The following is a 72,089-nucleotide window of genomic DNA, read 5'->3' as shown; positions in this document are numbered from 1 at the left end:
CGGGGTACTCAAGTGAAATTACATTCATTAAGATGGTCTCATTGTAGATTCTGGATATTAGCCCTTTATCAGATGAGTAGGTTGTGAAAATTTTCTCCCATTTTGTAGTGGGCGAAGGACATGAACAGACACTTCTCAAAAGAAGACATTTATGCAGCCAAAAAACACATGAAAAAATGCTCACCATCACTGGCTATCAGAGAAATGCAAATCAAAACCACAATGAGATACCATCTCACACCAGTTAGAATGGAGATCATTAAAAAGTCAGGAAACAACAGGTGCTGGAGAGGATGTGGAGAAATAGGAACACTTTTACACTGTTGGTGGGACTGTAAACTAGTTCAACCCTTGTGGAAGTCAGTGTGGCGATTCCTCAGGGATCTAGAACTAGAAATACCATTTGACCCAGCCATCCCATTACTGGGTATATACCCAAAGGACTATAAATCATGCTGCTATAAAGACACATGCACACGTATGTTTATTGCAGCACTATTCACAATGGCAAATACTTGGAACCAACCCAAATGTCCAACAATGATAGACTGGATTAAGAAAATGTGGCACATATACACCATGGAATACTATGCAGCCATAAAAAATGATGAGTTCATGTCCTTTGTAGGGACATGGATGAAATTGGAAATCATCATTCTCAGTAAACTATCGCAAGAACAAAAAACCAAACACTGCATATTCTCACTCATAGGTGGGAATTGAACAATGAGAACACATGGACACAGGAAGGGGAACATCACATTCTGGGGACTGTTGTGGGGTGGGGGGAGGGGGGAGGTATAGCTTTAGGAGATATACCTAATGGTAAATGATGAGTTACTGGGTGCAGCGCACCAGCATGGCACATGTACACATATGTAACTAACCTGCACATTGTGCACATGTACCCTAAAACTTAAAGTATAATAATAATAAAAAAAGAACCAATGCCCAAAGGGTTAAATAATTTGACCTTACTGGCATAGTAAAAAAGCATTGCCCTGAAATTAAATATGAGTTTGAGATTCTGATTTGAAGTCTTCTCTTTGAAATGAAATATTTAAGCTCTTAGGGAATGAACTAAATTTCAAAACTGTCAGTCCTGGTTTACTGCAGTTTAATGGTTTTCATGAAGTAGAATAATCATTCATCCAAAAGATCATGTATGAAATGTGTTTGGCATGTAAGTACTTAATAAACATTAGTTATTATTGTTATGAAAAAAAAAAAGATGGTCTCTAACCCAAAATGGCTATCCTGCATTGTGCCTATCTAAAGGGGAAATTCAGAACGGAGACATACCTACAGGGAAGAAAATGTGAAGTGCCGTAGGGAGAAGTGGGCCATCTACAAACTAAGAAGAGATCCCTGGAAGAGATCTTTCCCTCTGTCTACTCAAAAGGAACAAACCCAGCTGACACTTTCATTTGGACTTCCATCTTCCATAACTGTGAACAATAAATTCCTGCTGTTTAAGCCACCAGGTGTTCAGTATATTTACAGGATAACAGACAAGACTAATAGGGATTCCATTGCCATGCAGTGGGGCGATTCAATAACCAACACCTGAAAGAGTGGAAGCGGCTTTGGAACTAGGTTAAGGATTGAGGATGGAAACGTTTTGACATGCATGACACAATGAGCCTAGAGTGCCTTAAGGAGACAGCCTGGGGAAATACGGAGGCCAAATGCAATTCAAATGAAGGTTTAGAAAGAATTATTTGCTGTAGAGAAAGGATCTCTGACTTAGAGAATACATATGTTATGATCATTGATATGTTGCTAGAACTATGAGTGTTAAAGGTGCTTGTGGTGAGTTATCAGACAGAAACTCAGAAGATGTTATTGGAAGCTTGAGGAAAAGTGATCCTGGATTTACAGTGGCCAAGAATTGGCCTGTATTGTGTTCTCAGTGTTTTTGAGGAAGGTAGAAACTGTAAGTGATGAACTTGCACATGCAGCTGACTTCTAGTGTTGGAGCTCAGAGCACAATACCCCAAAATGACAGCCTCAGAAGTAGTCTCAGATGTAACAGATTTTCTGTGACCTTCTCAGTCCTCCTGTCTCTCAGTCCCATTCTGTCCCTGGAGCATACTGTACAGGCCAGAATCCCTCTTCCCCAAGAAGCCCTTTTTTCTAAAGATAGTCGCAAAACCTAAAAGTGGTATTCAATTTTTTTCCCAACTTTTCTTGTGTAAAACTGGCCATATGGAGATAATCTGACCTACCTTGTTTGACTGCAGGTCACAAGACGGCCATTACAAAGAGGATCCTGCCCCATACCCAGGAGAAAGAAACGTGTGCTCAGAGAGGCCAAGCACAGTCTAGACAGACAGGCCCTGCCAGGTTTCCCCACTCAGCCTATTGGCATTAGATCATAGCCTTTTCATCCCCTCATATTTCCACAGAGCTGCCCATACTTCGTTGAACCTGAGCAAACAAATAGGCAATTTCCTCTGTATCTTTCTGACCTTATTCCAAAGGCTGCCATGTATATATGTTAAATTTGTATTCCTTTTCTCCTGTGAATCTGCCTTTCGCCAGTGGATTTCTCAGCAAACCTTCAGACAGTTTGGAATTGAGAGCAGGGTCACCAAAGCCAGTCTGCTCTTCTGGAACCCGCAGTTAAGGGAATGCAGGAAACTGACAAGCTGGTAAAGGGTGAGAATTTCTTACCAGTCAGGCTCCCAGGTTCTCTCTTGGTGCAACCCAGTTGGGCAGATGGTAGAAAACAAATCTCTCTGTTTGCCTTCTCTACAAGGTTTCATGCCTGGGAGGCAAAAATCTGTGTGTGACAAGTCTGGATATACTGACTCTGGTATACTTTACACCACTTTGTGGTATGAGTATTCATATTGTTTGATCTCTTTCCCGCCAGAAATGGTGCATTCCTTTGTCTTTGTCTTTCTGTGTTGTTCATAGAGAGGGTTACAAGGAGAAAGTTCCCTCTCATCTTGATCTGTGTTCTTGAGAGCTTGATTTGTGAGCAAGAGGAAACACTCTCTCTTGCTCTCCACCATACAGGGGAAGTGATTTTTGAGTCACAGCAGGCATCTGGTGTAGGAAATCTCTTTGCTGGGAAGTGGAGAGATTTTGTTTTGTTCCGAATGTGCCAAGCTCTCAGCAGGGTTTGTCACAAGAAGTCCCGTCCAGAAAGGGCTTTTTCATCTCTAACTTTATTGCATAGGGCAGGGATCACCAACCCATAATCCAGGGAATGGTATAGGGCCTTGGTCTGTTAGGAACCAGACCATACAGCGGGAGGTGAGCACCAGCAAGCAAGGGAAGCTTCATCTGTATTTACAACCACTACCCACTACTGGAATTACCACCTGAGCTCTACCTCCTGACAGATCAGCAGCATTAGTGTCTCATAAAAGCGTGAAGCCTCTGGTGAACTGCACATACGAGGGATCTTAGGTTGGGTTGCACACACCTTATGGGAATCTAATGCCTGATGATATGTCACCCTTTCCCATCACCCCCAGGTGAGAACATCTAGTTGCAGTAAAACAAGCTCAGGCCTCCCACTGATTCTACATTATGATGAGTTGTATAATTATTTCATTATATATTACAATGTAATAATAATAGTAATAAAGTGCACAATAAATGTAATGGCCTTGAATCATCCCAAAACCATCCCCCAAATGCCCCAATGTCCATGGAAAAATTGTCTTCCATGAAACCGGTCCCTGGTGCCAGAAAGGTTGGGGACCACTGGTCTAGCTAGCAAGTGCTGGCAAACTGCCGTCTCAAGAGTCATTTGCTGTCATAGGCTATCTCTGAAAATGGGGAATCTTCAGGATTACTTCTTCTCTGAAGAGGCTACTGTATCCAGTCAGTATTGAAATTCAGTACACTATTGAGAATCCTATTTGTCAATGGCCAAAAGATCGATCCTTTAAATTAGCCTCCTCAATTTTATTAACGGGATTTTAGAGATTTCTTTTTTTTTCATTTTTTTCTTTTTATTATTATTATTATTATTATTATTATACTTTAGGCTCTATGGTACATGTGTGCAACGTGCAGGTAAGTTACATATGTATACATGTGTCATGCGGGTGCACTGCACCCACCAACTCGTCATCTAGCATTAAGTATATCTCCCAATGCTATCCCTCCCCCCTCCCCCCACCCCACAACAGTCCCCAAAGTGTGATGTTCCCCTTCCTGTGTCCATGTGTTCTCATTGTTCAATTCCCACCTATGAGTGAGAATATGCGGTGTTTGGTTTTTTGTTCTTGCGATAGTTTACTGAGAATGATGATTTCCAATTTCATCCATGTCCCTACAAAGGACGTGAACTCATCATTTTTTATGGCTGCGTAGTATTCCATGGTGTACATGTGCCACATTTTCTTAATCCAGTCTGTCATTGTTGGACATTTGGGTTGGTTCCAAGTCTTTCTTATTCTAACCAATTGATAGAAACGTAAAGTCTATAAAAAGACACATAATGGTATGACCACTATCCTTAAAACTTTGCTTGACAAAAAGAGAGCAAAAAGTCCAACCTAAAGAAAGTTAAACTCCTGTGTCTGCTCAAACTGCCCCTGTGAGGATAACAACAAAGGCGTCTCCACCCTGTGGTCTTTTAATTCCAATGCTGTGCTTTCACCTTGATACCATGGTTTGCATTCCTGGACAGGAAACCAGCCCCTCTTGGTTTAATATTTGTGTGACTTTGGGGAAGTACCTATTTCATATTGATCTTTTTCCCTTCGTTGGATTGCTTTTTATTTCCTGTCTTTTTCCATCTGTGACAAGGGCACATGAGTCCCTTTGGTTATTGTGTATAGATAGCTGAGAATCTAAGACCCTAGAAAATTTGATGAGACAAACATGTGGGCTGCATCCTGTTAATGCCTAGCAAAACTTCCTTTTCTCTTTGAGCTGTCTCTGGGGTTTGGGTCAGTTCTGGATCTTGTGAAACTACTTTTCCCCTCTTTGGAGACACCTTCTGCATCATTGCTTAAGTCACAATCTTGGATAAACTTAACTGAAAAGGTAACTTTATTTTACAGATAACAAAGCAAACAACAAAGGTCAAAAGCCGGAAATATCAGCTGTTTGCCCTGGTTAAAATCTAATGAGAAGAAATTTCAAAGGATTTTTAAAGAGCTCGATAGTGAAAAATCAACTCAATATATATTACTACTTAAGATACACCCACATGTTGATTTGCTGGCGTGATGACTGAATAGGAACAGCTGCAGTCTGCAGCTCCCAGGAAGATTGACGTAGAAGGCGGCGATTTCTGCATTTCCAACTGAGGTACCCTGTTCATGCCATTGGGACTGGTTGGAAAGTGGGTGCAGCCCACAGAGGGCAAGCCGAAGCAGGGTGGGGCACCACCTCACCCGGGAAGTGCAAGGGGTTTGGGAATTTTCTCCCCTACCCAGGGGAAGCTGTGAGGGACTGAGCCTGAAGAACCATGTACTCTGGCCCAGATACCGTGCTTTCCCATGGTTTTTGCAACCCACACACCAGGAGTTTCCCCCGGTGCCTACCCCACCAGGGCCCTGGGTTTCAAACACAAAACTGGGCGGTCATTTGGGCAGACACCGAACTAGCTGCAGGAGTTGTTTTTGTTTGTTTGTTGTTGTTGTTTTTGTTTGTTGGTTTGTTTGTTTGTTTGCCATACCGCAGTGGCGCCTGGAACGCCAACGAGACAGAACAATTCACTCCTCTGGAAAGGGGTGCTGAAGCCAGGGAGCCAAGTGGTGTGGCTAAGCAGGTTCTACCCCCACGAAGCCCAGCAAACTAAGATCCGCTGGCTTGAAATTCTCACTGCCAGCACAGCCACACCCTGAGATCGACCTGGGATGCTCAAGCTTGGTGGGTGGAGGGGTGTCCACTATTGCTGAGGCTTGAGTAGGCAGTTTCACCCTCACAGTGTAAACAAAGCCACCAAGAAGTTTGAACTGGGCATAGCCCACTGCAGCTTAGCAAGCCACTGTGGCCAGACTTTCAGATTTCTACTCTCTGGGCAGGGCATCTCTGCAAAAGTATTCCACAGACTGGCTGACTTCAACACTACTTATTTTTTATCTCATAGTTCTGGTTGCTAATTGTCACCTTTTTATAAGGAGACCAATCCTGTTGGGTAGGGTCAACCCTCATAACTTCACTTTAACCAGATGACCTGTGTAGAGACTCTCCAAATAAGGTCACATTCTAAAACACTGGGGGCCAGGACTTCTACATGTGCATTGTATGGAGACACAATTCCATTCATAATAGTACATCTTCGGCATCCACTCCCCTGCCCAAATTAATGTCCTCACATAAAAAATGCACTCATTTCGTCACAACATTCCCAGAGTCTTAACCCACTCTGAAATCAACTCTCCAACATCTCATCTGAAAGTCTTCTATATCTGGAATGGGTGAGTCTCCAGATATGACTCCTGCTGAGGCAGAAATTCTCTCCACCACTGCACCTGTGAAGCTAGACAAGTTATCTGCTTCTGAAAGACAGTTGTGGGTCTGGTACGGGATACAGTTTATCATACCAAAAGCAGGAAATCCGAAAAACTACTGGAGTTCGTGGGTCCTAAGCACCTTTGAAACCTAGTGGGGCAAATTCTGTTAAATTCTACGGGTGGAAAAGATTCTACTTGGGCTCAATGCTCTGTCTTTCAGGCCCAATGCGGTAACAGCTTCATACCCTAAGCCCTGGGCAGAGGGGTGGGGGCTTTCCCCCCAGCCTGGGCTGCTTCAGCCCATACCTCTGAAACCGAGGAGGTGGGACAAATGCCTGGAACTCAGAGGTGACCTCCATTTCTGGGACCAAGAGAGAGATGGCCCAGTCCCCCAGTACCGTGCCCCCGGTTCTTGGGGGCCAGTGACAGCCATGCCAACCTCAGACCGAACTTTGGAGTCCTTCTCTTTCTTAAAAATGAAGAAATGGTCACAGTTGGGTACCTCAGTCAGTCCCACTCTTGTCTGTACAGTTCAGGAACTCTAACAAAAGCGTCCTTTCATTTCGTCCCATCTTTGCCCTGTTCAGTCCAGTCAGGCAACATTTTTTCTGGTATAAAATTCTCAAATACTTCTTGGCTTGCCCTGGAATTCACATGGGTCCGAGCCATCAGACAAAAAGTTGTTTACTGATTGTTCTTGAATACCCATGTCTCCCATATGTCAATTCCTAACTTCTGCAGAGATGGTTGATTGGATCCATGAACCCCATGCCTCACCTCTTTAGCTAATGGTTTTCTAGGCGCACCCTTGCACCTGTTCCCAGAGCAAGGTATCTGCATCCTTTGAGTACCTTCTGAATCATCCAATCCTGGCTTTCTTTTCCTCAGTGCTTCCTTGGCTAATTTGTCTCTTTTCTCTCCCCTTTACTATAAGGATCTAGGAAAAACCAGATTAAATCCTAAGTACTTTTCCCAATTTGCCAGTGTAGTAGCCTTCATAATTTCATTGAAAACTGAGCTCGCAAAAGGCAGATGATTAGGACATAAGGCATACCTAATTATTTAACGTATATCCCCAGGAGCCTGTAGTGTTAATAGCCGAAGACACATGGGAAATTATCTATTTTTATGCCTGGGCTCAAAAAGCATGGACAGCTGTGTATAAACATGATAGGGGAAAAAGGCTATGATCAAATGCTAATAGACTGAGTGAGGGAAAACCGGCAAGGACTGTCTGTTTAGACTCTGCTTGGCCTCTCTGAGCACAGTCCTTCCTCCTGGGTATGGGGCAGGACCCTCTCTGGAATGGGGGTCTCATGACCGACAGTCAAATGAGCTAGGTCAGGTAATTTCTTTACCACCAGGGTTTTACACAGAAAGATTTGGGAGGTGGAGAATCAGATTAATGTTTTCGGTTTTTATGAACTGGCTGTGTGGGAAAGGGGCTCTGGTTTCGAAGACTTGCCTTGGGGATGAGGGATTCTGCTTTCTATGGCCAGCCTCAGGGGAGAATGGGAATGAGAGAAAGGAGGGCAGAAGAAGGTCAGAGAGAAACTTGTGCTTCTGAGGCTACTTCTGAGGCCTTCATTTTGGGCTACTGTTTTCTGAGCTGCAACAAACTTCCTCAGTATGAATCTTCCCCAAGGAGTAGTTTCACAGTGCAGAAACTGGGTTGTTGGATTGTCTTATACGAGGCTTGAACCAGTCTCCCAGGGCTAAGAATAGGCCGGTCCAGTCAGACAGTTTACTGTTCTTTCTCATTTTAGGCAGTAAATTTTTAGAGGGGCTTCTACCCGAGTTAGTCCTATGTATGATTCAAGTAATCAGATATTTAGTAGGAGGCATTTCTATGGGAACAACAACAAACACAAGTTAATGGTTAGAACAGAGTATAAACTCAGCTTTCAAGTTTAGAGGGCAGTCAGTTGAGATTATTAGATGTTCTGCTTGAAGCATCTTTGGCTAAAGTGAGAGCAGATAGTGACAATCAGACAGATTGTTCTTGGTGTGGAGTTTGCATCAGGTGTTCCAGTGAACCTTTTCACGAGTCTGTACCTCAACAAGCCTGAAAGCTGTTCATATCAAACTTGCTATAGTCATTTCTCTCAAAGTGTATGTCAAATTTTCTAGTTTCCGCTTGCAGGGCCTTGGAGAAAAGCACTTTTAGTTTTAGGGATGCTTAAGTCAGTAAAAATGGGGGAAAAGTTTGAATCATTAGTTTGGAGACTTGTAGCCAGAAAAGAATTCAGGAATCATTCCAAATGGTAGGGAAAGAATCTGAACTGAAAAACAGTGCACATAGTCAGAATCTAGTAACAGGTATTTTTTTTGTGTGTGTGTGTGCCCACATATATACGCTTTATTAATTTTTAAGAGAGAAAGAAAAAATTGGAAACACCATAAATTATCAGTGGTAAGTAAAAGGTATTTTATAGATTTTTTTTGAAACATAAATTTCTTCTCTCCAGTTTCCCATTTTTATTAAAGGTGAATCACTGTAGGGCCAAATTGTTTGCAAAACAAGTTTCACTCTTATTATACTTTGCCTGATTATTTGCATAAACTGTAGCAAGAATAGTGATTGGTTGTATAGGCTCTTTTCCACAAAGTGGGCTTTGTGGAAATATTTTTTATAAGAAATTTTAGATGGGCCTTTTAGAAGCCTCTCAAGTTTATAAGGGCAATCTGAGGATTTATCTGTATATGCAGATATCTGTATGAATTGTGAGAATTCCTCTCTTCTCAAAGTCCCCAAATTACCTGAGGTTCCTGGGCCTGTCAGAGAGTGACATTCTTGACTTATCACAGGAAAGGAATGTTGTAAAGGAACTGCTAGCCAAAGTACCAGTCCAGTCTTTTTAAGGTACTTTTTTATCAGCTCTATAAAGTCAACCTAAATTTTGCAAAGCAGTCTGGTCATATCTGAAAATATGCCTTTCTAGCAAAGCCTTGGTAAAATCAGAAGTGTTTCAAATTATGTCCTATTACAAAAGAGAACAAATTCTTACCCAACTTATGCAAATAACTGTATTGCCATGAGTTAAGAATACCCACAAATAGTTTCTCAATTTTGGAGGAATGAGGCAGAGAGAAATAGAAATGCTTCAGATTTGGCTCACAGAAGTATACTTTATCCAATGTTTTGTTAGCTATATATAGCTCAAAACAAAACAAATAAATGTTTCTTGACTCTGGAAAACATAAAAGGAATCAGTAGTGTTTCAAAACAAAACAAAAAGGTCTTGAAAAAATCTTTAGTTTGCTGTCAGTTCAGTCCCACGTAATTAACTGTTTGTTGTTCTGCTTGATGTTGGGTTAGCAACCCTCATGCCCACATTTGTTTTTCAATTGAAGTCCTGAAATGGTTTTTCCTACTCTAATAGTATGATCGCTAAAATTATGAAAAACCTTTATTTAAGAGTACTTGTGGCTGGGCATGCTGGCTCACGCTTGTAAACCCAGCACTTTGGGAGGCCAAGGCAGGTGTATCACGAGGTCAGGAGTTCGAGACCAGTCTGACCATCATGGTGAAATCCCGTCTCCACTAAAAATACAAAAATTAGCTGGGCATGATGGCATCCGCCTGCAATCCCAGCTACTCAGGAGGCTGAGGCAGGAGAATTGCTTGAACCCAGGAGGCGGAGGTTGCAGTGAGCCAAGATCACACCACTGCACTGCAGCCTGGGCAACAGAGTGAGACTCTGTCTCAAAAAACAAACAAACAAAGAAACAAAAAACAAAAAAAGTGCCTGCCAGCGTCCTTACCATGAATTTTTTAAAGAAGAAAATTTTGGACCATCACTGCTTATAAACTACTTTTTGAGAAAAATCAAAGTAAAACAAGAATTGTCAGTTCATGACAAACGTGTTTGAATAGCCATGGTGAAAGGCACAATTGACAAGGAGATTTGGTTATTTCTGTGGCATACAACAATTTAACATAATAATCATAATTATTATGGATAACATATCTCAAGACAGGTTAGAATTTTAGGAATCTCATACAATTTTGGGACATGTATTCATAACACTGTTATACAGATATAACCCAAAGAAGTTTAGGCACAATTTCATATTTTTCAATGTTACCTGTGTGATGTTAATAGACCAGATAAGCCTAATATGTCTCTCTCAGACTTCCAGGGCCCATAATATCCAACAAGTTGCTATGAGGTCAAAAGAGTGAATTCCAAATTTGAATGGATTTGGGGAAGTTTTTTTAATTTCAAAGGTTTCAAACTCTTGCTCACAACAGGAGCCCAGGTCACGGTAAAATAACGATCATTTGTTTATGTAAAGTGATGAATTAAAGATTTTAAAAAGCAAAAACTTTTACTCTTTGATGGAGACGAGGCTTAGTTTCCCAAACAATCATCAGAACTGATAAGGATGGCACAAGGTCAACTGAATCTGTCTCTCTCTCTCCCTCAATCTTCTGTTTTCTTGTGTTTATGCAAAAGGTAAACAAAAATCTTTTACTACCTATTCACAAATTTTACCTTCACATTAGTGTATTCTTAACACCAAAGCTAATTTTCCTAAAATCTTTTAAATAAATACATTCAATTTTAGTTCGTTTAACCACAAGGTAAGATTTTTAATAATGCTTTATAAGTTTTTATTCCTTTTTCACTTTTTCTTAGTTATTTCATTAGATTTTTAAATTTAAAACAGCTCTTAATAGCTTTTAAACTAGGCAACAGTACATTTCTTCACAAAACCTACATTCCCATTTCTTTTTATGACCTTTTGTAAATTCCAAAAACTCATGTTGCTTTTTAAATATGCCTTGTACATATTGTTTCTCTTATACCCAGAAGTTTTAATTGTGCATGTTTACTATAATGCTAACTCTCAGTAGCCTTGATTATTATTGAATAACCCAGGAGGTAAGTAATTTTACATATGTATCAGATGTAGAGCCCAGGACAAAGGGCAATGCCTGGATTCAGGTCTCCCCATGGACCTCTAAAGGTTTAAATTTAAAGACATAAGTTCCCAGACAAGTAGGTATCAAAAATATTACAGAAGTAACTGTTTAATGACCTTAAAACATCTGATAGAGACAGTATCTGACCAGCAGACTCAAACTGTCTAAGTTTCACAGACATTTTTCATTCGATTTAACAATACTTTTACAAGTATTTGAATTTACCATAGTTTATTGAGGTCTCGTGAATTTGAAAAGTATTTGGCCTAGTTATTTAATTTATGAGTACTCATTAATGTTTAAGTTCATTTGGTACCATGGGTAGCCAACATATAGACATATGCATAGGCATATACATATATGTAGGCATAATATATAAAATTTACATGCACACATGTGTGTATCTAAAAGCCGAAGAGGTCAAGGGGTATCATCTAAAAGAGAGTAGAGCTTTAGACTTCAGAGGAATCTGTCCACTTGCTGCTTTTGGGGTTCTGTGAGGAAACACCAAAGTTTTGTCCCCCAAAAGGAGGAGTGTGTGGAGCCTTATCTGTTTTCCTTAAGGGATCTCAGGCTGTTGCAAAGGAAAAAAAAAAAAAAAAGGTTTTTAGTCCTCTCACGTGGCATCAGGATTGGCAAGAGAAAGGAGGGACAGACAGGAGTAAATGGAGAAATCGACAAAGGGAACACATATGCCTAGCAGGGGTGCAAGAAGAGAGGAATTTAATTGGCTGAGAATTTTTTACAGAGAACAGAGGCTTTAAAACACTGTCTCTCTGTCTCTGTCTCTCTCTCTCTCTCTCTTTCTCTCTCTCTCTCTCTCTCTCTCTCTCTGTGTTTGTGTGTATCTTTTTTTTTTTTACACTTCAAGTTCTGGGGTACTTGTGCAGAACTTGCAGTTTTGTTACACAGGGATACACGTGCCATGGCGGTTTGCTGCACCCATCAGCCTGTCACCTACATTAGGTATTTCTCCTAGTGCTATCCCTCCCCTAGCCCCCCAACCCCCAACAGGCCCTGGTGTGTGACGTTCCCCTCTCTTTGTCCATGTGTTCTCATTATTCAGCTCCCACTTATGAGTGAGAACTTGCAGCGTTTCGTTTTCTCTTCCTGTGTTAGTTTGTGGAGAATGATGGTTTCCAGCTTCTTCCATGTCCCTACAAAGGACATGAACACATCCTTTTTTATGGCTGCATAGTATTCCATGGAGTATATGTGCCACATTTTCTTTATCCAGTCTATCACTGATGGACCTTTGGGTTGGTTCCAAGTCTTTGCTATTGTGAATAGTACTGCTATACACATACGTGTACATGTGTCTTTATAGTAGAATGATTTATAATCCTTTGGGTATATATCCAGTAACGGGATTGTTGGGTCAAATGGTATTTCTAGTTCTAGATCATTGAAGAATTGCCACAGTGTCTTCCACAATGGTTGTACTAATTTAAACTCCCACCAACAGTGTAAAAGCGTTCCTATTTCTCAACATCCTCTCCAGCATCTGTGGTTTCCTGACTTTTTACTGATCGCCATTCTAACTGGCATGAGATGGTATCTCATTGTGGATTTGATATGCATTTCTGTAATGACAAGTGATGATGAGCATTTTTGCATGTTTGTTGGCTGCATAAATGTCTTCTTTTGAGAAGTGTCTGTTCATATTCTGTGCCCACTTTTTGATGGGGTTGTTTGTTTTTTTCTTGTAAATTCGTTTAAATTCTTTGTAGATTCTGGATATTAGCCCTTTGTCAGATGGATAGATTGCAAACATTTTCCCCCATTCTGTAGGTTTCCTGTTCACTCTGATGGTAGTTTCTTTTGCTGTGCAGAAGCTCTTTTTGTATAAGGTGTAAGTAAGGGGCCCAGTTTCAGTGTTCTGCATATGGCTAGCCAGTTTTCCCAACACTATTTATTAAATAGGGAATCTTTTCCCCATCGTTTGTTTGTGTCAGGTTTGTCAAATATCAGATGGTTGTAGATGTATGGTGTTATTTCTGAGGCCCCTGTTCTGTTTCATTGTTCTATGTATCTGTTTTGGTACCACTACCATGCTGTTTGGTTACCATAGCCTTGTAGTATAGGCATGATGCCTCCAGCTTTGTTCTTTTTGTTTAGAATTGTCTTGGCTATATGGGCTCTTTTTTGGTTCCATATGAACATTAAAGTAGTTTTTTCCAATTCTGTGAAGAAAGTCAATGGTAGCTTGATGTGGACAGCATTGAATCTATAAATTACTTTGGGCAGTATGGCAATTTTCACGATATTGGTTCTTCCTATCCGTGAGCATGGAATGTTTTTCCATTTGTGTCCTCTCTTATTTCCTTGAGCAGTGGTTTGTAGTTCTCCTTGAAGAGGTCCTTCACATCCCTTGTAAGTTGGATTCCTAGATATTTTATTATCTTTGAAGCAATTGTGAATGGGAGTTCACTCATGATTTGGCTCTCTGTTTGTCTGTTATTGGTGTATAGGAATGCTTGTGATTTTTGCACATTGATTTTGTATCCTGAGACTTTGCTGAAGTTGCTTATTAGCTTAAGGAGATTTGGGGCTGGGACGATGGGGTTTTCTAAATATACAATCATGTCATCTGCAAACAGAGACATTTGACTTTCTCTCTTCCTAATTGAATGCCCTTTATTTTTCTCTTGCCTGATTGCCCTGGCCAGAACTTCCATTACTATGTTGAACAGGAGTGGTGAGAGAGGGCATCCTTGTCTTGTGCCAGTTTTCAAAGGGAAGGCTTCCAGTTTTTGTCCCTTCAGTATGATATTGGCTGTGGGTTTGACATAACTAGCTCTTATTATTTTCAGATACGTTGCATCAATACCTACTTTATTGAGAGTTTTTAGCATGATGGGGTGTTGAATTTTGTCGAAGGCCTTTTATGCATCTATTGAGATAACCATGTGTTTTTTATCATTGGTTCTGTTTGTGTGATGGATTGAGTTTATTGATTTGTGTATGTTACACCAGCCTTGCATCCCAGGTATGAAGCTGACTTGATTGTGATAAATAAGCTTTTTGATGTGCTGCTGGATTCAGTTTGTCAGTATTTTATTGAGGATGTTCGCATCGATGTTAATCAGGGATATTGGTCTGAAATTTTCTTTTTGTTGTTGTTGTTGTGTCTCTGCCAGGTTTTGGTATCAGGATGATGCTGGCCTCATAAAATGAGTTAGGGAGGAGTCCCTCTTTTTCTATTGTTGGAATAGTTTCAGAAGGAATGGTACAAGCTCCTCTTTGTACCTCTGGTAGAATTCGGCTGTGAATCCGTCTGGTCCTGGACTTTTTTAGGTTGGTAGGCTATTAATTACTGCCTCAATTTCAGAACTTGTTATTGGCTTATTCAAGGATTCGAGTTCTTCCTGGTTTAGACTTGGGAGGGTGTAAGTGTCCAGGAATTTATCCATTTCTTCTAGATTTTCTAGTTTACCTGCATAGAAGTGTTTATAGTATTCTCTGATGGTAGTTTGTATTTCTGTGAAATCAGTGGTGATATCTCCTAATGAATGTAATTTAACTTGAGTACCCCAGTAAAGAAACCATCTTTAAGTAGAATAGAGATGAGAGGTTAGGAGTCGAATTCACGTATTTGATGTGGCAGAGGCAGCGGGGGCACAACTGTACAAATAGAACACAGGAATCCTGAGTTGTAGATGTGGGTATGTCCAGCCTCTTCCAGTATGTTAAGAGAACACTGGTGACAGATGAAGGGAAATAAGGTGATCCCTACCCATGTTTTTTAAAGTCTACTTGAATTTTGAGTAATTTTATTGTATATATTATATATATGCATATACTATATATATATATATATATATATATATATATATATTTGTCCTTTTCCAGCTCAAAAGGAAGAGAAGATACTCTGTGATTTCAATACTCAGAAATGTATGACTATTTGCTTTAAAGTCCTAGATTTGGGTAATTTTGTTAAGTGTTTCATTTGCACTTTTATAATAACTTGTAAACTCCACCATTCAGTAGCATGTACAAACCTTTAAGGGACCTCACTGTCAGCGAAACCATGTGACTAACGTTGGATAGTCTTCAAAAATGAACGCCTTTCTGTAGTCCATCAGAAGGATCTTAGCACCCTCCAGGAGAGACAAAACACAAAGGTGCTTTAACTTTGGTAGATTCCTGTGACGTCAAGTAAATGAATGGGGGTAAGGGAGGATACTAGGGGAAGCATCCCTGAGTAGCCCAGACATGAAGGGCACAATGCTTCATCGAGGAGTGGGAATAAATGTCTATATTTTTAAGACATAAATCACAAGAATTCTGGTGGGACATGATACCTTCAGGACTCTCCTTGGGATCGTGAGGGTGAAGATTTAGGATAATGATCCACTTGAGAAGATTCATTACTTATTTTTATTCTGGGAAATTAAACAAGTATCATGAAACAACTTGGAAAACATTTTTTTTCCTAAGCAGACCAGGAGAAACTACCACAATTCAACTGCAAGTCAATCCCTCTAGGTGGTGCCTTGAATTTGTCTTAAACTGTTGGAAACCAAAGGATCTCTGTGGGCATATACACACTTTCCAAAGCAGAACTCTGCACATCAGAGGGAAAAAAAAAACATAATTTCTCTACAAATCACTTAATTTGTATCATGCTCATTGCTACTGCTTCAAAATGCCAGTGTTTGTCCATACAGCATTCAAAAATGCATCAGAAGCGGGCTGTAGACTTGAAGCCTGGAAGCTCAAAGCTGACTGACACTAATGAAATTTAGGAAGGAGTTGGGGGAAATGAGGTTTGATGTGGAAGATCCAAGGGGAGTTGAGGACATCTGATTGTTCACTTCAGTGGGTGCAGGAGGAAAAAGGACACCTAGGGAGGCTTCGTGATCTGATGGTGAGGTTTACGGAAAGGACAACCTAAAAGGAAATGGTTTTACTGCTTCTGTAACAAAGTATAACCGTCAACCTAGAAAACAGATGTATTAATATGACAAACGTAACCAACCAGGTTGTTTCTTACAACAGGACCCATATTATGGACATCATTTAAATATCTAGGGCCCGGCACAGTGCCTGTAATCCTACCACTTTAGGAGTCCAAGGCGGGTGAATCAATTGAGTTCAGGAATTCGAGATCAGCCAGGGCAACATGGAGAAACCCGTCTCTACCAAAATAAAAAAATACACACACAGACAAATTAGCCAGGCGCAGTGACACACGCCTGCAGTCTCAGCTTCTTATGGGGCTGAGGTAGGAGAGTCGCTTGAACCCAGGTTGTCCAGTCTACACTGAGCCGAGATGGCGTCATTGCACTGCAGCCCAGATGACAAAGTGAGACCCAGTCATAAGAAAAAACTAAAAAAATATAAAAAAGATATATAATGTAAAATACATATATGTAACATATATATATAATATAAAAAGAATAAATAAATATCTTAACATCACCCATCCACAAAATTTATTTGTTTTTGATGACATAAGTACATCATAAAGTTCAAGAATCAATACCTCTCCAAGCTCCTCAGAAACTGAAGTTATTACTCCAACTACTTCTAATGTATCTGATTCTGTCTGTTCTTTTCCAGGTTATATTGTTTCATTTCTGGAAATACCCACCTTCATGACTTGGAACTAACGCATCATTCGGATGATGGAAACATCCAATCAGAGGAGTCCAAGCCCCACTCTCCACTGGCTCAGTCCATGAAGGCCCTGCGGCTCCTGGGCCATGGCCATTGGCCCCCAGTGCTTGTTCAAACAGCGAGGGATAAGATCTCTCCTGCGGTTCTCACTCCCTAAATTCCTCCGGTGGCCTGAAACCTGTCCTCTGAGATGTGTGCTGAGACGTGTGCTGTCGTAGGCTCCATAGAGAGGGACGGATTGTCATTGGAGTGTCAGATTCTGGAGAGCCCTGAAAGAAGAGGTTGATGAGGGAATTGGGAACACTTGGGGGCCCCAAATCTGGAGGATCAGATATTGAGACCAGGTTCTAGTCAAGCTCCTATTAAGAAGTACTGACTCCCGAGCCAAGATGGCCGAATAGGAAAAACTCCGGTCTACAGCTCTCAGCATGAGCGACGCAGAAGACGGGTGATTTCTGCATTTCCATCTGAGGTACCGTGTTCATCTCACTAGGGAGTGCCAGACAGTGGGCGCAGGTCAGTGGGTGAGTGCACCGTGCGCCAGCTGAAGCAGGGGCGAGGCATTGCCTCACTCGGGAAGCACAAGGGGTCAGGGAGTTCCCTTTCCAGGGGTGACAGACGGCACCTGGAAAATCGGGCCACTCCCACCCGAATACTGTGCTTTTCCAACGGGCTTAGGAAACGGTGACCCAGGAGATTATAGCCCGCACCTGGCTCAGAGGGTCCTACGCCCACAGTCTGAGATCAAACAGCAACTCGGCAGCGAGGCTGGGGGAGGGGTGCCCGCCATTGCCCAGGCTCACTTAGGTAAACAAAGCAGCCCGGAAGCTTGAACTGGGTGGAGCCCACCACAGCTCAAGGAGGCCTGCCTGCCTCTGTAGGCTCCACCTCTGGGGGCAGGGCACAGACAAACAAAAAGATAGCAGTAACCTCTGCAGACTTAAATGTCCCTGTCTGACAGCTTTGAGGAGAGCAGTGGTTCTCCCAGCACACAGCTGGAGATCTGAGAATGGGCAGACTGCCTCCTCAAGTGGCTCCCTGACCCCTGACCCCCGAGCAGCCTAACTGGGAGGCACCCCCCAGCAGGGGCAGACTGACACCTCACACGGCCGGGTACTCCAACAGACCTGCAGCTGAGGGTCCTGTCTGTTAGAAGGAAAACTAACAAACAGAAAGGACATCCACACCAAAAACCCATCTGTACATCACCATCATCAAAGACCAAAAGTAGATAAAACCACAAAATGGGGAAAAAACAGAGCAGAAAAACTGGAAACTCTAAAAAGCAGAGTACCTCTCCTCTTCCAAAGGAACGCAGTTCCTCACCAGCAATGGAACAAAGCTGGATGGAGAATGACTTTGACAAGCTGAGAGAAGGCTTCAGACGATCAAATTACTCCGAGCTACGGGAGGATATTCAAACCAAAGGCAAAGAAGTTGAAAACTTTGAAAAAAATTTAGAAGAATGTATAACTAGAATAACCAATACAGAGAAGTGCTTAAAGGAGCTGATGGAGCTGAAAACCAAGGCTCAAGAACTACGTGAAGAATGCAGAAGCCTCAGGAGCTGATGTGATCAAATGGAAGAAAGGGTGTCAGCCCTGGAAGATGAAATGAATGAAATGAAGCGAGAAGGGAAGTTTAGAGAAAAAAGAATAAAAAGAAACGAGCAAAGCCTCCAAGAAATGTGGGACTATGTGAAAAGACCAAATCTACATCTGATTGGTGTACCTGAAAGTGATGGGGAGAATGGAAACAAGTTGGAAAACACTCTGCAGGATATTATCCAGGAGAACTTCCCCAATCTAGCAAGGCAGGCCAACATTCAGATTCAGGAAATACAGAGAACGCCACAAAGATACTCCTTGAGAAGAGCAACTCCAAGACACATAATTGTCAGATTCACCAAAGTTGAAATGAAGGAAAAAATATTAAGGGCAGCCAGAGAGAAAGGTCGGGTTACCCTCAAAGGGAAGCCCATCAGACTAATAGCGGATCTCTCGGCAGAAACCCTACAAGCCAGAAGAGAGTGGGGGCCAATATTCAACATTCTTAAAGAAAAGAATTTTCAACCCAGAATTTCATATCCAGCCAAACTAAGCTTCATAAGTGAAGGATAAATAAAATACTTTACAGACAAGCAAATGCTGAGAGATTTTGTCACCACCAGGCCTGCCCTAAAAGAGCTCCTGAAGGAAGTGCTAAACATGGAAAGGCACAACCGGTACCAGCCACTGCAAAATCATGCCAAAATGTAAAGACCATCGAGACTAGGAAGAGACTGCATCAACTAATGAGCAAAATAACCAGCTAACATCATAATGACAGGATCAAATTTACACATAACAATATTAACTTTAAATGTAAATGGACTAAATGCTCCAATTAAAAGACACAGACTGGAAAATTGGATAAAGACTCAAGACCCATCAGTGTGCTGTATTCAGGAAACCCATCTCACATACAGAGACACACATAGGCTCAAAATAAAAGGATGGAGGAAGATCTACCAAGCAAATGGAAAACAAAAAAGGCAGGGGTTGCAATCCTAGTCTCTGATAAAACAGACTTTAAACCAACAAAGATCAAAAGAGACAAAGAAGGCCATTACATAATGGTAAAGGGATTAATTCAACAAGAAGAGCTAACTATCCTAAATATATATGCACCCAATACAGGAGCACCCAGATTCATAAAGCAAGTCCTGAGTGACCTACAAAGAGACTTAGACTCCCACACATTAATAATGGGAGACTTTAACACCCCACTGTCAACATTAGACAGATCAACGAGACAGAAAGTCAACAAGGATACCCAGGAATTGAACTCAGCTCTGCACCAAGCAGACCTAATAGACATCTACAGAACTCTCCACCCCAAATCAATAGAATATACATTTTTTTCAGCACCACACCACACCTATTCCAAAATTGACCACATACTTGGAAGTAAAGCTCTCCTCAGTAAATGTAAAAGAACAGAGATTATAACAAACTATCTCTCAGATCACAGTGCAATCAAGCTAGAAATCAGGACTAAGAATCTCACTCAAAACCACTCAACTACATGGAAACTGAACAACCTGCTCCTGAATGACTACTGGGTACATAACAAAATGAAGGCAGAAATAAAGATGTTCTTTGAAACCAATGAGAACCAAGACACAACATACCAGAATCTCTGGGATGCATTCAAAGCAGTGTGTAGAGGGAAATTTATAGCACTAAATGCCCACAAGAGAAAGCAGGAAAGATCCAAAATTGACACCCTAACATCACAATTAAAAGAACTAGAAAAGCAAGAGCAAACACATTCAAAAGCTAGCAGAAGGCAAGAAATAACTAAAATCAGAGCAGAACTGAAGGAAATAGAGAAACAAAAAACCCTTCAAAAAATTAATGAATCCAGGAGCTGGTTTTTTGAAAGGATCAACAAAATTGATAGACTGCTAGCAAGACTAATAAAGAAAAAAGAGAGAAGAATCAAACTGATGCAATAAAAAATGATAAAGGGGATATCACCACCGATCCCACAGAAATACAAATTACCATCAGAGAATATTACAAACACCTCTACGCAAATAAACTAGAAAATCTAGAAGAAATGGATAAATTCCTCAACACATACACCCTCCCAAGACTAAACCAGGAAGAAGTTGAATCTCTGAATAGACCAATAACAGGAGCTGAAATTGTGGCAATAATCAATAGCTTACCAACCAAAAAAAGTCCAGGTCCAGATGGGTTCACAGCCGAATTCTACCAGAGGTACAAGGAAGAGCTGGTGCCATTCCTTCTGAAACTATTCCAATCAATAGAAAAAGAGGGAATCCTCCCTAACTCATTTTATGAGGCCAGCATCATCCTGATACCAAAGCCTGGCAGAGACACAACCAAAAAAGAGAGTTTTAGACCAATATCCTTGATGAACATTGATGCAAAAATCCTCAATAAAATACTGGCAAACAGAATCCAGCAGCACATCAAAAAGCTTATCCACCATGATCAAGTGGGCTTCATCCCTGGGATGCAAGGCTGGTTCAATATACGCAAATCAATAAATGTAATACAGCATATAAACAGAACCAAAGACAAAAACCACATGATTATCTCAATAGATGCAGAAAAGACCTTTGACAAAATTCAACAACATTTCATGCTAAAAACTCTCAATAAATTAGGTATTGATGGGACATATCTCAAAATAATAAGAGCTATCTATGACAAACCCACAGCCAATATCATACTGAATGGGCAAAAACTGGAAGCATTCCCTTTGAAAACTGGCACAAGACAGGGATGCCCTCTCTCACCACTTCTATTCAACATAGTGTTGGAAGTTCTGGCCAGGGCAATTAGGCAGGAGAAGGAAATAAAGGGTATTCAATTAGGAAAAGAGGAAGTCAAATTGTCCCTGTTTGCAGATGACATGATAGTATATCTAGAAAACCCCACTGTCTCAGCCCAAAATCTCCTTAAGCTGATAAGCAACTTCAGCAAAGTCTCAGGATACAAAATCAACGTACAAAAATCACAAGCATTCTTAAACATCAATAACAGACAAACAGAGAGCCAAATCATGAGTGAACTCCCATTCACAATTGCTTCAAAGAGAATAAAATACCTAGGAATCCAACTTACAAGGGATGTGAAGGACCTCTTCAAGGAGAACTACAAACCACTGCTCAAGGAAATAAAAGAGGATACAAACAAATGGAAGAACATTCCATGCTCATGGGTAGGAAGAATCAATATCGTGAAAATGGCCATCCTTCCCAAGGTAATTTACAGATTCAATGCCATCCCCATCAAGCTACCAATGACTTTCTTCACAGAATTGGAAAAAACTACTTTAAAGTTCATATGGAACCAAAAAAGAGCCCGCATCGCCAAGTCAATCCTAAGCCAAAAGAACAAAGCTGGAGGCATCACACTACCTGACTTCAAACTACACTACAAGGCTACAGTAACCAAAACAGCATGGTACTGGTACCAAAACAGAGGTATAGATCAATGGAACAGAACAGAGCCGTCAGAAATAATGCCACATATCTACAACTATCTGATCTTTGGCAAACCTGAAAAAAACAAGAAATGGGGAAAGGATTCCCTATTTAATAAATGGTGCTGGGAAAACTGGCTAGCCATATGTAGAAAGCTGAAACTGGATCCCTTCCTTACACCTTATACAAAAACCAATTCAAGATGGATTAAAGACTTAAATGTTAGACCTAAAACCATAAAAACCCTAGAAGAAAACCTAGGCATTACCATTCAGTACATAGGCATGGGCAAGGACTTCATGTCTAAAACACCAAAAGCAATGGCAACAAAAGCCAAAATTGACAAATGGGATCTAATTAAACTAAAGAGCTTCTGCACAGCAAAGGAAACTACCATCAGAGTGAACAGGCAACCTACAAAATGGGAGAAAATTTTCGCAACCTACTCATCTGACAAAGGGCTAATATCCAGAATCTACAATGAACTCCAACAAAATTACAAGAAAAAAACAAACAACCCCATCAAAAAGTGGGCAAAGGACATGAACAGACACTTCTCAAAAGAAAACATTTATGCAGCCAAAAAACACATGAAAAAATGCTCACCATCACTGGCCATCAGAGAAATGCAAATCAAAACCACAATGAGATACCATCTCACACCAGTTAGAATGGAGATCATTAAAAAGTCAGGAAACAACAGGTGCTGGAGAGGATGTGGAGAAATAGGAACACTTTAACACTGTTGGTGGGACTGTAAACTAGTTCAACCCTTGTGGAAGTCAGTGTGGCGATTCCTCAGGGATCTAGAACTAGAAATTCCATTCGACCCAGCCATCCCATTACTGGGTATATACCCAAAGGACTATAAATCATGCTGCTATAAAGACATATGCACATGTATGTTTATTGCAGCATTATTCACAATAGCAAAGACTTGGAACCAACCCAAATGTCCAACAATGATAGACTGGATTAAGAAAATGTGGCACATATACACCATGGAATACTATGCAGCCATGAAAAATGATGAGTTCATGTCCTTTGTAGGGACATGGATGAAATTGGAAATCATCATTCTCAGTAAACTATCGCAAGAACAAAAAACCAAACACCGCATATTCTCACTCATAGGTGGGAATTGAACAATGAGAACACATGGACACAGGAAGGAGAACTTCACACTTCGGGGACTGTTGTGGCATGGGGGGAGGGGGGAGGGATAGCATTGGGAGATATACCTAATGCTAGATGACGAGTTAGTGGGTGCAGCGCACCAGCATAGCACATGTATACATATGTAACTTACCTGCACATTGCGCACATATACCATAAAACCTAAAGTATAATAATAATAATAATAATAATAATAATAATAATAAAAGAAAAAGAGAGAAAAAGAAAAAAAGTAGTACTGACTCCCCATATTCTTCTTACTGTTATTCTGTGTGTCTTTTTATGTATGGCCAGGGCCACAGAAGGGAGAAAGAGTGTCTATAATGGTTATAAACTTCATGTCACTTAAGGGCAATCACTACAGCATGGAGAGGGAGGATCCACTAAATGGGAGATGTCACCCTGCTAGTGATAGGTCCAATGTAAAACCATTCGAGAGCCTACCCCTTCGACCCAGAGAGTAAAGGACCTCTTCTTATGCACATGCTCTGTGTGTGCCACCCAGCAGCATCTCAAGAAGCGTGTGCCGAATAGGCTGCATCTCAGAAAGGCTGCTCATTCCTGAATGCTCCTCGTATTGGCCCATTGGTTGCGTCTGCTTGCCCCTCCCTCTGGGCTCCCGACAGGCCCGTGATGGCTTTGACACATGGAGAATGGCGGACGTTAGCCTGTCCCAGAGGTAACCTTTCGGAGGACTGGAGTGGCCTCTGCCTGGCTGGCTGAGAGCTCTGAGCTGCCACCTAAGAAGCCCACCTCTCCTGCTGGAGACACCACAGTGATATGCTCTGAGGGGCCTTGGAGAGGTGCAGAGGCCCGGCTGAGCTCAGCCCTCCAGCCAGCCCCTCCAAGGCACCAGGCATGCTGGTACAAGGTGTCTGGGACCTTCGCCAATGACCTTCGGCATTGGGTGAATAAATAGCACTGAATGCGGCTCCTCTGGCTTCTACTTGTAAGGGGCACTTAAGCACAGTGGCACCTGTCTCCTCATTGCGTCATAGGTCACACGTGTGATCTTGTGGCCTGGTTCTCTCCCAAGGATCTGTGGGAGTGAAATGCCCACCGTGGACTCCCAAGGGATTCAACATCTTCTAGGCTAACAGACCTTTTCCAAGGAGGCTTGCTTGACCCGGGCTTGTTCTACAGTTCACCTTGAGGATGGCCAGTGGGTGGGTCATCTGCTACTATTTTTGGGGATCCTGGAGCCACTGTGGAATTCCCTGGGACAGCTGCCTTGAGGTTTAGCTTGAACCATCCCCTCTCCATTTCTCCCCCTGTCCTGGAGGGACTATATCCCCTTACCTGAGCTCGAGGACCCACTGAGTCCTATGTCTTTGTTGCCTACAGCTTTCTCTCAAGCAGGCCTGCCTCTGCCGGGTAAAAGTACAAGGCAGGCACTGCTCTACTGGGCTCTACATCTTTCCCTCCTGCCCACCACCCATTCACAGGCATTCACTAGAACTTAATCTAGCATAGGACTAGATGCCTGTCAGGGCCACTTACTCATGATGCGACCTTGGTAGCGGTTGACCCAAACTGTCTGATATAACCCAAGGGAGAATCAATGCCTGCACATCCTGGAAGAGAGCTAGGAGGGGAATGAGTGAGGACTACACTTATGTGCATTACCTACATAGCCGAGTGCCTGCCACATGGTACCCTAAGGTGCCCAATGAAAAATGGTTACGATGGCGTTTATTGTAGTGCTGGATGCTGGAAGGCGAGGAAGGATGAGATGTGGCCCCCATGGTCTGTGACATTGCAAGTGAGGGGACAACTAGCACAGGCATGATCCCCAATGACTATCAAGAGAAGGCAACATGTGATCAAGGCCGCCATGCCTGCATGCTGTGGGTTCAGAAGGGAGGAAGAGGAAGAGGCAGGGAACTCACCACAGGCCTGCACCAGACACCGCACCTAGCACGCTACATCGACTCTCTCTTTCCTTCCTCATCACAATCCGTCTGTGGGGATGTTGCAAACAGTATGCCCGTGTCACGGTTGGAGATCCTGTGACTCAAGGAGGAAGCAGTCTCTCTAGGCTGGGAGGGTCAGGACATCTTCATAGGGGAGGCAGGATTTGAGCCAAGACCTGAAAAGTGAATAGGATTCAGATAGTGAGATGGTGGGCGGGGGCAAGGAGGTGGTATGGGAAGCCAGCTTCCTTGGCCGTGAGGGGGAATAGCTTGCCACAAAGCCCCGAGTGGGTAGTGCCCCAAGCCAGGAGCACTTTAAAGTTGCTCCCCAGCAACTTTCTGTCAGGACTCAGAGCACAGTTATCTCTACTGCTTCACTAACATGTGGCTCAGGGGGGAGAAATCATCCTCCCTTATCTCACTGTCAGCCCGAAGCAAACAGATGTGGCCCAGGTAGCCAGGAGAGTGTGCTCATACAGCCGTCCGGCACTGGATCCCACCCCCACCACCTGCGATTTCTGGAGGGCACGAATCTCGAAATTGGGACCAGGTACAGCCGATATTCATTGGTTGCTGACTATGTATCTGGCACCCCGTCTGCATCATCACCCTGGATCTTCACAACCACCTTCTAGACCCCTATTCCACAGAGGAGGAAACTGAGGCTCAGAGAGGTCAAGCCACTTGCCCAACGCGGTACAGCCTCTAAGAGGCACAGCTGGGGTCTGAGCCCATGTCTCCTCTGACCCCCAACCCCATGCCCTCAATGACTCTTGCTGTCGAGTCCAGTCCCACTAGCTCACGTGAGTCCTAAGACCCAAACAGACGCTCTAATGGTGTTGTGTCTCTTTCCCATGTTAATGTAGCCTAGCCACACCAGTTGTCTCCAGGAAACAAAAGCACAGGAACGTCAAAGAGAAGAAATCATGAAAAACATGCTATTAAAAGTAAATCGCTCTCATTGCCCACCAAACTTTGTGTTCCAAACCCCAATGGATGTTCTTATTCTATCCCCAGATTTTTCCACAGAAAAATCTGTACGTGTGGCCACACGTACAGGTTTTGCCTATTGTCCCACCCAATGATTCGTAGTGCCCCATTCACTCCGAAAGCTGCCCCCACATTTATTAGACAAGAACTTACGTGCTCACTTACCTATGAAAAAGGCAAAGAAGCCTCACACATCAGGTCTTTGGCAACCCTGACACACAATGCTGAGCGAGGATCCGCAGCTCTCCCAAGAGAGAGTGGGCTCCTGGAGGAAGAAATAAGGAATAACCAGATGACGAATACGATTTAGAGAGGATTCCTAGTACAACGCAGCTTGTTTGGAACTGGAGAGGTCGCAGAACAGGAGTGGAACCGAATGCGTGGAATGCAGAGCTCGCCCTAGTTGAGAGTGGGAAGGGTTGAGCACTTGCTCTGTGGCATACCAAAAGGGGAAATTCAGACACAGAGACACGCATCCAGGGAAGAAAATGTGAAGTGGCATGCGCAGAAGTGGACCATTTACAAGCCAAGGAAAGATCCCTGGAAGAGATCCTTCCCTCTTACTACTCAGAAGGAACCAACCCAGCTGGCGCTTTGATTTGGACTTCCAGCCTGCCTAAATGTAAACAACAAATTTCTGCTGTTTATGCCGCCATGTTTGTGGTACTTTGTCAGAATAGCCCTATCAAACTACTGGAGATTCTGTTGCCAAGCAGTGGGATGATGTGATAACGAACATCTGGAAGATTGGAAGAGGCCTTGGAACTGGGTAACGCATACAGGCTGGAAGCGTTGTGACATGCATGACACAAGAAGCCTAGAGTGCCTTTAGGAAACGGCGGGGGGAAATATGAACACCAAATGACATTGAAACGAGGGTTAAGAAAGAATTCTTTGCTGTAGAGAAAGGATCTCTGACTTAGAGAATACATATATCATGATCACCAAAATGTTGCTAGAACTATGTGTGTTAAAGGTGCCTGTGGTGTGTTTTCAGACGGAGACTAGGAAGAGGTTATTGGAAGCATGAGGAAAGGCGATCCTAGTTTTATAGTGGCAAAGGTTTGGGCTGTATTGTCTTCATAGTGTCTTTGAGGAAAGTAGAATTTGTAAGTGATGAACTTGCACATGTAGCTGATTTCTAGTGTTGGAGCTTAGGGCACAATATCCCAAAATGAGGGCTTCAGAAGTAGTCTCAGATGAAAAAGATTTTCTCTGACATTCTTGGTCCTCTGGTCTCTCAGTCCCATTCAGCCCCAGGGGCTAAACTTAGAGACCAGAATCCCTCTTCCCGAAGGTGGGTCCTGGAAACCAGAAGCTCTTTTTTCTAAAGATAGTCACAAAACCTAGAAACGGTATTGTAATGTTTTCCACATTTTCATGTAAAAACTGTCCATGAAGAAATGATCGAACCTATCTTGTTTGGAGTCACAAGACCCCCATTCCAGAGAGGGTCCTGCCCCATATCCGGGAGGAAGGACTGTGTGCTCAGATAGGCCAAGCAGAGTCTAGACGGACAGGCCTTGCTGGGTTCCCCCACTCCATCTGTTAGCATTAGATCATAGCCTTTTTGTGCCATCGTATTTCTACACAGCTGTCCATACTCCTTTGAGCCCAGGCATAAAAATGGATAATTTCCCATGTATCTTTGGCTATTAACACTAAAGCCTCTGGGGATACACTTCGAATAAGTTGGTATGGCTTATGTCCTATGGCTCTGCGTTTTGTGACTTGAGCTTTCAGCGAAACTTAAGAGGACCAGGGGGAACCTTGGCCACTACACTGACAAACTGAGAAAAGTATTTAGGATTTAATCTGGTTACTCCTAGATGCGTACAGTAAATGGGAGAGAAGTGAGAGAAATTAGCCAAGGAAGCACTGAGGAGAAGGAAGCCAGCACTGGATGATTCAGAAGGTACTCAAAGTATGAAGATACCTTGCTCTGGAAACAAGTGCAAGGGTGTGCCTGGAAAACCACTGGCCTAAGAGGAGAGGCATGTGCCTCACGGATCCAATCAACCATCTCTGCAGAAGTTAGGAATTGAGATATGGGAGATATGGGTATTCAAGGAAGATCTGTAGACAACTTCTTGTCTGATGGCCTGGACTCATGTGAATTCCATGGGAAGCCAACAAGTTTTTGAGAATTTTGTACGAGAAAAACGTTGCCAGACTGGACTGAATGAGACAAAGATGTGACGAAATGAAAGGAGGCTGTTAGAGTTCCTGGACTGTACTGGCAAGAAAGGGACTGACTGAGGTACCCAGCTGTGACCATTTCTTCATTTTCGAGACAGGGAAGAAGGACTCCAAATTTGGGTCAGAGGTTGGCATGGCCGTCACTGCCCCCAAGAACCAGGGGCACGGTACTAGGGGACTGGGCCATCTCTCTCGGTCCTAGAAACGGAGGTCACCTCCTGAGTTCCAGGCATTTGTCCCACCTCCTCGGTTTCAGAGAGATGGGCTGCAGCAGCCCAGGCTGGGGGGAGAGCCCCCACCCCGCTGCCCAGGGCTTAGGGTGTGAAGCTGTTACCCCACTGGGCCTGAAGGACAGAGCACTGAGCCCAGGCAGAATCTTTTCCATCCTCAGAATGTAACGGAATTTGCCCCCATTAGGTTTCAAAAGTGCTTAGAGCCCACGTACTCCAGTAGTTTTTCGGGTTTCCTGCTTTTGGTAGGATAAGCCCTATCCAGTACCAGTCCCACAACTGTCTTTCAGAAGCAGATAACTTGTCTAGCTTCACAGGTGCAGTAGTGGAGAGAATTCCCGCCTCAGCATGAGTCATACCTGGAGACTCAGCCGTTCCAGATATAGAAGATTATCAGGTGAGATATTAGAGAATTGATGTTGGAGTGAGTTAAGTCTTTGGGGATGTTGTGATGAAATGAATGTATTTCCTATGTGAGGACGTTAATTTGTGCCATGGAGTGGATGCAGAAGGTGTACTAGTGTGGACGGAGTTGTGTCTCCCTACAATTCAGAGGTAGAAGTCTTGGCCCCCAGTGTTTTAGAATGTGACCTTATTTGGAGAGAGTCTCTAGTCAGGTCATGTGGTTAAAGTGAAGATATGAGGGTTGACCCTACCCAACAGGATTGGTCTCCTTACAAAAAGGTGACAATAGGTATCCAGAACTGTGAGATGAAAAATACATAGTGTTTAAGTCAGCCGGTCTCTGGAATATTTTTGCAGCGGCCCTAGAAAACTCATATAATAAAATACACCTCCATCCATCAGCAGCATTAAAAGCATACAACCCATCGAAGAAGCAAAGAAGCACACCCATGTAATCACAGGTTTCCCCTTCCACACCCATTGAATATCCCTGGACAACTAACTCTTCCTAGTTCAGACTGGGAAACCTGATCACACACTGGGCTGTGGCTCCTCGGATGCAGGTGCCTCACTGGCTGACAAGGATCCGAGTGGAGCTTGTGCTGCTCCATCAGACAGCATTCCATCATCCCCACGATGCATAGAGGCCAGGTATGAAGGTCTCCAAAAACAAAAGATTCTAGTCTGAAGAAGAGCAGAACCAGATAAATCTAAGCAAGTGGGATTCCATTTTTAGGGAGCCTAGAATAGGTATTGTTCCTTAAAATTTTTTATGTCGTTTTCTCTGTACTGTCTTTGGGTCCTTGCTCATGTTTACGAATGAACTCCATGGTACAGGGAATGCTGATGAAAAGATTGATCGGACTATGTTTGTCCTATTCATCCTACTTTCCATACACTGATACTTCTTATTTGTTGTTTAAGCCATAAAGCTATTTCCCTTACTTTGTGTTTTCAGTAAGCCACAGCTTGACATCACGATTGCTCACTAGGTTCCCCTTCTCCTCAATCACCCCCCCTGAAATGCTAGAGCAGATGTGTGAGCTTCCTCTGCCCATCTTCACATCAAAGCAGCCTTTTTCTCTTTCTTCCTATAACTCACCGGCATCAGTCCCCTTGAACTCTCACTCCTCACTCCCCACAGCCCAATCAGAGTTCATTGTTAACCCTGTTTTACTAATGCTCCTCATTCATTTCTGAATTTACAAATGGAAAACACACACTCCAGGGTAAAATATCCCAATGGATACGGTTTCTGAAAAAGACATGTCAAATTACCCAGTAGACATGCAAGGATAATTTTAGAAATTTATTTGTATGTCCCATTTGACAGAAAGATTGGCGCTTTAAAGCAAAAACAATTAGCATAATGAGAAATAAGTCACTGAGTGAGATGTGGTGTTTTAGACCAGGTACACAGCTCCGTCTCTGGAAAGGAACAGGGTTCTGCCAAGCGTCTTTGGTTTTCAAAGTGTTGCTCCGGACATGTAGGGTCACCTGGCGGCACCGTCCAGAGCGATTTAGTTGTGGCTGATTTCGTGGGGGGCGTTTCTTGGTCTCCTCGTGCAGTGAGCATTTCTCTTCAACTATTTTCATGACATTTTTCTAATATTCTGCAAAAACAGAAAGTAGCAAATCCCAATGAGGGGACTTCTTGGCTCTACATCCTTTCTCTATGGAGCCCAAGTGGAGCTCTGGAGGTGACCTGCCCACGCTGCCCAAATACACTACTCAGGGAAGCTCTGGCTACTATCCTGCCATGCCCCCATTTCCCTCTTGACCAAACGGTCCTCTGACAAAGGTGGAATAATCTATCTGGCTATGTGTTGGGCCATCTGGGGTGGTTCTTTCCCACTTCTGATGGGCTCAAGAAAATTTTGATTTTTGTCATTTACCCAGCTTTCGTTTCATGGTTTGACTGAGAGTGCCACCCTTTACTGGTTTCCACATATGAAGGAGAAGGGTTGTTTATGAGATGTTTCAAAATTCACGGGAAACATTTGAGAAAAATGGCCACATATTGAGCTTCAAGGCACAATACAATAAATTCCTGTGGGTGGCAATCCCAGAGTATGTTCTCTGGTCCACATACTCGGGCGGCTGGAGATCCTCTGGAAAGAAAAGCAATGGGAAAGTCAGCAGCTGCTCTGAAATTCAACAATACACTCATAGGAAAAAGTGCTAAAAATACAAGGACTTGGGACCCAGAAGAAAGCACAATGAAAGCTAACCTATATTAACATTAACATGAATATTAATATGCAAATCTCTTGAGGAAATAAGCACTATCTGACTTCTCCTAAAGGCTGACCATCCTCTGCATAACTTGATGCTAGGGGCAAGGAACATATACCACCCCTAGCACTGGATTCATATCCTTAAATGACCATGATTACAAACACTGAAAACAAAAACATCAGGTAAAGAATCACAACCCTGTCCCCCCAAACACCAGACTGTATATCAGTGCAAGGCTGTTGTGGGCTCAGCCTGGTTCACTGCCCCTACATTGGGACAATGACTGTTGCTCATAGACTGCAAGTCACTCATTGGCTACACCACTGAACACTAGGGCATGAGCCATTTCCGTGGGCACTTCCTAAGCCTACTGACACAAACCTGGAAGTAACGAAGGTTTCTGTTTAAAAAGAAACGAAAAGATTATCGTCATGGCAAAAAAAGAATGAACTGCAATAGTGATCTCAGAGTCAAGGAAGCTGGAAAATGAATGGATTCTTGGAAATTTTATTTAGCTGTATGTACTCTGTAACTGGGTCTCATTTGCTTATTTACATGGATTCGTGATGGGAGAGGTGTTGAAAACGTTTAGGAGGGTTACCTTGCTTCTTGTATCAGCGTATTCACTTTCTCTGTTGCTGTATGGCATACAGTGAAGTTCTGGAAAATTCCACCATCCAGTCACAGGAGAATGAGAGAGAAAAAGGTAAAGATCAGTGCAGTAATAATATCACCATATAGATAACCTAGAAACATAACTAACAAAAATGACCATTTAGGAAACTGAGGAAATGAAACACGATCACGGAAACACCCACTACTTTTCCTTGGAGCAAACTGCACTACAGCTATATTGGAGCTGACAATGTTTAGTACTGCGGGGAAAATGCTTGAAACATCGCAGGATGCCACACGCCACATGCCCCCCAAGTCGGAAGGGCACCACCCACCCCAGCCTCCGGTGGTGTCCCCCCCTTGGCGAGCCACTGGTCTTTCAGGCCACATTCAGTGGCTCTGAAAAGACCCTTTGGGTTCCCGTGGTGCTCGGGTGCTCCCGAGGGAGCGCACTTGCTCCTGGTGTACCTGAGGACAGCCTTTGTGCCTTCGGACTCGGCGAGCTTGCCCATCTGCCCCGGCAGCAGCAGGCGCGCAGCCATCTGGGTCTCCCAGGCGGTGATGGTCTGGCGCTTGGTGGAGCGGGCCAGGCGACCAGCCTCGGTGGCGATGCGGTCCAATATGTCATGAACCAAAGAATCCATGACACTCACGGCTTCCCGGGAAAGGCTGAGGCCCTGATGAACCTGCTTCAGCACCCGGCGGAAATAGGTGGCGAAGCTGTCCCCGCAGCAGTTGGAGTGGCACCTGCGGGGCCCACGGCGCCCTCGCTTCCTCTGCTTGCTCTGCTTCTGGGCCGTCGTGGAGTTGGCCTCTTTGGGCTCCTGGGTGATCAGCTGTTCCTCAGAGGTCGTCTCAGAGGAAGGTCCAGCCATGGCGGAGGCAGCGGCCATTAGATGGCACGACCAGACAATGGCGGTTGTGGACCCGGGAAGCCGGGGCACTTGGGTACGCAGCATGGCTCCACGTCTCGGGCCAGCTTCACGTCTGATTGGATGAAGTGTCACGCAGGGAGCCTCTCAGCAAACCTACCTGCGTTGAAGGTGACTGGATGGTCCCGTTGCGTGGCATCTCGTCAACCAATCACAGTGGGCGTCTGTGGGCCTAAGCGCCCCTTGTGGCCTAGCTCGGAGAAAGTTACACAGATAGATGCCTCACGGGGCAAAAGCGCATCCGCCCTTCTCAGCTGATCCATGCCACACTGTGAGCACTTTGAAGGGTGTCACTGAAAACCCCCAAAGTTTAGCAATTTCAGCTCATGATCCCTGAAGAGAGACAGACCTCCTGAGCCCTAGTCCATTATGCCAGGAGAATGACTGTGGCCACGTGTGGAACAATTCTCACCCATCTCAGAAGCTACTGTTATCCTGGGCTAAGCCACCCTGGCTTGAGCAGGAACTCCCTGACATGGCCGCCGAGGGCGCCTGGGCATCAAAGGACCTAGTGGTCTGGCTCCGGGCTTCAGTTCTGATCAACATCTTCCGTGAATCAGGAGAACGAGAAATGGCCATACCCCAGCCTCCAAGCAGACAATAGAAACAGAAAGGCGCTTTTATTAAAAACATATGACAACACTCAACATTGACCAGGTTTAAAAAAATGATTAAAAAAAAGGAAAACAAAACAACCACCACAAATCACAACTCAAAAGCTGGAAATGGCTAATAAGTTTAAGAGATATTGGGTTAAAAAATGTCAACTTAAATCTCCTAGGAAGCCCCTGAGGGAGAGAAAGGGATTCCAAAAACGGAAATTATGTTCAAGTTAGAAAGAGAGCTTTCAAGAGTCTCTGATAATATACGCAAAGGCATTCCTTAAATGCATTTAAGTAACATTAAGTTGCAGGAATTGAACAAGAAAGATTCTTAAGAAATGCTGAAGAAATAAAGGTCATCGATGAACTGTCATTTCAAAGGTCAGGCTTTCAAGTGTATTTCCTGTCATGTCTTTAGCAAACAACTTATTCTACTCCTAATAAATCGGTTCATGATTAAGAAGGACAAAAAGGCTCATTTTTGTTGTTAGATAAGATCGTATATGGTAAGCTCCGTGACGGAACTCTAGTACACCGTTTCTGAACAGTCCCCTTTACAAATGATGATTTTATAAATCTACTTAAACGTTTAGCAAGCCAATCCTTCTCGTAGTTTGGTACAAGGCACAAGAGACCTGTCCACGACAGTCTCTGTATTCATATCAGTAAGTCAGCATGATGTTTTTCTTAAAAAAAAAAAAAAAAAAAAAAAGCAAACAAAAACCAGGGAAAGAGCCACATCGTTTTTCTTCACAATCTGCAAGGTTAAACCTCCCAGGGAGGCTCTCACTGGTTCATTTCCGGGTCACCTCCCCACACTTTCAGCCATGGCTTGTGGTGCCTCAAGGGCTGGAAAGCCTTTATTGCCTGAGCCAGTGGTGGCTATGGCATGAGCTGCTCTCATAGGATGTTCCCATCATCTACGTGATGCAAAATTGTAATATATAATCCTTATTTTGTTTCTCTAATTCTTTTTTTGTTTTTTATTTTTGAGACAACAATCTGTCGCCCAGGCTGGAGTGTATTGGTGCGATCTCAGCTCACTGCCACCTCCACCTGCCGGGTTCAAGGGGTTCTCCTGCCTCGGGCTCCCCAGTAGCTAAGACTACAGGGATGCGCCACCACACCCGGCTAATTTTTGTACTTTCAGTGGAGACGGGGTTTTATCATGTTGGCCACACTGGCCCTGAACTCCTGGCCTAAAGTGATCCATCCACCTCAGCCTCCCTAAGTGCTGGGATTACAGGCATCAGCCACTGCGCCCTGCCTGTTTCCTTAATTTTTAATACAGTCATAATCTTTATTGCATCAGGGTGTTTTCCATTTTATTTTGAGTTCGGGGGTACATGTACAGAATGTACAGGTATTTTAGAGAGGTAAATGTGTGTCATGGGGCTTTGCTGTGCCGATTATTTCATCACCCAGGCGTTAAGCCTAGTAACCATTAGGTATTTTTCCTGATCCTCTCCCTCCTCCCACTCTCCACCCTCCGATAGGCCCCAGTGTGTGTTGTTCCTCTCTATCTGTCCATGTGTTCTCATCATTTAGCTCCCACTTATAAGTGAGAACATGCACTATTTGGTTTGCTGCTTGTATTAGTCTGTTCTCACGCTGCTATGAAGGAATAGCCGAGACTGGGTTATTTATAAAGGAGGGAGATTTAATTGACTCACAGTTCCACAGGGCTGGCGAGGCCTCGCAAAACTTACAATTATGGTGGAAGGAAATGCAAGCACGTCCTTCTTCACGTGGTGGCAGGAAGGAGAAGAAGTGCAGAGCGAAGGGGTAAGCCCCTTCTAAAACCAGCAGATCCTGTGAGAACTCACTCACTATCATGAGAACAGCATGGCGGACAGCACCCCCACGATTCAGTCACCTCCATGTGGTCCCACCCTTGACACAGGGAGAGTATGGGAATTACAATTCAAGGTGAGATTTGGGTGGGGGACACAGAGCCAAACCATATCACTGTTCTTACAGTAGTTTGCTAAGGATAATGGCCTCCAGCTCCATCCAAGTCCCTGCAAAGGACATGATGTCGTTCTATTTTATAGAGGCATAGTATTCCACGGTGTATATGTACCACAGTTTCCTTATCCAGCCTATCACTGATGGGCATTTGGGTTGATTTCATGTCCTTGCTATCGTGAACAGTGCTGCAATGAACATACGCATGCACACGTCTGTATAATAGAACGATTTCTATTTCTTTGCGTATATGCCCAGTAATGGCATTGCTGGGTCGAATGGTATTTCAGACTTCAGGTCTTTCGGGTATTGCCACACTGTCTTCCACAATGGTTGAACTAATTTACACTCCCCCAAAGACAGCGTGTAAGCATCCCTTTCTCTCCGCAAACTTGCCAGCATGTGTTATTTTTGGACTTCATCATAGTAGCCACTCTGACTGATGTGAGACGGTATCTCATTGTGGTTTTGATTTGCATTTCTCTAATATCAGTGATGTTGACTTTTTGTTATTTGCTTGTTGGCCCTATGTAGGTCTTCCTTTGAGAAGTGTCTGTTCATGTCCTTTGCCCATTTTTTAATGGGGTTGTTGGTTTATTTCTTGTAAATGTGGTTAAGTTCCTTACAGATGCTGGATATTAGACCTTTGTCAGATGCATCGTTTGCAAAAATGTTCTCCCATTCGGTAGGTTGTGTGTTGACTGTGTTGAGAGTTTCTTTTGCTGTGCAGAAGCTCTTTAATTTAGTTAGATACCATTTGTCAATTTTTGCTTTTGTTGGAATTTCTTTCGGCATCTTAGTCATGAAATCTTTGCCTGGTACTGGTGTTCATGTCCCGAATGGTGTAGCCTAAGTTGTCTTCTAGGGATTTTATAGTTTTGGATTTTACTTTCAGGTTTTTAATTCATCTCATGTTAATTTTTGTATATGGTGTAAGGAAGGGGGTCCAGGTTCAATCTTCAGCATATGGCTAGCCAGCACCTCCAGCACTATTTATTCCATAGGGAATCCTCTCCACATTGCTTGCTTTTTTTCAGGTTTGTCAAAGATCATATAGTTGTAGGCGTGCAGTCTTAATTTCTGGGTTTGTCTTAAAATAATAATAATAACAACAACAATAATAATAATTTCTGCATTCTCTATTCTGTTCCATTGGTCTGTGTGTCTGTTCTTGTACCTGTACTGTAGCCCTGGAGTATAGTTTGAAGTCGGGTAGCATGATGCCTCCAGCTTTCTTCCTTATGCTTAAGATTGCCTTGGTCTATTCGGGCTCTTTTGTTGGTTTCATGTGAATTTTAGGATATTATTTCCAGTTCTGGGGAGAATGTCAACGGTAGTTTACTGGGAATAACATTGAATCTGTAAAGTGCTTTGGGAAGTATGGTCATTTTAATGATACTGATTCTTGCTATGCATAAGTATGGAACGTTTTTTCCATTTGTTTGTGTCACCTCTGATTTCTTTGAGTAGTGGTTTGTAGTTCTCCTTGTAGAGATCTTTCACTTTCTTGGCTAGCTGTCTTCCTAGGCATTTTATTCTTTTTGTGGCAAGTGTGAATGGGAGTTCATTCGTGATTTGGCTCTCGGGTTCATTGTTGTGGATGTACAAGAGTGCTTGTGATTTTTGCACGATGATTTTGTATCCTGAGGATTTGCTGAAGTTGTTTATTAGCTGGAGAAGCTTTGGGGCTGAGACGATGGGGCTTTCTAGATATAGGATCATGTCGTCTGAAAACAGGGACATGATTTTGACTTCCTCTCTTCCTATTTGAATGCTCTTTATTCCTTTCTCTTGCCTGGTTGCCCAGGCTGGAACTTCCAAGACTATGTTGAATCGCAGTGGTGAGAGGGCATCCTTGTCTTGGGCCAGTTTCCAAGGGGAGTGCTTCCAGCTCTTGCCCATTCAGTCTGGTGTTGGCTGTGGGTCTGTCATAGATGCCTCTTATTATTTTGAGGTGCGTTCCTTCAGTACATAGTTTACTGAGAGTTTTTAACATGACGGGGTGTTGAATTTTATCAAAAGCCTTTTCTGCAGCTATTGAGATAAACATGTGGTTTTTCTCTTTCGTGCTGTTTATGTGGTGAATCACAACTGTTGCTTTGCATATGTTGAACCGACCTTGCATCACGGGGGTCCTGGGGGTGAAGCCCACGTGATCGTGGCGGATATGCTTTTTGGTGTGCTGCTGGATTCGGTTTGCAAGTAGTTTGTTGAGGATGTTTGCATCGATGTTCATCAAGGATATCAGCCTGAAGGGTTTTCTTTTTCTGTTGTCGTATTTCTCCTGCGTCAGTTTTATACAATCATCATTTTACTCCTCTTGTTAATTTATTCTATTACCCTTCCTTCTTGGCACCTCCAGTCATCTTCTTGTGATCACTTTACATCTCTTTAAATGACATTCTTCAGAAATTTCTTTAACAAAGTTTTTGTTGGTATCGGCACTAAGAGTTTTCCATTTCTCTCAAATATCATCATTTCTGACTTTGGTCCTGGAAGAAATGGACTCTGAAATAAAGTTTAGTGTGTGGGAAACTTATTCAGGGTCAATAGCTGAGGAAGGGTCTGGAGGCAGGCAGGAGTGGGCATAGGGAGAAGTTCATCTCGAGTGCAAGGCCAGTGGAATCCTATTCTGATCCCAGGGTGAGATCTGAAGATAAAGGGGCCCATCAGGGTATTCGCCATTGTGCCAAAATACCAGACCGTTCGACTTCTCCTGGATCAGGCAGTGTGTATGGGCAAGGCAGCTAAGAGTAGCTATGGTAATACTGGAAAGGACTAATGGCTCAGGACTGGCACCTGCTTGCATTCCCAACACCCGAAACAGCAAATCCGTCCTTAAAGGGGACGCTGGCTCGTCCACGCCTACCACAGCCTCATTCTCAAATAATACTTTAGCTGGCAATGACATTCTGTGTTAACACACATCTCCTCTGATTTTGGCTTTTATTTATTGATATAAGGAGGTTGGCTGTCAAACTGTTTGTTATTCCTTTATAGGCCTTGTAGTTGTCTTTTTTTCTTTTCTCAGCTATTGTGATTTCTGTTTTTACTTTTCTTAAGCTTTAGAAGGATGGGTACAGGTGTGCTCCCTGAAGGTAGGATGTCATGTCTTCCTTCAATTCTGTAAAATTACCAGCTATTTTCCCTTTGATTAGAATTCTTCCCAACTTGCCCAGTATTACTTATAAGGTATACTTTGTGCTTTTTAGTCAAACCCTTAAGGTTTATCAGTTCTCCTCACTCCTTTCTCACATGTTATGTCCCTATGAAATTTTCACAATTACTTTACATCTATCTTCTCATTCTCCAATTCTCGGTCCAACTGTGCCTAATCTGCTATTTAAAATTTCTTTAATTTTGTGTTATAGCCGTTCAACTTTCATACTTTGGCAAAGCTCCATGACATAGGCCTGGGCAATGACTTTTTGGATATGACCCTGAAAGCCCAGCAACAGAAGCAAAAAGTAGACAAATGTGATGGTGTCAAATTAAAGACGTTTTTACAGAAAAAGAATAAATAATAGAGTGAGGAGACAACCTGTTACCCAATGTAATGCCTACACGACCTAGATAAATTTCTACCCTGCCTTAACTCTGCTTGTCTTTAGGAAACAGGATGCCTGACATCAGAATTTCCCCATCGTGACCAAGCTGGCTGAGACTGATGGGATGCAATGCGGCAGCTCAATTGATCTTAGAGAAACCTGGAACTTCATTATAATCTAATTCCTATACGAACTGACACACCCACCAGCGCCATGACTGTGGACAATCACCGTGACAACGACTGAAAGAAACCACGAATGGGCAATAAAGTAGGTGGCATTCTGTTTTCGAGAATTTCTGCACTTATTCAGACAAAAGACATGAGTATTCCTCCCCTTGCTTTCAATGCCCAATCCCTTCGTTAAAGATCCCCTATATCTGTGACGTTCCGCCTCTCCCAAGGTGAGAAGTTGATTTCTGAGCCAATCTCCTGCTTGTAAAGTCCATGGCCAGGGAATAAAGCCTGCACTGCCTGACACTCACTTGCAATTTCTCATATTGGCTTCACAACACCGACCAGGGAAAGAAAGATACCACCTCTCGGGGGACCCTTTTTTTCGGTAACAAGCCCACAGAACTCGAGAAAATACTGCCAAATGTACAACTAATAAGAGGTTAATATCCAAAATATAGAAGGAATATGAACAATGCAATAGCAAGAAAACAAATAATTCAATTTTAAAATCGGCAAAGGACCTCAATAGACATTTCTGAAAAGAAGCAGCACAAACGGCCAGTGGTACATTAAAAATGCTCAGCATCATTAGTCACGAGGGCAATGTAATTTTTTTTTTTTTTTTTTTTTTTTTGTGAGGCCGAGTCTCTCTCTGTTTCCCAGGCTAGAGTGCAGTGGCACGATCTCAGCTCACTGCAACCTCTGCCTCCTGGCTTCAAGCAATTCTCCTGCCTCGGCCTCCTAAGTAGCTGGGATTACAGGTGCCCGCCACCATGTCTGTCCAATTTTTGTATTTTCAGTTGAGACAGGGTTTCACCATCTTGGCCAGGCTGCTCTTGAACTTCTGACCTCATGATCCACCCGAATCGGCCCCCCAAAGTGCTGGGATTACAGGTGTGAGCTGCTGTGCCTGGCCTGGCAATGTAAATTTAATCCACAGTGAGATGTCACCTCACACACCTGTTTGAATAGCTTTTACCAGAAAAGATGAAAGTCGTAACAGTGTTGTCGAGAATGCAGAGAAAAGGGCACTCTTGTACACGCTTGGTGGAAATGTGAAGTAACAGAGCCATTACGGAAAACAGTGTGGAAATTCCTCAAAAAACGGAATTATACAAATGCCATATGGTCCGGAAATCCCACATACCCGCTCTGGGTCTATAGTCAAAGGGAGTGAAATCAGTACCATGAAGAGACGTCCGCACTCCCATGTTCACGGCAGCATTATACACCACAGTGAAGATGTGGAATCTAACTAAGAGTTCATCATTGGGTACATGGGTAATGGAAACATGGTATGTAGATACAACAGAATACTCCTCAACCTTGACAAAAGCAACATACGTCATTTGGCACACTGCAGATAAAGCCGGGGGACGTTATGCTAAGTTATGAAATAAGCCAGGCACAGAAAGAAAAATACCAAATGTCTTACTTATAGGTAGAATCTTAAAAAGCTGAACTCATAGAAGTAGAGAGTAGAATGACAGCTCCCCAGGGTCTGGGACGTGGGTGGGGAGGGGTGGGAGGAAGAAAATGGGGAGTTGCCGGTCAAAGGTGGCCACGTTCTAGATACACAGGATGAGTACCTTTTGAGATCTATTGCACAGCAGGATGGCTACAGTCAGTAGTAATGGATTGTGTAAATCAGGACAACCAAGAAAGTAAATTTCATATCTCTCAGCATAAAAGTGATAGGTAAATGAGGGGATGGACATCAGCTTGGTGTAGTCTTACCACATTGAATACATATTTCAAAATATCACATTTTACCCCATAAATGCATACAGTTAAGATTTGTGCATTAAAAATAACATTAATAGAAATATAAAAAGACTGAGCATATCAAGTGTTTGCAGAAATGTGGAACAACTGGAATTCTCATGCATTGATAGTGCTCATGGAGAATGGTACAGCCCTTCAGAAACTATATATCAGCTCCTTGGAAATTAAATGGGCACTTACCGTGTGACCTGGCAATCCTATTCCTGCATATTGACTCAAGAGTAATGACAGTGTATAAAAAGAAAACAAGACATTTGCAAATTAAAACAATTCATTGAGTGTAATAGCAAGAGGCAACCCTTTCTGTCAGACATCCCACTCTGTTGAAGTTTGGTTAGGCGAAACACTTGTTTATGCAATTTCATCTGAATTCACGCTCAAATGGAGACTGAGTAAGGTGAAGCAAATCAATGATGCATTTCCTTACAGTTTGAGGTATTTTCTGTGAGGTACATTAACCTAAAGAAGCATTACTTCGACCAACTTCTGACAGGCTGACAAACTCAAAGGATAATACCATGTCGGGTGGACCAGGCACCGGAGTGACGTTTGGGAGATCAACCTGGGTGCTGGTGTCAGATCTAACACAGTAGCTGTGGAACTCTGGGTAAGGAAGGCCCTTGATGTATTTGTGAAAGGATACCGAGTTCCTGGAAGTGATAGAATTCACTCTGCCAGTCCGAGGATTATAGCAAGCACAGTAATTATGTACCTTATTCCTCCTTAACACAAAATTCCCTCTGGTGCATGACAAAGTACCTCAACAAGCATCCGGTCCACCAGATAGTCCTTGCCTAACATCAATCCCCCAAGCACATGTTGTTCACAAGTGCCTCTGTGTAGATCTTGGGAGCAGAGTTAGTTAAATGATGGACATATTTCAGGATTTCAGAAGAATCATGGAAGCAGCAGCAAGCCCATGAGGTGCAGGACCGGCCTGTCACACACATCAGATAGATGCTGCATGGCAGGGACTGGATTGATGACGCGAGTGAAGAGGAGTCAAGGTGCTTTTGTGCTCCACTAATGCCCTGTTCAGGTGCCGGCCCATTTGGCCTGTGACCCCAGGTGTTTGACCACAGTCCTTCATAATAAGGTGAAAGAATATATGCCACTTTTTCAAGCTTTGTACTCCCGACCACGCATTTGTTCCCCGCTTACCCAGGAGTGAGGGCCACAATCAAAGAGGAGAAAGGCTGTGATGGGTCAAGAATGAGGACCAACCCCATTGTACCGGCCACTACACTGGGGTGGGATTCTTATCCCGCCAAATAAATGTGGTGGTTTTTTTGTTGTTGTTATTGTTGTTTTTTTTTTTTTTTCTGTCAGGCCCATGTGCTTGGAGGTGAAAAAGACATTTTATTACCTGAACATTCAAGTAGCTTGGGGACAAAATTGCGGATGGGAAAAGAGAGAATCATTTTTATCTCTCGATTTCCATTTGATTCCCTTTGTCCTCTTATTGATGGAGTAGGCAGGAGACATTTCCACTCATACCTATTAATTCATATCTTTCAACCACCAAGACTGTGACCAAACGATCAGAAAAAGAAACTTGTCCGAAAATTAATTCAAGATGGATTAAAGACTTAAATGTTAGACCTAAAACCATAAAAACCCTAGAAGTAAACCTAGGCAATACCATTGAGCACATAGGCATGGGCAAAGACTTCATGACTAAAACACCAAAAGCAATGGCAACAAAAGCCAAAATTGACAAATGGGATCTAATTAAACTAAAGAGCTTCTGCGCAGCAAAAGAAAATACCATCAGAGCCAACAGGCAGCCTACAGAATGGGAGAAAATTTTTGCAATCTACCCATCTGACAAAGGGCTAATATCCAGAATCTACAAAGAACTTAAACACATTTACAAGAAAGAAATCAAACAACCCCATCAAAAAGTGGGCAAAGTATGTGAACAGACACTTCTGAAAAGAAGACATTTATGCAGCCAACAGACACATGAAAAAATGCTCATCATCACTGGCCATCAGAGAAATGCAAATCAAAACCACAATGAGATACCATCTCACACCAGTTAGAATGGAGATCATTAAAAAGTCAGGAAACAACAGGTGCTGGAGAGGATGTGGAGAAATACGAACACTTTTACACTGTTGGTGGGACTGTAAACTAGTTCAACCATTGTAGAAGATAGTGTGGCGATTCCTCAAGGATCTAGAACTAGAAATACCATTTGACCCAGCGATTCCATTACTGGGTATATACCCAAAGGATAATAAATCATGCTACTATAAAGACACATGCACACGTATGTTTATTGCGGCACTATTCACAATAGCAAAGACTTGGAACCAACCCAAATGTCCGTCAATGACAAACTGGATTAAGAAAACGTGGCACATATACACCATGGAATACTATGCAGCCATTAAAAAGGATGAGTTTATGTCCTTTGTAGGGACATGGATTAAGCTGGAAACCATCATTCTGAGCAAACTGTCGCAAGGACAGAAAACCGAACACGGCATGTTCTCACTAATAGGTGGGAATTGAACAATGAGAACACTTGGACACAGGGTGGGGAACATCACACACCGGGGCCTGGCATGGGGTGGGGGAATGGGGGAGGGATAGCATTAGGAGAAATACCTAATGTAAATGACGGGTTAATGAGTACAGCACACCAACATGGCACGTGTGTACATATGTAACAAACCTGCACGTTGTGCACATGTACCCTAGAACTTAAAGTACAATAAAAAAAAAAAGAAAGAAAGAAAGAAAGAAAGAAAAAGAAGCTCACGACAAGAATGCAAACACAAATTTCCTCCTACGTCTTCAAGGACGAACACCCAGAAAGACAGTTTTTTTGGCTGGGTCCCTTAGCACCTGGGGAACCAATGGCTGTGGCTCAGTGGCTGCGTCCCTCCAGTGATACAGTGTAGAGTGGGATTTCAGCTCCTCTCATTGGACGCTCCCATCTTCTCAGTGATGCACAGTTGAAGGTCATGAAGTTTTATTTTTATTTTTTCACAAAAGATTATAACTTGGAAAACAGTTGACCCAGATGAATCCAAATGAGTTGGAATAGTATCTTTAGCTGGGACATTTGAAAGGGGCATATTTTATTTAAAAAAATTTTTGATCTCGGTATTTCTATAATATGTTTGACTCCTCAGTCATGTATTTCAATGGGAATTCCTTGGTACGGGTCATGTTGACAAAACTTAATGAGGGTATCCTTGATCTGCTACTACTATTTTTCTTGGTATGATGCTTATCATTTGTTATTTACATGATGCACGCCAATTCCTTTAGCTCCTTCTTTCAGTAAAACACACCATTAGATCACCGATGCTCACTTATTGCCCTTTACCCGCTTTCAGCCACAGAGATGAATAATTAGATGTATTCATTTTACATTCCAGTCTTCAACATCAAGACCCATTTCTCCTCTCCCTTGCCTATAATTTGTCTATGTCAGTCACCCTTACACTCCCAGTCAGCATTACACAGCCGGATTATGGTGCATTTTTAACATTATTTCAGTAACGCTCCTGTATACTTTCTGAATTTACAAATGCAACACACAACAAGAAAGTCCTAATCATTCAATGTATACAAAAATGACTATTCACGAGACTAAGTGCTTAAGAACAGTATGCAAGAATTAACATTCTTTGGTGGAACAGTTTTATGTCCTATGGAAAACTTCTGGCAAGTTCATGCAGCACCAATGAGCCTGATAGAAATAAAGTGACTGAAGAGGAATACAGTGTTTTTCAAACAACTCCGCAGTTATTTTTTATCCCCGCAAAGGCAAACAGCTCTGAAAAGAGGCTTCAGCTTCCATAATTTTGTTAGGGATGTGTAAGACAGTCTCAAAGCACCACACAGGGACATTTATTGCAGTTAATTTTGTGATAGATTTTTTTCAGTCACTTTTGGAAGCAAACTTTTTTATTCTTTTTGAAATACTTTTACGAGATTTTGTTAAAATTCAAAAATAAGTACTAATCCTGATAAGGTGGGTCAATGGCCCAAAATCCTTAGTTTGTCTACTTGAAGGAGAGCTGTGGAGGTATTTTGGCCCAGCACAGTTAGTCAGCATTGGGCCTAAAATGAAAAACAGATTTCTCCATGACCTCCTTGATCAGCCATCAGCCCCCTCTTTCCACTTGCACTATTCAGGGAAGCTCTCTGTAGCATCTTGCGTTGCCCAAGATTGCGTTCTTTCTCTTGAGCACTTGCGTTTCTGCCACAGGTGAAATCCTCTGTGGTTGGTCTCTCCTGCGAGGGTTTTATCAAGTTATCATGGGCTGCAGAAGGATTTTGTTTTTGTAGATTATCCAGGGTTCGTTTTATCATTTGCTTGAATTGACATCCTAATCAGGTGTCGGCATCCTACTCCAAAGGGGAATTTACGACATATTTTGAAAGTACTAATAACAGCAATACAGTAGAAAAATACGGGGCTTTAAAGCAACTCCACATACATTTCCAAGGATTGAAATCCCAGAATATGTTCTCTCTCCACAGAAGTGAGTGCTAGATATAAATAATCTTTTTAAAAAGTAACTGGAAAGTCACAACTGTTTTGAACCTCAGCAATATAGATATAGAAAAACAAACACACACCCATTGGGCCAAGAAGTCAACACGATGTAAGTTATATTGTATTAACATTCACATTAATATTAACATTGACATCCCAGGAGGAGAAAGGAGGGATCATCTTAGTCCTGTTAGTGCCTCATCTTTTTCTTAGTTATTGCAAGGAGCAAGGGACATGCCCCACTACCAGCTACAGATTTATATCTCCAAATCACCACATTTGAAAGCAAGTGAGCAAAAATTCCCAGAGCAAGCAAAAATCATTCTCTGCCCCTCTTCCATGTAATAGGGCAACACCAAGGAACGCACATAGTGTTTCAGTCCCAGTCATCTTCCACACTTGTGCCAATGGCTGTGGCTCATGGGCTGCAGGTTCCTCTGTGGTGAAATGAGTGGAGACTGGGGCTTGGCATTCTCTTTGGACACTCCCATCATCCAGTGATGCACAATTGCAACTGATAAAAGTTTGTGTTTTTAAAAAACAGGAGTTTATGGACAAGAAAGGAATAGAATTGGATAAATCTGAAGCAATCAGAACAGTAATTTCAGTGCTCAAGGACCTGGAATAGTGAGATGCTTCCTGAAAATTCTACTTGGCTATGTCTATTTCCTGTACTCTGTGTCCTAATTTGTGTATTGAAAAGAATTCTGTATATGAGATGTGTTCGAAAAACAGGATTAAATAGGTAAGATGTTTATATCAAGAATTTCATTTTATATGTTGCCAAATCAAACATAACAGACACGTGGACTATTCCACCAAATTCTCTAGGGAGAATAAGAGTGAAAATATTAAGGGACTTTGCTACAAAATTAATGTTGATCTGACTAATCCTTATAAAGGGAGACCTGTGAATCGAACTGACAGATATGACCATGTAACGAGGTGACTACCCGCAAAATTATCAAATGAAATCAATTATTTCCCGTGGAACAAACTGCACCACAGATACAGATTGAAGCAGAGTTGACAATGTTTAGTTCTTGGGGAAAGAATGTGTGAAAAATCGGTGGGATGCCACAGGTCACGTGCCCCTTAAATCGCAAGGATGCCACCCTTGCGCACGTGATGCATAATTATAATAGGTAGTTCTTTCTTGTTTCATTGATTGTTCAATGTCTTCATAGTCTTCGCCGCATCCGTTTCATAAGTCATTGTTTTTCATTCACCCTTATTTGTCAGTGTATTGCATTACTATTCCCTGTTGGCACCGCCAATCGTGCTCTTTTGGTCAGTTTACATCTCTCTAAATGACATTCTTCAGAAATTTCTTTAACAAGGTTTCTGTTGGTGTCAACACTAAGAGTTTTCAATTTCTCTCCCGTATCATTGTTTCTGGGTTAGGTTCTGCAGGAAGCTGACACCGTGATGGAGTTTAGTGTGCAGGACACTTATCCTGGATCAGCAGCTGAGGAAGGGACAGGAAGGAGGCAGGAGTGGGCAGAGGAAGAAGTTCATGCTTACTTCAGGCCAAACAAAAGCCTCTTGTGATACCTACAGAAGCTCTGAAGGTAAAATGGCCCATCAGAGTTATTCAGCTTTGGGAATAGTTAGCTAGATCTTTATACCCCTTCCTGGATTTGTCCTTGCGTGTGGTCCACCTCGGGAAGGGCATGAGCTAGAGCAAGGCAGCTCAGGTAGTGTCCTCAGGGACAAGTGGCTGTTGACTGGCATCTGCCTGCACTCCCAGCCTCACAAACATCAAATCCATCCTTGACAGGGATTCTGGGTGGTTCTCCTGCATGTCTATCACGGCCTCCTTATTATTTCATGATACTTTAGCTAGGAATGCAACTCTAGGTTGACAGTATTTTCTCTCAGACTTTGCTTTTGGCTTCCATTCATTGATAGACAGAGGTCTGCTGACAAACTCTTCATTATTCCCCGGAAGGCAATGCGTTTTTTCTCAGCTATTATGATCTCTATGTTTTCACTTTTCTGTAGCTTTAGTACGATGTGTACAAGTGTGTTTCCTGAATTGGCAAATCATGTGTTTCCTTTATTCTGGAAAATTACCAGCCATTTCTCTCTGAATATTATTTTCGCAAAATTCACTCTTATTTCCATTTCTGTAATGCCCATATGATGTTCATCCTACCTTCTTTGACCACACCTTTAGTCTCCTTGCCTCTCTTTAATCTTTTCTTCCTTCGTTCTCTATATGCGGTATCGTGTATAATTATTTTTATCTACCTTGTGATTCACTAAATCTCTATTCCGTTATCTCTAAACTGGTGTTTAAAATGCTTTCATCTTTTCTTCCAGGGGTTACTACTTTGGTTTCTTTTCTTTTCTTTTTATTTCACTTTAAGATCTGGGATACACATGCTGTACATGCAGGTTTGTTACATAGGTACACATGTGCCATGGTGATTTGCTGCACCTCTCAACCCGTCATCTAGGTTTTAAGCTCCGCATGCGTTAGGTATTTGTCCTGATGCTCTCCCTCCCCTTGTCCCCCAGCCCTGACAGGCCCCAGTGTGTGATGTTACCCTCCCTGTGTCCATGTGTTCTCATTGTTCAACTCCCACTGATGAGTGAGAACGTACAGTGTTTGGTTTTCTCTTCCTGTGTTAGTTTGTGGAGAATGATGGCTTCCAGCTTCATCCATGTCCCTGCCTAGGACACGAACTCATTCTTTTTTTTATGGCTGCATAGTATTCCATGGTGTATATGTGCCACCTTTTCTTTGTCCAGTCTATCATTGATGGGCATTTGGGTTGGTTCCAAGTCTGTGCTATTGTACATAATGCTGCAATAAACATACGTGTGCTTGTGTCTTTATAATAGAATAATTTATATGCCTTTGTGTGTATACCCAGTAATGGGATTGCTGGGCCAAATGGTATTTCCGGTTCTAGATCCATGAGGACTCCCCACACTGTCTTCCACAATGGTTGCACTAATTTACACTCCCACCAAGAGTGTAAAAGCGTTCCTATTTCTCCACAGCCTCGCCAGCATATGTAGTTTCTTGACTTTTTACTGATCGCCATTCTCAGTGGCACGAGATGGTATCTCATTGTGGTTTTGATTTGCATTTCTCTAATGACCAGTGATGATGAGCTTTTTTTCATATGTTTGTTGGCCGCATGAATGTCTTCTTCTGAGAAGTATCTGCTCATATCCTTTGCCCACATTTGATGGGGTTGTTGGTTTTTTCTTGTAAATTTCTTTAAGTTTCTTTTAGATTCTGGATATCAGACCTTTGTCAGATGGACAGATTGCAAAAATTTTCTCCCATTCCATATGTTGCCTGTTCACTCTGATGATATTTTCTTTTTCTGAGCAGAAGCTTAAATGTGTAGAAATTTGTTTGATTCTTCCCTTGGTAATATTCTACCTGTTTGATCTTGGGCAAGTGACACTCTTATGTGGTTCAGTTTCTTTATCCATAAACATGGAGATAATAACACTACTTCACAGAGATCTTGTGAAAGGTAGTTGAAGTGTTCCCTGTAAAGCACTTAGAAAAATGCCTGGCACAGTCGCCATTCAGTCAGTGGTGCCTCTTTTTGTTACTATAGCAAAGCCTGGTTTAATTGACACCAACCCATCTGAGTGTCAGCTATATAGGTGGTAATGAAAGGGAGTGCAATTAACTGGCAAGGTCGGAAGTAGGGTAAGTTCATTCACTCTTCTGGTTAGCACGTGCCACCTGGACTCTGCCAATGTTCAAGGGATTGTTATTTTCCGTGATAATAATTTTAATTAAGCCCTCAGCTTTGCCATTGAACTGAATATGTTGTTGTCCCCAGTCATATCAAATGATGAAGAAACATCTCTTAAGATCCAGGAAAAACTACTGACTTAACAGTGTAGTCACTAATCAAATGCGAAGGTATTGATTAATGGAATCATGAAAATGTCTCATATATAACTGGATATTTTACATGTGGGAGCAACACTCAGATCTCTGCAGCAATGCTTTGGTGCAGAAAGCTTGTATTAGGGGATTTCCAGACAAATAAAACCAATAGGATATTTATCCATCTATCTGTCCAGAGAGATTTATTTTAAGAAACTGATTCATGTGATTATGGAGGCTGGCAAGTCCTAAATCTGCAGGGTGGGCTGGCAGCCTAGAGTCCCAGGTACAAGCTGACCTGACAGTTTAAAGACCATGAGGCTGAAGACCCATGGGAGAGCCGATGTTGCAGTTCAAGTGTGAAGGCTGTCTGTTGCAGAATTTACTCTTGCTTGGGGGAAGTCAGTCTTTTTGTTCTATTCAGGCCAATATGGAGGGCGGTCTGTTGTACTCAGATCCGTTGATTTCAATGTTAATCTTACCGAAAAGGACATTCACACAAACATTGAGAATAAAATTTGACCACATATCTAGGTACTGTAACCCAACCAAGTCGAGTTACCTAGATCTCTATCTTTGCTTATTTGGGAAAAAAATCTCCCCCTGGTTGGAATGACAAGACAAGACAAGACAAGACAAGACATGAAATTGGCCATCACAGAGCTAAATGTCGATCATCGGGTGATGACTGTATAACCCTAACCTGAAAATTTTCCCCACTCCCTGCTTCCCACCCTTTCTCTCACCAAACTGCAACAGACTAAACATATGCTCCCCAACTTACAATGGAGTTAAGTCCAGTTACACCTATCATAAAGGTAAATAATTTTAAGTTGAACCATGCTAAGTTGGAGTCCATCTGCATTGGACACAATTCTGCAACATGGAATGGCTATGCGTATGTTTCAGACAGCTATTGAAACACACAATTGAGCTCAGGCATGGTTGAATTTGCTAACTGCTGCTTGAAGAAACTCCCGTGGCTGCACGAGAAAATCAGGTTCCTTGTATACCTTTGCAGGAAGGCTAACTTGATGCTTTTGCTTTTACACCTCTGAATTTATCATGTCGCCTTCAGGGAAAGATCAAACTACGTAAAGACTTGTTGTAAAGGGGAGGCTCACCTCAGACTGTCTACCTAGGTATTCATGCATTGAAGGTGCCATCACTGCAGTGTGAGAGAGGATGGCAGGAGACAATGTTCAAGTGCTTGGGTTCTGGACTCAGACTGACGTGGATTTGAATTTCTGCTCTTCCATTTATCAGCTGTGTGATCATCGGACACGTTTCTTAGTTACTGTGTTTCTTGTCTGCCAAAAAGTTGAGGCTAAAATATCTACACCATAAAGAGTTATTGGGAGGAGTCAATGTGATATGCAGATCATGGAGGAAACAAAATCTGACATTCTCATGGGTTTAACACGGGGACTCAGACAGCTTTGTAGAGAAATAATTCCTTTTAAGTGCAGAACAGGAAAGGGGACTGTACCCAAGAGGTCCCGATGGGTCGTGTGGACTAGCCACAGAATTCAGCAATGGTCTCATAGGTTGTCATGGGCCAGTCTCTTATCTAACATAGGTTCATTTATTTATCTGTTCATTCAACAAAGATCTGAGAGCTACTACACTCACAACTTCCTGCATGATCTAGTTACATTGGGAAGTACAGATTTGTAAATTTGGACATGTTTCAGAGTGAAAGGGGATGCTGTTAAGAATTACTAAGGGACAACGGGCGAAATCAGGACACATGCTCACTATACTAGGGAAAATGTCTGGCATAAGGAAAAAGAGGAAATAGCCACCCTTTACACCTTCTTCTGTGCCTCCACTCACTTCCACACTCCTTCCCCCTTATTCCAGAGTGACAGTCTAATGAAAGACGAAGACTATTATATTGCATCAAGAATCAGGGCCAATCATATTTTGGAGAAAGCTTTGTACTGAAGTAAGTGTTTTTATTGTCTCAAATTACTATAGTGGGTTAATTTTGTCAGACACATGTGCCTGAAAGTGAAAAAGCCCCACAACAATCAAATTGAAAAAAAAAAAAAAAAAAAAGGAGAGTCGTCCTAGTTTTCTTAATTGGTCACTATCATTTTATTAAACTTGTGGACAAATGTAAACCTAAAACAGCCAGTCTTTCAGGATGGATCCCAGTGACTGAGCCTAAATCTAAACTAGAGCCAAGCTACCACGTGCAGACTAGAGCTCACACACGTACTAGGAATTCCCCCAAAACCCATACCTCTATCTAACTCTGCAACTTTCTGAGGTCACCTGAACTAACCAGCCAGAGCTCACCTGCCCCTGCCAATCAGGGCTCAGTCGTGTTGACCAATCAGAGACCAACTGAGTCAACCAATCAGAACTAATTTTGAATCCTTTATTTGCGTGAATGGACTGTACTGGGAACCTTAACGGGAATTTTCTCTATAAAAGCCATATCCTCTTTTAGTTCTCTGGAACTGCGCCTTTGTTTTACACTGAAGTCTGCCCCTCCCTGGTGTGCAAGCTGTTCACAGGAATAGTCTCTTTCCTCCAAATTCCTTTTCAGAGAACTTTCCTTCATAATATGATGCCAGAGGTAGGAGACATGCTTACTCACAGGTTTGGATTCAAATCCTTAATTCACCACAATTACAATAAAACGAAAAATCAAACAAAGAAATAAAAAGTAGACCAAAACCTCAAACTAATTTTCTCCTGAATTTACAAGGCTGAACAGCTAGGAGGGCATTTATTGGTTCAGGACTGGTCACCTGCTCGCATTCTGAGCCAATGGCTCAGGCCCAGGGCTGAAGACACTTCATTAGTTGAGCCAGTGGAGAGTGGGGTTTGGGTGCTCTCATTGGATACTTCCATCGTAAGTGATGCATACTTACAGGACATTAAGCTTCGCATTAAAAAAGATTGTAGACTGGGAAATAATAGAATTAGACAAATGTGAATGAGTTAGAGTCCTTACTTTATTTTCTCGGAAGCTTGAAAAGGGTGCTGTTTGTTGAATTTTTGATTTAGCTATTTCTGCACTGTGGATTTTTGTTAGGTATTTAAATGAATTGTATACTAGAGGTAACATTGAAAAAAGATTGTATGAGGTCTGCTTGTTCCATTAGTAATGTTTGCCCCGTTTGATGCTTCTGAGTTGTTATGTATAGCCGTAAACTGTTTCCCTTTGTGTGTGTGTGTGTGTGTGTGTGTGTGTGTGTGTGTGTGTAATGTGATTTAATTTATAATATTTCAGGTATGAATTTTGTAACCACGTTTATAAATGTTCTCAGATTTTTGTAGTGTGCATCCTTCAATGGACATCAACATCATGTTTTATTTTCTTGAAATAAGTTTTCTCTGCCAGGCACAATAGCTCATGCCTGTAATCCCAGCAGCTTGGGAGGCCAAGGCAGGAGAATCACTGGAGTCCAGGAGTTGGAGACCAGCCTGAGGAAACATAATGAAACCATGTTTCACACACACACACACACACACACACACACACACACACACACACTCACACACACACACACACAAAATACAAAACTTAGCCAGGTGTGGTGGCACGCGCCTGTGGTCCCAGCTACTTGGGAGGCTGAAGAGGGAGCATCACTTGAAACCAGGAGGCAGAGGTTGCAGTGAGCTGAGACTGCACCATTGCACTGCAGCCTGTGGGACAGAGCAAGACTCTGTGTACCTTTGTCTGAGGTAGGCAACCGGGCCACTTAGGCGGGCAGACGCCCTCTGTGATTGGCTGACATGATGCCAAGCAACAGGATCATCCAATCACCTTCAATGGAGGGAAGATTGCTGACAGGCTCCCTTGGTGACACTTCATCCAATCAGATGTCGAGTTGGACTGTGACATAGGGCCATGCGACCATACCAAAGTGCCCCCGCCTTCCCTGGTCCCCAACAGTCACTCTCTGTTCTTGCCATCTAATGGCCGCTGCCTCCACCATGGCTGAGGCTTCCTCTGAGACAACCTCAGGGGAAAACCAGAGCATCCAGGAGCCCAAAGAGGCCAACTCCACGACGGTGCAGAAGCAGAAGAGGCGAGGACCCCGAGGCTCCCGCAGGCGCCACGCCAACTGCCGCGGGGACAGCTTCGCCCCCTATTTCCCCCGGGTGCTGAAGCAGGTTCACCAGGGCCTCAGCCTTTCCCAGGAGGCCGTGAGTGTCATGGATTCTATGGTCCATGACATATTGGACCGCATCGCCACCGAGGCTGGTCAGCTGGCCCGTTACACCAAGCGCGTGACCATCACCTCCCGGGACATCCAGATGGCCGTGCGCCTGCTGCTGCCGGGGAAGATGGGCAAGCTCGCCGAGGCCCAGGGCACAAATGCCGCCCTCAGGTACACCAAAAGCAAGTGAGCTGTCTCAGGAGCGCCTGAGCACCTGGGAAACCCAAAGGCTCTATTCAGAACCACCGCACGTGGCCCTATAGGCCAGTGGCCCGCCAAGGGGGGGACCCCACCGGAGGTTGGGGTGGGTGGCACCGTTCCAGCTTGGGGGGCGTGTGCCGTGTGGCCTCCTGCGGTTTTTCAAGCATTTTTCCCGCAGTGCAAAACACTGTCAACTCCAATATATCTGGAGTGCAATATGCTCCAAGGAAAAGTAGGGGGTGTTTCCGTGATCGTGTTTCATTTCCTCAGTTTCCTAAATGGCCGTTTTTATTAGTTATCTTTCTAGGTTATCTTTATGATGATGTTATCAATGTACTGATGTTTACCTTTTTCACTCTCATTCTCCTACGACTGGATGGTGGAATTTTCCAGAACTTCATTATGTGCGATATGGCAACAGAGAAAGTGAATATGCTGATACAAGAAGCAAGGTAACCCTCCTAAATGTGTTCAGCATCTCTCTCCTCATGAATCCATGTAAATAAGCAAACGAGGCCCAGTTACAGTATATATATACAGCTAAATAAAATTTTCAAGAATCCATTCGTTTTCCAGCTTCCCCGACTCTGAGATCACTATTGCAATTCATTCTCTTTTTGTACTGACAATAATTTTTTCATCTCTTTTTGAACAGAAACCTTTCTTACTTCCAGGTGTGTGTCAGTAGGGTTACGGAGTGTCCACGGAAACAGCTCATGCCCTAGTGTACAGTGGTACAGCCAATGGGTGACCTGAAGTCTATGAGCAACACTCATTGTCCCAATGTGGGGGGAGTGACCCAAGCTGAACCCACAGCAGCCTTCCTGTTATATTCAACCTGGTGTTTAAAGGAACGGCAGTGTGATTTTTTACCTGATATTTTTGTTTGCATTGTTTGTAATCATGATCTTTTAGGGATATGAATCCAAAGCTAAGATCAGAATATGTACCTTGTCCCTAACATCAAGTTATACAGAGCACTGGCAGCCATTAGTAGAAGTCAGTTAACGCTTATTTCCTCAAAAGATTAGCATATTGATATTCATGTTAACATTAATATAGGCTACCTTTCATTGTGCTCTCTTCTGGGTCCCAAGTCTTGGCATTTTAAGCATTTTTTTCTATAAGTGTATTGCTGAATTTCAGAGCAGGTGCCCACTTTCCCATTGCTTTCCTTTTCAATTGATTTCCAGTTCCTGAGGACGTGATCAAGAGAACATACTCTGGGACTGCAACCCACAGGAATTTATTATGTTGTGCCTTGAAGCTCAATATGTGGCCATTTTTGTTAAATGTTTCCCATGAATGTTGAAACATCTCATAAACAACCCTTCCCCTTCATATGTAGAAACCGGTAAAGGATGGCACTCTCAGTCAAACCATGAAACAAAAGCTGGATAAATGACAAAAATCAAAATTTTCTTGAGCCCGCCAGAAGTGGGAAAGAACCACCCCAGAGGGCCCAACACATAGCCACATAGATTATTCCACCATTTAAAGAGGACCCCTTGGTCAAGAGGGAAACGGGGTCAGGGCAAGATACTAGCCAGAGCTTCCCTGAGTAGTGCAGATGGGAAGAGGGGAAGGTCACCTCCAGAGCTCCACTTGGGATCCATAGAGAAAGGATGTAGAACCAAGAAGTCCACTCATTGGGATTTGTTACTTTCTGTTTTTCCAGATTATTAGAAAAATATTATGAAAATAGTTGAGAGAAATGTTATGAAAATAGTTGAAGTTGTGCTTATTGCACGAGGAGACCAAGAAAAACCCCACAAAATCAGCTGCAAGTAAATCCTTCTGGATGGTGCCACCAAATGTTCCTACAAGTCCAGAACAACACTTGCCAAACCAAAGGCCCTTGGCAGAACCCTGCCTCTTTCCAGAGACAGAGCTGTGTACCTGGTCTGAAACACCACATCTCACTCAGTGACTTATTTCTTGTTATGCTAATTGTTTTGCTGTAAAGTGCCCATGTTACTGTGAATTAAGACATACGAATAAATTTCTGAAGTTACCCTTGCATATGTGTGTTATTAGACAAGTCCTTTTGAGAAACCAAATCCATTGAGATATTTTACCCTGGAATATGTGTTTTCCCTTTGTAAATTCAGAAATCAAAGAGGGCCATTAGTAAAACAAAGTTAACGATGAAATCTGATTTGGTTGTGGGGAGTGAAGAGTGAGGGGGCAAGGGGACTGATGCCGGTGAATTATAGGAAGAAAGGGGAAAGGGGTGGACTGACGTGAAGATCGGAAGAGGAAGCTCACACATTTGATATGGTATTTCTTTGGGTGATTGAGCAGAAGCGGAACCTATTAGGCAATCATGATGTCATGCTGTGACTTAAAGAAACACAAACTACGGGAAAGACCTTTACTGCTTAAACAACAAATAAGAAGTACCAATGTAGGGAAAACAGCATGAATGGGATAAAGGGAGTCCAGTCAAACATTTGATCAGCCTTCCCTGTAACCTGGAGTTCATTTGAAAATATAAGCAAGGACACAAACACCCCACAGAGAAAACTACATCAAAAAGTCTAAGGAACAATACCTATTCTAGGTTCCTTCGTAATGAAATCTCACTTGTTTAGATTTATCTGATTCTGCTCCTCTTCAGGCTAGAATCTTTTGTTTAAGAAAATCTTCACAACTGGCCTCAGTGCATCATGGGGATGATGGAATGCTGTCCAATGGAGCAGCACAAGCTCCACCCAGATCCGTGGCAGCCAGTGAGGCAACTGCAGCCAAGGGGCCACAGCCCAACGTGTGATCAGGTTTCCAGGTCTGAAATAGGAAGAGTTAGTTGCCCAGGGATGTTCAATGGGAGTTGAAGGGGAAACCTGTGATTACATGGGTGTGCTTCTTTGGCTCTTCGATGGGTTGTATGCTTTCAATGCTGTTGATGGAGGTGTATTCTATTAGTTTTCTAGGGCCACTGAAAAATATTCCAGAGACTGGCTGACTTAAACACTATGTATTTTTTATGTCACAGTTCTGGATAACAATTGTCACCATTTTGTAAGGAGACCAATCCTGTTGGATAGGGTCAACGCTCATAACTTCACTTTAACCTACGACCTGACTAAAGACTCTCTCCAAATAAGGTCACATTCTAAAACACTGGGGGCCAGGACTTCTACCTCTGAATTGTAGGGAGACACAACTCCATCCGTACTAGTACACCTTCTGCATCGACTGCGCGGCACAAATTAACATCCTCACATAGAAAATACATTCATTTCATCACAACATCCCCAAAGACTTAACTCACTCCAACGTCAATTCTCTAATATCTCACCTGATAATCTTCTATATCTGGAATGGGTGAGTCTCCAGGTATGACTCATACTGAGGTGGGAATTCTCTCCACTACTGCACCTGTGAAGCTAGACAAGTTATCTGCTTCTGAAAGACAGTTGTGGGACTGATACCAGATAGGGCTTATCACACCAAAAGCAGGAAATCCGAAAAACTACTGAAGTACGTGGGCCCTAAGCACTTTTGAAACCTAATGGGGGCAAATTCCATTACATTCTAAGGATGGAAAAGATTCTGCTTGGGCTCACTGCTCTGTCCTTCAGGCCCAATGGGGTAACAGCTTCACACCCTAAGCCCTGGGCAGAGGAGTGGAGGCTGTCCCCCCAGCCTGGGCTGCTGCAGCCCATCCCTCTGAAACTGAGGAGGTGGGACAAATGCCTGGAACTCAGGAGGTGACCTCCATTTCTAGGACCAAGAGAGAGATGGCCCCGTCCCCTAGTAACCTGCCCCTGGTTCTTGGGGACAGTGACAGCCATGCCAACTTCTGACCCAACTTTGGAGTCCTTCTTCCCAGTCTCAAAAATGAAGAAATTGTCACAGCTACATACCTCAGTCAGTCCCTTTCTTGTCAGTACAGTCCAGGAACTCTAACAGCCTCCTTGAATTTCGTCCCATCTTTGTCCCGTTCAGATCAGTCTGGCAACGTTTTTCTGGTATAAAATTCTCAAAAGATTGTTGGCTTCCCACAGAATTCACATGCGTCCAGGCCATCAGACAAGAAGTTGTCTAAAGATCTTTCGTGAATACCAATATCTTCCATATTTCAATTCCTAACTTCTGCAGAGATGGTTGATTGGATCTGTGAGACACATACCTCCCCTCTTTAGCTAAGGGTCTTCCAGGCACACCCTTGCACCTGTTTCCAGAGCAAGGTATCTGCATCTTTTGAGTACCTTCTGAGTCATCGAATGCTGACTTCCTTTTACTCAGTTCTTCCTTTGCTAATTTCTCTCTCTTCTCTCCCATTCACTATACAGATCTAGGAGAAACCAGATTAAATCCTAAATACTTTTCACAGTTTGTCAGTGTAAGGGCCAAGATTCCCCCCGGTCCTCTTAAGTTTCACTGAAAACTCAAGTCACAAAAGGCAGATCCATAGGACATAAGGCATACCAACTTATTCGAAGTGTATCCCCAGAGGCTTTAGTGTTAATAGCCAAAGATACATGGGAAATTATCCATTTTTATGCCTGGGCTCAAAGGAGTATGGACAGCTGTGTAGAAATACAATGGGACAAAAAGGCTATGATCTAATGCTAACAGATGGAGTGGGGGAACCCTGGCAAGGCCTGTCCATGTAGACTCTGCTTGGCCTATCTGAGCACACAGTCCTTCCTCCCGGATATGGGGCAGGATCCTCTCTGGAATGGGGGTCTTGTGACTCCAAACAAGATAGGTTCGATCATTTCTTCATGGACAGTTTTTACATGAAAATGTGGAAAGCATTACAATACCGTTTCTAGGTTTTGTGACTATCTTTAGAAAAAAGAGCTTCTGGTTTCCAGGACCCACCTTCGGGAAGAGGGATTCTGGTCTCTAAGTTTAGCCCCTGGGGCTGAATGGGACTGAGAGACCGGAGGACCAAAAATGTCAGAGAAAATCTTTTTCATCTGAGACTACTTCTGAAGCCCTCATTTTGGGATATTGTGCCCTAAGCTCCAACACTAGAAATCAGCTACATGTGCAAGTTCATCACTTACAATTTCTACTTTCCTCAAAGACACTATGAAGACAATACAGCCCAAACCTTTGCCACTGTAAAACTAGGATCGCCTTTCCTCATGCTTCCAATAACCTCTTCCTAGTCTCCGTCTGAAAACACACCACAGGCACCTTTAACACACATAGTTCTAGCAACATTTCGGTGATCATGATATATGTATTCTCTAAGTCAGAGATCCTTTCTCTACAGCAAAGAATTCTTTCTTAACCCTCGTTTCAATGTCATTTGGTGTTCATATTTCCCTCCGCCATTTCCTAAAGTCACTCTAGGCTTCTTGTGTCATCCATGTCAAAACACTTCCAGCCTGTATGCATTACCTAGTTCCAAGGCCTCTTCCAGTCTTTGCAGGTTCCTTATCGCATCATCCCACTGCTTGGCAGCAGAGTCTCCAGTAGTTTGCTAGGGCTATTCTGAAAAAGTACCACAAATCTGGTGGCATAAACAGCAGAAATTTATTGTTCACGGTTCGGCAGGTTGGAAGTCCAAATCAAAGTGCCAGCTGTGTTGGTTCCTTCTGAGTAGTAAGAGGGAAGGACCTCTTCCAGGGATCTTTCCTTGGCTTGTAAGTGGCCCATTTCTCCCCATGCCACTTCATGTTTTCTTCCCTGGACTCATGTCTCTGTGTCTGAATTTCCCCTTATGGTATGCAGAATGCATTCCAGTCATTTTGGTTAGAGCGCACCTTAATGAATGTAATTTAACTTGAGTGCCCCAGTTAAGGACCTACCTTCAAGTAGGAGAGAGATGAGGGGTCAGGAGTCTAATGTATGTATTGCAGACTGAGGGATCTTAGGCTGCAGACTCCTTATGGAAATCTAATGACTGATGATCTGTCACCGTTCCCCATCACCCCCATATCGGACCGTCTAGTTGCAGGAAAACAAGCTCAGGGTTACTACTGATTCTACAATATGGTGAGTCATAAAATTACTTCATTACACATTAAAATATAATAATAATAGAAATAAAGTGCACAATAGGTGTAATGCACTTCAGTCGTCCCAAAACCATCACCCCCAATGCCGTTCCGTGGAAAAAAAATGTCTTCCCTGAAACCGGTCACTGGTGTCAAAAAGGTTGGGGACCGCTGGTCTACCTAGCATGTGCTGGCAAACTGCTGTCCCCCGAGTCATTTGTTATCTTAGCCTATGTCTGGGAACAGGAGGAAACTTTGGGATTACTTCTTCTCTGAAGAGGGTATGGCATCCAGTCACTATTGAACTTCAGTACACTATTGAGAATTCTAATTGTCAATAACCAATAGATTGATCCTCTAAATTAACCCGCTAAATTATATTAAAAGGATTTTAGAGATTTCTCATTCTAACCAATTGATTAAAAGCTTAAATATATAAAAGGACGCATCATGGTGTGACAGCTAGCCTTAAAACTTGGCTTGACAAAAGTGAAGAGCAAAAAATCTGACCAAAACAAAGATAACCTCCTATGTCTGCTCAAACTGCCCCATGTAGGAATAACAACAAAGGCCACTCCACCTTGTGAAATCTATTTTCCTCCTCTTTGGAGACACCTCATGCATCCTTGGTTGTGTCATAATCTTGGTGAAACTTACCTGAAAAGGTACCTTTACTTTAACGAAAACAAAACAAACAAGAAAAGGTCAAAACCCAGAAATATCAGCTGCTTGTCTTCTGCTGCTTGTGGGCCATAGTGGCCTCGGCCGCTGTGGGATCCTTCATGCTCAGGCATTCGTTGGAGGTTGTCTCAGAGGAAGGCTCAGCCGTCTCGGAGGCAACTGCCAGTGGATGTGTGGAACAGACAATGACGGCTGACCACCAGCGGGATGGCCTTTTGTAGTCACCCCATGGCTTATGTCACGGGCCAGCAACTCCACATCTGACTCAATGAAGTGCCACGCAGGGAGCCTATCAGCAAGCCTCCTGGCCTTGGAGGTGATTCGATGGTCCCGTTGCTTGGCAATCACTGTGGGTGTCTGTCGACCCGCTCCCCAACACTCACCTGCCGCAGAGCAAGTGCTCAACCCTGCCAACTCTCAACTAGAGCGAGCTCTGTGTTCCACGCATTCTTCCACTCCTGTTCTCTGACTACTCCAGTTCCAAACAAGTTGGGTTGTACTAGGATCCTCTCTAAATCATGTTCCTCATCTGTTTATTCCTTATTTCTTGCTCCAGGAACCCACTCTCTCGGAAGAGCTGCGGATCCTCGCTCAACATGGTGTGTCAGGGTTGCCAAAGACCTGATGTGTGAGGCTTCTTTGCCTTTTCATAGGTAGGGTGAGCACGTAATTTCCTGTCGAATATATGTGAGGGCAGCGTTTGGAGGGAATGGGGAACTATGAATCATTGGGCTGGCACAATAGGCAAAATCAGGATGTGTGGCCACCCTTCTGGGGAAAGATCTTGCGATAGAATAAGAACGTCCTTTGTGGTTTGGAACAAAAAGGTTCGTGGGCTATGAGACTGATTTACTTTTAATAGCATCTTTTTCATGATTTCTTCTCTTTGACATTCTGGTGCTTTTGTTTTCTGGAGACAACTGGTGTGGCCAGGCTGCATTAACATGGGAAAGAGACACAACTTCGTGAGATCATCTGTTTGGGTCTTAGGACTCATGTGAGCTAGTGCGACCGGACTCGACAGAAAGAGTGATTGAGGGCATCGGTTTGGGAGTCAGAGGAGACCTGGACTGAGACCCCAGCTGTATCTCTTACTAGCTGTACTGTGATTGGCAAGTGGCTTGACTTCTCTGAGCCTCAGTTTCCTCCTCTGTGGAACAGGGGTCTAGGAGGTGGTTGTGAAGATCCAGGGTGATGATGCAGATGGGGTGCCAGATACATAGTCAGCAACCAATGAATGCCGGCTGTACCTGGTCCCAATTCCGAGATTTGTGCCCTCAGGCAATCGCAGGTGGTGGGGGTGGGATCCAGTGCCAGACAGCTGAATGAACACGCTCTCCTGGCTACCTGGGCCCCATCTGTTTTCTTCAAGCTGACAGTGAGATAAGGGACAATGACTTTCCCATCCTGAGCCACATGTTAGTGAAGCGGTAGAGATAATGCTGCTCTGAGTCCTGACGGGAAGTTGCTGGGGAGCAACTTTACAGTGCTCCTGGCTTGGGGCACTACCCACTCGGGCTTTGTGGCAAGCTATTCCCACTCACTGCCACAGAACCTGGCTTCCCATACCACCTCCTTGCCCCCGCCCACCGTCTCACTATCTGAATTTTATTCACTTTTCATGCCTTAGTTCAAATCCTGCCTCCCCTATGAAGACGTCCTGACCCTCCCAGCCTAGAGCGACTGCTCATTTCATGAGTCTCCGGATCTCCAACTGTGACATGGGCATATTGTTTGCAACATCCCCACAGACGGATTGTGATGAGGAAGGAAAGAGAGAGTCGATGTAGCATGCTAAGTGCAGTGTCTGGTGCAGGCCTGTGGTGAGTTCCCTGCCTACACTTCTTCCTCCCCTCTGAACCCCCAGCATGCAGGCATTGATCACATGCTGCCTTCTCTTGATAGTCATTGGGGATCATTCCTGTGCTAGTTGTCCCCTCAGTTGCAATGTCACAGACCATGGGGGCCACGTCTCATCCTTTCTCACCTTCCAGCATCCAGCACTACAATAAAAGCCATCATAATCATTTTTCATTGGGCACCTTAGGGTAACATGTGGCAGGCACTCAGCTATGTATGTAATGCACATAAGTGTAGCCCTCACTCTTTCCCCTCCTAGCTCTCTTCCAGGATGTGCAGGCATTGATTCTCCTTTGAATTATATTAGACAGATTGTGTCAACCGCTACCAAGGTCACTTCATGAGTAAGTGGCCTTAACAGACATAAAGTCCTATGCTAGATTAAGTTTCTAGTGAGTGCCTGCGAATGGGTGGTTGGCAGGAAGGACGGACGGAGAGCCCAGAATACAAGTGCCTGCCCCATGACTTTTACCCGGCAGAGGCAGGGATTCGAGTGCTTCCTGCTTTAGACTTGGGAGGGTATATGTGTCCAGGAATTTATCCATTTCTTCTAGATTTTCTAGTTTACCTGCATAGAAGTGTTTATAGTATTCTGTGATGGTAGTTTGTATTTCTGTGAAATCAGTGGTGATATCTCCTAATGAATGTAATTTAACTTGAGTATCCCAGTAAAGAAATCATCTTTAAGTAGAATAGAGATGAGAGGTTAGGAGTCAAACTCACGTATTTGGTGTGGCAGAGGCAGCGGGGAGCACAACTGAACAAATAGAACATAGGAATCCTGAGTTGTAGATGTGGATATCTCCAGCCTCTTTCAGTATGTTAAGAGAACACTGGTGACTGATGAAGGGAAATAAGGTGATCCTTACCCATGTTTTTTAAAGTCTACTTGAATGTTGAGTAATTGTATTGTATATATAATATATATGCATATACATATATATATATATATTTGTCCTTTTCCAGCTCAAAAGGGAGAGAAGATACTCTGTGATTTCAATCCTCAGAAATGTATGACTATTTGCTTTAAAGTCCTAGATTTGGCTAATTTTGTTGTGTTCCATTTGCATTTTTATGATAACTTGTAAACTCCACCATTCAGTAGCAGGTACAAACCTATAAGAGTCATCACTTTCAGCGAAACCATGTGACCAACGTTGGATAGTGTCCAAAAATGAACGCTTTTCTGTAGCCCATCAGAAGGAGCTTACAACCCTCCAGGAGAGACAAAACACAAAGTTTCTTTAACTTTGGTAGACCACTGTGACCTCAAGTAAATGAATGGGGGTAAGGGAGGATACTAGGGGAAGCATCCCTGAGTAGCCCAGGCAAGAAGGGCACAATGCTGGATTGAGAAGTGGGAATAAATGTCTGTATTTTCAAGGCCTAAATCACAAGAATTCTGGTGGGAAATGATACCTTCAGGACTCTTCTTTGGATCGTGAGGGTGAAAATTTAGGATAAAGAGCCACCTCAGAAAATTCATTACTTATTTTTATTCTAGAGAAGTAAACGAACATCATGAAAAGACTTGGAAAAACATCTTTTTCCTAAGCAGACTAGGAGAAACTACCACAATTCAACTGCAAGCCAATCCCTCTGGGCGGTGCCTTGAGTTTGTCTTAAACTATTGGAAACCAAAGGATCTCTGTGGGCATGTGCACACTTTCCAAAACAGAACTCTACGCATCAGAGGAAAAAAATATATAATTTCTCTACAAATCACTTAATTTCTATCATGCTCATTGCTACTGCTTCAAAATGCCAGTGTGTGTCCATACGACATTCAAAAATGCATCAGAAGCGGGCTGTAGACTTGAAGCCCAGAAGCTGAAAGCTGACTGACACTAATGAAATTTAGGAAGGAGATGGGAGAAATGAGGTTTGATGCTGAAGATCCAAGGGGAGGTGAGGACATCTGATTGTTCACTTCAGTGGGTGCAGGAGGAAAAAGGACGCCTAGGGAGCCTTCGTGATCTGATGGTGAGGTTTACGGAAAGGACAACCTAAAAGGAAGTGGCTTTACTGCTTCTGTAACAAAGTATAACCGTCAACCTAGAAAACAGATGTATTAATATGACAAACGTAACCAACCAGGTTGTTTCTTACAACAGGACCCATATTATGGAAGTCATTTAAATATCTAGGGCCCAGCGCAGTGCCTGTAATCCTACCACTTCAGGAGTCCAAGGCGGGTGAATCAATTGAGTTCAGGAATTTGAGATCAGCCAGGGCAACATAGAGAAACCCGTCTCTACCAAAAATACAAAAATACACACACACACACACACACACACACACACACACACACATTAGCCAGGCGCAGTGACACATGCCTGCAGTCTCAGCTTCTTATGGGGCTGAGATAGGAGAATCGCTTGAACCCAGATTGTCCAGGCTATACTAAGCCGAGATGGCATCATTGCACTGCAGCCCGGGTGACAAAGTGAGACCCAATCATAAGAAAAAACTAAAAAAAAATAAAAATAGATATATAACGTAAAACACATATATGTAACATATATATATAATATATAAAAAGAATAAATAAATATCTTAGCATCACCCATCCACAAAATTTATTTGTTTTTGATGACATAAGTACATCATAAAGTTTAAGAATCAATACCTCTCCAAGCTCCTTAGAAACTGAAATTATTACTCCAACTACTTCTAATGTATCTGATTCTGTCTGTTCTTTTCCAGGTTATATTGTTTTATTTCTGGAAATACCCACCTTCATGACTTGGAACTAACGCATTGTTGGGATGATGGAAGCGTCCAATCAGAGGAGTCCAAGCCCCACTTTCCACTGGCTCAGTCCATGGCCATTGGCTCACAGTGCTTGTTCAAACAGTGTGGGATAAGGTCGCTCCTGTAGTCACTCCCTAAATTCCTCCGGTGGCCTGACACCTGTCCTCTCTAGGACGCTGAGGTGTGTGCTGTCATAGGATCCATAGAGAGGGATGGATTGTCATTGGCGTGCCACATTCTAGAGGAGCCCTGAAAGAGAAGGTTGATGAGGGAATTCAGAACACTCGGGGGCCCCTAATCTGGAGGATCAGATATTGAGACCAGGTTCTAGTCAAGCTACTATTAACAAGTACTGACTCCCCATATTCTCCCTACTGTTGTTCTGTGTGTCTGTTTATGTACGGCCAGGGCCCCAGAAGGGAGAAAGAGCATCTATAATGGTTAGAAACCCCATGCCACTTAAGGGCAATCACTGCGGCATGGAGAAGGAGGATCCACTAAGTGGGAGAGGTCACCCTACAGTGATAGGTCCAACGTAAAACCATTCGAGAGCCTACCGCTTTGACCCAGAGAGTAAAGCACCTCTTCTTTTATGCACATGCTCCATGTGTACCACCCAGCAGCATCTCAAGAATTGTGTGCTGAATAGGTCGCATCTCAGAAAGGCTGCTCATTCCTGAATGCTGTTCCCATTGGCCCATTGGTCGCATCTGTTTGCCCCTCCCTCTGGGCTCCCGACAAGCCTGTGATGGCTTTGACACATGGAGAATGGGGGACGTTAGCCTGTCCCAGAGGTAACCTTTCAGAGGATTAGGGTGGCCTCTGCCTGGCTATCTGAGCGCTCTGAGCTGCCACATAAGAAGCCCGCCTCTCCTGCTGGAGACACCACAGTGATATGCTCTGAGGGGCCTTGGAGAGGTGCAGAGGCCCAGCTGAGCTCAGCCCTCCAGCCAGCCCCTCCAAGGCACCAGGCATGCCAGTACAAGGTGTCTGGGACCTTCGCCAATGACCTTAGGCATCGGGTGAATAAATAGCACTGAGTGCGGCTCCTCTGGCTTCTACTTGCAAGAGACACTTAAGTACAGTGGAGCCTGTCTCCTCATTGCATCATAGGTCACATGGGTGATCTTGTGGCCTGATTTTCACCCACGGATCTGTGGGAGCGAAATGCCCACCGTGGACTCCCAAGGGATTCAACATCTTCTAGGCTAACAAATGTCTTCCAAGGAGGCTTGCTTGACCCGGGCTTGTTCTACAGTTCATCTCGAGGATGGCCTGTGGGTGGGTCATCAGCTACTATTTTGGGGGATCCTGGAGCCACTGTGGAATTCCCTGGGACAGTTGCCTTGAGGTTTAGCTTGACTCATCCCCTCTCCATTTCTCCCCCTGTCCTGGAGCGACTATATCCCCTTTCCTAAGCTCGAGGACCTGCTGAATCCTATGTCTTTATTGCGTACAGCTTTCTCTCAAGTAGGCCTGCCTCTGCCAGGTAAAAGCACGGGGCAGGCACTCGTATTCTGGGCTCTACATCTGCTCCTCCTGCCAACCACCCTTTCGCTGGCATTCATTAGAAACTTAATCTAGCATAGTACTTGATGCCTGTCAGGGCCACTTACTCATGATGCGACCTTGGTAGCGGTTGACCCAATCTGTCTGATATAACTCAAAGGAGAATCAATGCCTGCACATCCTGGAAGAGAGCTAGGAGGGGAATGAGTGAGGACTACACTTATGTGCATTACCTACATAGCCGAGTGCCTGCCACATGGTACCCTAAGATGCCCAATGAAAAATGGTTACGATGGTGTTTATTGTAGTGCTGGATGCTGGAAGGTGAGGAAGGATGAGATGTGGTCCCATGGTCTGTGACATTGCAACTGAGAGGACAACTAGCACAGGAATGATCCCCGATGACTATCAAGAGAAGGCAACATGTGATCAAGGCCGCCATGCCTGCATGCTGGGGGTTCAGAGGGGAGGAAGAGGAAGAGGCAGGGAACTCACCACAGGCCTGCACCAGACACCGCACCTAGCACACTACATGGACTCTCTCTTTCCTTCCTCATCACAATCCGTCTGTGGGGATGTGGCAAACAGTACACCCATGTCACAGTTGGAGATCCTGCGATTCAAGGAGGGAGTAGTGGCTCTAGGCTGGGAGGGTCAGCACATCTTCATAGGGGAGGCAGGATTTGAGCCAAGACCTGAAAAGTGAATAGGATTCAGATAGTGAGACGGTGGGCGGGGGCAAGGAGGTGGTATGGGAAGCCAGGTTCCTTGGCTGTGAGGTGGAATAGCTTGCCACAAAGCCCCGAGTGGGTAGTGCCCCAAGCCAGGAGCACTGTAAAGTTGCTCCCCAGCAACTTCCCGTCAGGACTCAGAGCAGCATTATCTCCACCGCTTCACTAACATGTGGCTCAGGAGGGAAAAGTCATCCTCCCTTATCTCACTGTCAGCTTGAAGCAAACAGATGGGGCCCAGGTAGCCAGGAGAGCGTGTTCATTCAGCTGTCTGGCACTGGATCCCACCCCCACCACCTGTGATTGCCCGAGGACACGAATCTCGGTATTGGAACCACGTACAGCTGACATTCATTGGTTGCAGACGATGTATCTGGCACTCCATCTGCACCATCACCCTGGATCTTGACAACCACCTTGTAGACCTGTATTCCACAGAGGAGGAAACTGAGATTCAGAGAAGTCAAGCCACTTGTTCAAGGCAATACAGCCAGTAAGAGGCACAGCTGAGGTCTGAGCCCAGATCTCCTCTGACTCCCAAACCCGTGCCCTCAATCACTCTTGCAGTCGAGTCCGGTCCCACTAGCTCACATGAGTCCTAAGACCCAAACAGATGATCTCACGATGTTGTGTCATTTTCCCATGTTAATGTAGCCTAGCCACACTAGTTGTCTCCAGGAAATAAAGTCACCAGAACTTCAAAGAGAAGACAAAAAAAAAAAAATGCTATTAAAAGTAAATTGGTCTCATTACCCAAGAACCTTAGTGTTTCAAACCCCAAGGGATGTCCTTATTCTATCCCCAGATCTTTGCCCTAGAAGGGTGGCCACGCGTCCTGATTTTACCTGTTGTCCCAGCCCGATGATTCGTAGTGCTGCATTTATTCTGAAAGCTGCCCCCACATTTATTCAACAAGAAATTATGTGCTCATCCTACCTACGAAAAGGCAAAGAAGCCTCACGCATCAGGTCTTTGGGAACCCTGATGCACCATGCTGAACGAGAATCTGCAGCTTTCTCAAGAGAAAGTGGGCTCCTGGAGGAAGAAATAAGGAATAAACAGATGAGGAGTATGATTTAGAGAGGATTCGTAGTACAACCGAGCTTTTTTGGAACTGGAGTGGTCGCAGAACAGGAGTGGAAGAATGCGTGGAACGCACAGCTTGCCCTAGTTGAGAGTGGGCAGGGTTGAGCACGTGCTCCGTGGCAGGTGAGAGGCGGGGAGCATGTCGACAGACACCCACTGTGATTGCCAAGCAACAGGACCATCGAGTTGCCTCTGAGGCTGGGAGGATGGCTGATAGGCTCCCTGCATGGCACTTCATTCAGTCAGATGTGGAGTTGGTGGCCCATGACGTAACCATGTGGTGACTATAAAAGGCCCTCCCACCTGTGGTCAACCATCATTGTCTGTTCCTCACATCCACTGGCAGTTGCCTCTGAGATGGTTAAGCCTTACTCTGAGACGACTTCGGACAAAGGCCTGAGCCCAAAGGAGCCGAAAGCGGCCGACGCCACTATGGGCCACAAGCAGCAGCAGAAGACAAGCAGCTGATATTTCTGGGTTTTGACCTTTTCTTGTTTGTTTTGTTTTCTGTAAAGTAAAGATATCTTTCCAGTAAGTTTCACCAAGATTATGACACAACAAAGGATGCATGAGGTGTCTTCAAAGGGGCGGAAAGTAGATTTCACAAGGTCCAGAATTGCCCCAAACCCCAGACAGCTCAAAGAGAAAAGAAAGTTTTGCTAGCCTTTCACAGGATACAACCCACATATTTGTCCTACCAAATTTTCTAGGATCTTAGATTCTCAGCTATCTCCACAAGAAGGCCAAAGGGCCTCATGTGCCCCCATCACAGGTGAAGGAAGACGGGAAATCAAAAGCAATCCAAGGAAGGGAAAAGGGTCAATAAGAAATAGATACTCCCCAAAATTCACACCAATATCCAACCAAGAAGGGCGGGTTTCCTGACTAGCAGTGCAACCCATGGCGTTGAGGCGAAAGTGCAGAATTTGAACTCGAAGGGCACAAGGTGGAGCGGCCTTTGTTTTTATTCCCACATGGGGCAGTTTGAGCAGACACAGGAGGTTATCTTTGTTTTGGTCTGATTTTTGCTCTTCACTTTTGTCAAGCCAAGTTTTAAGGCTAGCTGCCACACCATGATGTGTCTTTTTATATATTTAACATTTTTATCAATCGGTTAGAATGACAAATCTCTAAAATCCTTTTAACATAATTTAGCAGGTTAATTTAGAGGATCAATCTATTGGCCATTGACAATTAGAATTCTCAATAGTGTACTGAAGTTCAATAGCGACTGGATGCCATACCCTCTTCAGAGAAGAAGTAATTCCAAAGATTGCCCCTATTCCCAGACATAGGCTAAGATAAGAAATGATTCGTGGGATTGCAGTTTGCCAGCATGAGATAGCTAGACCAGCGGTCCCCAACCTTTCTGGCACCAATAACCGGTTTCAGGGAAGACAATTTTTCCACAGAACGTCATGGAGGGGATGGTTTTGGGATGACTGAAGTGCATTACACTTATTGTGCACTTTATTTCTATTATTATTATCATATTGTAATGTGTAATGAAATAATATTACAACTCACCATAACGTAGAATCAGTGGGAGCCCTGAGCTTGTTTTCCTGCAACTAGATGTTCCCATATGGGGGTGATGGGGACAGTGACAGATCATCGTTCATTAGATTCCCATAAGGAGTGTGCAAGCTAAGATCCCTCTATTTCCAATGTAACTATTAGACTCCTGACCCCTCATCTCTCTCCTACTTGAAGGTAGGACCTTTACTGGGGTACTCAAGTTAAATTACGTTCATTAGGGTGCGCTCTATCCAAAATGACTAGTATGCATTTTGCATACCGAAAGGGGAAATTCAGACACAGAGACATGCGTCCAGGGAAGAAAATGTGAAGTGGCATGGGGAGAACTGGGCCACCTACAAGCCAAGGAAAGATCCCCGGAAGAGATCCTTCCCTCTTACTACTCAGAAGTAACCAACCCAGCTGACGCTTTGATTTGGACTTCCAGCCTGCCAAACCGTGAACAATAAATTTCTGCTGCTTATCCCACCAGGTTTGTGGTACTTTGTCAGAATGACTCTAGCAAACTACTAGAGGTTCTGTTGCCAAGCAGTGGGGTGATGCGATAAGGAACATCTGAAAGGTTGGAAGAGGCCTTGGAAGTAAGTAATGCATACAGGCTGGAAGTGTTTTGACATGCATGACACAAGAAGCCTAGAGTGACTTTAGCAAATGGCAGAGGGAAAATATGAACACCAAATGACATCGAAACGAGGGCTAAGAAAGAATTCTTTGCTGTAGAGAAAGGATCTCTGACTTAGAGAATACATATATCATGATCACCGAAATGTTGCTAGAACTATGTGTATTAAAAGTGCTTCTGGTGTATTTTCAGATGGAGACTAGGAAGAGGTTATTGGAAGCATGAGGAAAGGCCTTCCTAGTTTTACAGTGGCAAAGGCTTGGGCTGTATTGTGTTCTTAGTGTCTTTGAGGAAAGTAGAAATTGGAAGTGATGAACGTGCACATGTAGCTGATTTCTATTGTTGGAGCTCAGGGCACAACACCCCAAAATGAGGGCTTCAGAAGTAGTCTCAGATGAAAAAGATTTTCTCTGACATTTTTGGTCCTCCTGTCTGTCAGTCCCGTTCTACTCCGGGGACTAAACATAAAGACCAGAATCCCTCTTCCCGAAGGTGGGTCCAAGAAACCAGAAGCTCTTTTTTCTAAAGATAGTCACAAAACCTAGAAATGTATTGCAACATTTTCCACATTTTCATGTAAAAACTGTCTATGAAAAAATGATCTAACCTATCTTGTTTGAAAGGAAGTCACAAGATCCCTATTCCAGAGAGGGTCCTGCCCCGTATCCGGGAGGAAGGACTGTGTGCTCAGATAGGCCAAGCAGAGTCTAGATACACAGGCCTTGTCGGGTTTCCCCCACTCAGTCTATTGGCATTAGATCATAGCCTTTTTGTCCCATCATATTTCTACACAGCTGTCTGTACTCCTTTGAGCCAAGGCATAAAAATAGATAATTTCCCATGTGTCTTTGGCTATTAACACTAAAGGCTCCCGGGGATACTCGTTGTATAAGTTGGTATGCCTTGTGTCCTATGGATCTGCCTTTTGTGACTTCAGTTTTCAGCGAAACTTAAGAGGACCAGGGGGAACCTTGGTCACTACACTGGCAAACTGAGAAAAGTATTTAGGATTTAATCTGGTTTCTCCTAGATCTGTATATTAAATGGGAGAGAAGAGAGAGAAATTAGCCAAGGAAGTACTAAGGAAAAGGAAGGCAACACTGGATGGTTCAGAAGGTACTCAAAGTATGCAGATACCTTGCTCTGGAAACAGGAGCAAGGGTGCGCCCGGAAAACCATTAGCCTAAGAGGAGAGGCATGTGGCACACTGATCCAATCAACCATCTCTGCAGAAGTTAGGAATTGAGATAAGGGAGATATGGGTATTCAAGAAAGATCTTTAGACAACTTCTTGTCTGATGGCCTGGACTCATGCGAATTCCATCGGAAGCCAACAATTTTTTGAGAATTTTATACCAAAAAAATGTTGCCAGAATGGACTGAACCAGAAAAAGATGGGACGAAATGCAAGGAGGCTGTTAGAGTTCCTGGACTGTGCCGGCAAGAAAGGGACTGACTGAGGTACCCAGCTGTGACCATTTCTTCATTTTCGAGACAGTGAAGAAGGACTTGAAAGTTGGGTCAGAGGTTGGCATGGCCGTCACTGCCCCCAAGAACCAGGGGCACGTTACTAGGGGACTGGGCCATCTGTCTCTTCGTCCCAGAAACAGAGGTCACCTCCCAAGTTCCCAGCATTTGTCCCACTTCCTCGGTTTCAGAGGGATAGGCAGCAGCAGCCCAGGCTGGGGGGAGATCCCCCACCCCGCTGCCCAGGGCTTTGGGTGTAAAGCTGTTACCCCATTGGGCCTGACAGACAGAGCATTGAGGCCAAGTAGAATCTTTTCCATCCTTAGAATCTAATGGAATTTGC

General features: G+C 43.5%; 2 protein-coding genes across 2 annotated transcripts; one reads left to right on the top strand and one right to left on the bottom strand.

Moving 5' to 3' along the window:
• Window positions 1–31,762: 31,762 nt before the first annotated feature.
• LOC100452361 (histone H2B type W-T) lies at window positions 31,763–32,713 on the bottom strand. Its single transcript, XM_002834691.3, has 2 exons — window positions 32,223–32,713; window positions 31,763–31,799 (listed from the first exon to the last, which is right to left on the bottom strand). Exons 1-2 carry the CDS (start codon window positions 32,711–32,713, stop codon window positions 31,763–31,765), a joined length of 528 nt encoding a protein of 175 aa, XP_002834737.2.
• A 36-nt stretch (window positions 32,714–32,749) lies between these two features.
• Window positions 32,750–55,559, top strand: LOC100452742 (histone H2B type F-M). Its single transcript, XM_002834692.3, has 5 exons — window positions 32,750–32,890; window positions 38,628–38,723; window positions 53,020–53,507; window positions 53,931–53,989; window positions 54,193–55,559. Exons 1-4 carry the CDS (start codon window positions 32,750–32,752, stop codon window positions 53,965–53,967), a joined length of 762 nt encoding a protein of 253 aa, XP_002834738.3. The 3' UTR covers window positions 53,968–53,989; window positions 54,193–55,559.
• Window positions 55,560–72,089: the final 16,530 nt, after the last annotated feature.

The sequence above is a fragment of the Pongo abelii genome, chromosome X (assembly GCF_028885655.2).
Source record: "Pongo abelii isolate AG06213 chromosome X, NHGRI_mPonAbe1-v2.0_pri, whole genome shotgun sequence".
Taxonomy (NCBI): Eukaryota; Metazoa; Chordata; class Mammalia; order Primates; family Hominidae; genus Pongo; species Pongo abelii.
The sequence above is the reverse complement of the archived record's forward strand: the minus strand, read 5'-3'. Positions and strand labels throughout refer to the sequence as shown.

What these genes read in the sequence shown, in the direction of transcription:
- LOC100452361 (XM_002834691.3), bottom strand. Translation starts at nt 32,713, where the DNA reads ATGCTGCGTACCCAAGTGCCCCGGCTTCCCGGGTCCACAACCGCCATT. An exon ending in GGCACAAAGGCTGTCCTCAG is followed by an intron (nt 31,800 to 32,222) that starts GTACACCAGGAG and finishes GGAATTTTCCAG; the next exon opens with AACTTCACTGTATGCCATAC.
- LOC100452742 (XM_002834692.3), top strand. Translation starts at nt 32,750, where the DNA reads ATGAAGTGTCACGCAGGGAGCCTCTCAGCAAACCTACCTGCGTTGAAG. An exon ending in TGTGGCCTAGCTCGGAGAAA is followed by an intron (nt 32,891 to 38,627) that starts GTTACACAGATA and finishes TTTGTGTTATAG; the next exon opens with CCGTTCAACTTTCATACTTT. An exon ending in CCCAGCAACAGAAGCAAAAA is followed by an intron (nt 38,724 to 53,019) that starts GTAGACAAATGT and finishes ACTGTGACATAG; the next exon opens with GGCCATGCGACCATACCAAA.